The sequence below is a fragment of the Nyctereutes procyonoides genome, unplaced genomic scaffold, assembly GCF_905146905.1.
Source record: "Nyctereutes procyonoides isolate TBG_1078 unplaced genomic scaffold, NYPRO_anot_genome, whole genome shotgun sequence".
In the NCBI taxonomy this organism is placed as follows: Eukaryota; Metazoa; Chordata; class Mammalia; order Carnivora; family Canidae; genus Nyctereutes; species Nyctereutes procyonoides.
Window position 1 is genome coordinate 34458556 of NW_026575048.1, and position 69214 is coordinate 34527769.

At 53.7% G+C, this 69214-nt stretch overlaps 3 protein-coding genes across 3 annotated transcripts; all 3 read left to right on the plus strand.

The window, feature by feature from the left end:
- Nucleotides 1–12875: 12875 nt before the first annotated feature.
- DUSP2 (dual specificity phosphatase 2) lies at nucleotides 12876–15198 on the plus strand. The gene is made up of 4 exons (XM_055327334.1): nucleotides 12876–13367; nucleotides 13484–13608; nucleotides 14007–14226; nucleotides 14346–15198. Exons 1-4 carry the CDS (start codon nucleotides 12980–12982, stop codon nucleotides 14558–14560), a joined length of 948 nt encoding a protein of 315 aa, XP_055183309.1. The 5' UTR covers nucleotides 12876–12979; the 3' UTR covers nucleotides 14561–15198.
- Nucleotides 15199–19938: 4740 nt separating this feature from the next.
- On the plus strand, nucleotides 19939–40657 carry ASTL (astacin like metalloendopeptidase). Its single transcript, XM_055327148.1, has 12 exons — nucleotides 19939–19990; nucleotides 20844–20972; nucleotides 22940–23001; nucleotides 24284–24374; nucleotides 24824–24941; nucleotides 25703–25884; nucleotides 28298–28379; nucleotides 28467–28621; nucleotides 33400–33794; nucleotides 34400–34441; nucleotides 38502–38609; nucleotides 39758–40657. Exons 1-12 carry the CDS (start codon nucleotides 19939–19941, stop codon nucleotides 40655–40657), a joined length of 2316 nt encoding a protein of 771 aa, XP_055183123.1.
- A 5-nt stretch (nucleotides 40658–40662) lies between these two features.
- ADRA2B (adrenoceptor alpha 2B) lies at nucleotides 40663–43994 on the plus strand. The gene has a single exon (XM_055327361.1). It carries the CDS (start codon nucleotides 40888–40890, stop codon nucleotides 42220–42222), a length of 1335 nt encoding a protein of 444 aa, XP_055183336.1. The 5' UTR covers nucleotides 40663–40887; the 3' UTR covers nucleotides 42223–43994.
- Nucleotides 43995–69214: the final 25220 nt, after the last annotated feature.

Here is a 69214-nt window from a genome sequence, read left to right on the forward strand (position 1 = left end):
TGCATATTTTGGTCTTAGTTTAAGTTATTTATTCCACATGGTATGTATTTTTGTGCATATGAGATGTGGATCAAAATTTTTGAAAAAGTAGATAGCCAGCTGTACTATTGCTGTCTGTGAAAGAGTCCAGTCTTTGCTCTGTTGGTTTGAGATGCCATTGCCGCTAAGTAAGCTTTTGTTTTTTTGTGTTTTTTAAAAAGATGTTATTTACTTATTCATGAGAGACATAGACAGAAAGAGGCAGAGACATAGGCAGAGGGAGAAGCAGTCTCCCTGCAGGGGGAGGCTGACAAGGGACTCAATCCCAGGACCCTGGGATCATGGCCTGAGCCGAAGGCAGACGCTCAACCACTGAGCCACCTAGATGCCACTAAGTGGGCTTTTGGACCTTCTAATCAGTTCCATTGCTCCGTCTACGTATTTCTGTGACAGAATCACACTTTAAAAAACCACTAGACTTTTATTTTTTTATTTTTTTTCACTAGACTTTTATAATTTATTTTTATATCAAGTGGGACAAGTCCTCGCTCTTTGCTCTTTTTTTTTTATTTAATTTATTTATTCATGAGAGACACACACACAGAGAGAGAGAGAGATTGGCAGACACAGGCAGAGGGAGAAGCAGGCTCCATGCAGGGAGCCTGACGTGGGACTCGATCCCGGGTCTCCAGGATCATGCCCTGGGCTGAAGGCGGCACTAAACCGCTGAGCCACCCAGGCGTTCCTGTCCTTAATTTTCAAAAATTTCTTTGCTATTTTTATTAATTTTCTCTTTTACATGAATCTGGAAACCGGCTTGTCGGGTCCCATTAAAACATCTCATGATTTTGGTTGGGTCGTAATGCATGTATAGATCCAGTCAGCTAGGACTCCACATCTTTATGTCGAATGCTCGTGATGGGGCATGCCATACTTCTCTGTATACTTAGCTCTATCATGTCCTTCAACCAAATTTTACGGCTATCTTCTTGTAGGTCTGTATATTCCTGTTAAGCTTGTTTCTTGGGATCTTAGAGTTTTTGTTAATGTTTTGAATGGCAAAACTCTATTACAGGTTCCCATTAGTTTTTGTTTTTTTGTTTTGGTTCTTTTGTTTGGGTTTTGTGTGTGTGTGTGGGGGGGGGAAGCAATGATTGTTGTATGATGGTCTTGTCTCTGGTTACCTTATTGATTTCCCCTTATAAAGTGATAATATTTGTCAGATGATTCTCTTAGAGTCTTCTGACAGGTAGTCATATTTTCTACAGATAACAATGGTTTATGTTCTTCTTATACATCTCTTTCTTGTCCCATTGAAAGACCAGGACCCCTAAAACTCAGCCCAGCAGCTGTTCTTGTAGGCTAGCTAGCTTGTCTTGTTCTTCCTTCTATGAGAATGACCCTGCAACTTCACTATTAAGTATGATGTTTGCTAGACTCAAGAAGCCTCCTATTTTTCTATTTCTAATATTCTAAGAATACTATTTTTCTATTTTCTTGAATAAGTATTCATGGTATCCATTTTTGGGGGGCACCTGAGTGGCTCAGTTGGTTAAGTGCCTGACTCTTGGTTTTAGCTCATGTCATGATCTCAGGATTGTGAGATTAATATTGAGGTTGAGCCCATATTGGGCTCTGCTCTCAGTGGGGAGTTTGCTCTCTCCCTCCCCCATGCCTCTCCCCTCCCCCCAGTGAATAAATAAATCTTTTAAAAAATGGTATCAGTTTTTTGACAAGCTTGGTTGGTGTAGTAGAGCCTGGGATTTTAGCTGGGCATATGGCTGCTGAGGATAAGGAAGGTCTTCCTCATGGTTAGATGTGGCCCAGGTCTGGCCACTGGGTCATGAGTCTGTTGTTCCATAGTTCTTTACATTATTTACACATGCACAGCACTTCATGTGCCTTTCCGGAAGGCAACTCATTCAATTTCCACAACAGCCAGGCAGGCAGGCGAGGGGGCACTGCTCTGGCACCTTCCAGGGAGGCGGCTGAGGCTGACTCAGTAGCCACAACTCCAAGAGGGGGCTGCCCCGCCAGGGCTCACTGGGAAGGGGAAGGTGCCTCATTGTAGCTATGCTAGCGGTTTCTGTTCCCCTTATTTGATGGAGGCTGTGGGATCTCCTCCCCCCTGAGCCCTGTCACCTGCATAGATCCAGTCTGAGGGAGCAACCCTGGCCCCCCATGGGATCGAGGCATTAGAGCCTGGCCTGGCTTCACCTCCAAGCCTCAAAGTTTCCAGGCTATCCAGCTGCTCCATGTTCCCCAGACCCATGTGGCCACCCCAGCGCTCTAGATGCTCCAGTACCCATTCCCTCCATGGCCAGGATGTAGTAACCTCCAGCTCTGAGGCTCTGGATGGGGAAGTGGGAGACGACCAAGGACCAGCCCAGCAGCTCCCCTGGGACCTGCCCCCGACCCTGCCCCACAGGAACCACGGCTGTCAGCTGTCCCATGTCTATTGCTCAGCACAGTTCCTGCAGGAGGCTTCTTGTGGGAGCCCTCCAGGGACCGTGGTTGCCCTAGAGGCAAGAGAGTTTCCGTCAAGAAGTGGAAGGAAGGGAGTGCTGTTCTAGGAGGCTTACACAGGACCTGTCCTCTACCCTATCCAGCCCCTTGCTCTAGTCTGCACCCCGCAGGACTCCCTTCCCATCTTTGCACCTGTTCCCTCACCTGTACATTAGGGCTGATGGAAACCCCTGGGATGAGGCCTGGGTGAGGCAAAGCAGGGAAAGCAAGGCAAGAGGCACAGAACTTCGCACCTACTTCCTGGGTTCCAGTTCCACACCTGGTGCTGAGGGCAGAGACACAGATAGCAACCTCACTGGGAAAGGAAGGGCGGACAACCACCTTAAGCACACTGGAAACAATCTCTCAACCTCGGTTTTTTCATCTGCAAAGTGGGGAGAAGTAGTTCCCACTTTTATTTAAAAAATTTTTGGGGGACGCCTGGGTGGCTCAGTGGATGAGCATCTGCCTTTGGCCCAGGGCATGATCCTGGAGATCTGGGATCGAGTCCCACATCTGGTTCCCTGCATGGAGCCTGCTTCTCCCTCTGCCTGTGTCTCTGCCTCTCTCTCTCTGTGTGTCTCTCATGAATAAATAAATAAAGTCTTAAAAAATTTTTTTTAAAGATTTATTTATGTGAGAGAGAGCGAGAGGTCATGCACAATGGGGGGAAGGGCAGAGGGAGAGGGAGATAGAATCTCAAGCAGACTCCCCAATGAGTGCTGAGCCCACCTCAGGACTCTATCTCACCACCCTGAGATCATGGCCTAAGCCGAAATCCAGGATCGAATGCTTAATGGATTGAGTCACCTAGGCACCCTCCCATCCCTTAAAGTGACATAAAACTAATGAGAAATGTGATAAAGTATAGCTAATGCATGGTAGGTCCACAATAAGTGTGAACTTGAAAACATTGCCAAGTGGTTCTTGCTTTCAGCCAGCATAGGCAGTACCCAGATGCCTGGGGCTACAGGAACAGAGCTGAGGAAGCCCTTCGGGTCTTGGGGTCTCCAGTGGGCCAGCAGAAGGCAGGCTCTGGGCTTCTTTCAGGGCTGGTTTGGCCTCCAGGACATGGGGAAGGTTGACAGCATCTGGGTAGCCCCATGGCTGGGCCCATTAGCAATAGATGTTCTGGGCTAAAGTCTGAGGCCTGGGCCTGGTGGGTGAAGGGTGCAGGGAAGTAACATTCTGGTACATGGGGAAGCCACCAAAAATCTTGTTCTACCTGGTGATCATCCTGTGCTGGAAAGAACCATCTAGTTCATGTTTGCCATCCCCCTGCCTCAGCAGCCCTGCCATGGGCCTCAGTCCCCATATAGAAAGATGTCCCCAGGCTCTTGGGCAACTTCCCTATGCCAGCGAAGTTCTGCATTCTGACCTTGGCTGACCTCAGAGTGCTAGCTTCCTCTCACTCCTTCATGGACAAGTGCCCCAGGCTGGGGATGGTCCTGACCCCAACACCAGGGAGTGGTGGCCGTGCTCCTCCTCTGGCCGCAGGTCAGGGCAGGCTCCCAGAGACACTGGGCCCAAGGGGAAATCCTTGGGGTGGGGTGCAGTGGTGGATACAGGGTGGATTAGGGGGTCATGGTGAGGTCTAAAGGCCAGGCCTGGGAGTGGGGACTGGGGCATCAGTGTCTGCGGTCTCTGAGCTGAAAGAGGTGAGCTCCAGATTCCGGCCAGGTGCTGTCAGTAGGGGCCCCCAGACTTCCAGTCCGAGAGAGGAGGCTGCAGAGGGTGTCTGTGGGGATAGTTAATAAGAAGGGCTGAGGGCAGGACAAAGCTAGGAGGTGGGGGAGGGGGAGTGGAGGAGGAGGAGGGAGAGGAGAAGAAAGTGAGAGCAGGGGAGGAGACAGGAGGGAGAAGGCAGAGGGGTTGGTGTTCTCCCAAAGGTTGGCCATTCCAGCTGCTGCATGAGATGCCTCCCAGGGCACTGCTCTCTGGCCCTGCTCTGGGTCCTCTGGGGTCTGGGTGACCGCAGCACGCCCTCTGGCCCTCCTTGGTGTGTGCCTTCCTTACCCTCAGCACCAGAGCAGCATGGGGAGCCTCTAGCCACGCGGATTTCTAGCCTAACCTCTGTCTTTGGGGCTGCACCCGGGGGCCCATGGCCTTGTAACAGCCTCCTGCTCTTTCTCACTCAGCCCCATTGCTGGGTGATCTTGCGGCCTTAGCCACCCAGCCTCACGATGGCAGGAACATTGGGCATTTGGGCCTACCTGGCCCCTGCAGGTAGCTGGCCCCTACAGGTAACTACTGATGACCTGCCTGGCCTAGCCTCCAGGGACCTTGCCTGTGTTAGACTAAATCTGAGATCTACCTCTGTCCCTTGGGAAACTGAGGCAGGCACTCCTTGCTGAGTCCCTGCTCTGCATGAGTCAGGCTGGGGACAGGGCCAGCATGAGTCAGGCTGGGGACAGGACAGGCCTGCTTCTTTACCTCCTGGAAAGAAGCAGGGATAGCAAGGTTAACCTTTCTTGGTTGGGATGCTCAAAATGACCTGCCAAGAATATGGCCAAGCCTGGCCACTTGGACAGTCTATGTAGTCTTCTCTCTGAAGCAGGGGTTCCTGACCTGGTAGTGGATGGGATCTATGGCATTGTGTCAGTGGGGATGACAGCAAAACGCAGCTCATAGTGAGGTGTCCCTGTGGCACTCAGCACAGTGCCTGACACCCAGGGGACCCCATACCCCTGTATTTGCAAAGTCAAAGATTCATATGAGCCATCTTGTTCAGCCCTGAGATCCCTAGGGTGGCCTCTCCTCCACAGAACAGCACTGATGATGGGGAGCTCAGACCTTACAAGGTGTATGTGTGTGTGTTTGTGTTTGTGTGTGTGTGTGTGTGTGTGTGTGTGTGTGTGTGTGTGTGTATGAGATTCCACAGGGCTAAGGCCAGGCCCCAAGAAATGACCCTGCATGGAACCCCCAGCAGTCCAAGAGCCAGCTTCTTTCTGGGGCAGCCCAGACATGATGGGGTGGCTGTGCAGGGAAGGGGACAGTCACACACACACTGCCCCCCCACCTCCCCGGAGCTGTCTGAGTGAGAAGTGGATTGGGAGCCTTGGATCTTGGCTGCACAGTGTTTCCAGTTAAACAGGATAGGGCGCTGGTGGGCAGAGGCAAGCCTTCGGTGGGGCCTGGGCTGGTGGTAAGGAGTGAGACAGTGTGGGGGGGGGGCCCTGGGGTCAGGGCTGGGTCTTGGGGTCTTGGGGGCGGGACTGCTCACAGAGGAGTCTCTGTGGGCTGTCGTGGAGCTAGGGAGGCCACATCCTGGGGGGTTGTTCAAGTGTCTGTGCGCAATGGGAAGGTGCTTGGGTTTGATCATGTGTGATGGCATGTGACACCATGTGTACAAGGGCAGGTATGTGAGTGCATGACTGTAGGCACACACGCATGCGCATGGCCCTCTCTGGATGTCCAGGGGCAACTCCATAAACAGTGATAGCTTCAGCTTTTCTTCAAGGGCAGCATAATCCTGTCCGTGGCCTTGATCCACCTAATCCTCTCCAGGCACTTCCTCTCGGGCATCCACCCCCAGGCCATCTGTGCTGCTACAGCCAGCCCGGGCCCAGGGCACTGCTGCTGCCCTGTCTCCCCCAGCCCCACCCCCTACCCCCCCACCCCCCCACCCCCCGGCTCCTCTCCAGCTGTGGCCTAGTCAGCCTCCCTTCTCTGCCCCTCCCCTCACACGTGCCGAGTAAGCCGCTCTCTTCCAGACCATATACCAAGTCGGGATGTGATGAGCACACACCACGGCTGGCATCCCGTGGCTGGCTGGCTCCTGGGTCCCCTGGCTGGGGGAGCAGGTGCCCAGGCAGGGCTTGGGGGCCAGAGGGAGGAGAGGAAGGCCCAGCCTCATCTTGTCCTTAGTCAGCCATCCACCCCTCCGCTCAGCTCAGATCCGGGAGCCCTCTACCACGGCTCTGTCCACAGTCTCTGGGGCTTCTCCCCGCACCCAATCTGGGCCCTTCCCCATCTCCAGCACCGCAGGTGCAACCAGGTCCCTGAGCCACCTTGGCAGCCCCTCATGGCTCCCTGCGCGGGTTACACGGACTCTTCCACTCATATGCCGGCGGGTTTACTCTCCAGAATCATTCTTGCTCTGGAGATTGAGGGCACGTCTTCTGGTCTGGAGCCGGGAGGTCAAGGGGAGAGGCCTCGCAGGCCCCATCCTGACACTGACCGCTGCTCAACATTGTGGATTTTCAATTTCCTATGTCATCAATTTCTTGTTGGACGGCCAGCTGGGGGCACAGGGACAAGCTGACATATCTACAGAGATGCGGCAAGTCCCCTTGGTGACCTGGGCATCCTGCACCCTCCAGGGATTTATACCTGAGCCAGAAGATAGCAGTGTGACCCCTAAAAAGAGCCAGGTCCTCTTGGACGGTGGATTGTGTGGCCAGAGCCCCAGCAGAGAGGGCTTTGGGCAAGGGTGGGAGGCAGGTAGGAAGAGCCTGCATGGGCGAGGATCTGGATTCTGAAGACAGGACGGAGGGAGGGATACAAGATCGCGAGTTCAAACTCTGGCTCTACCATCTACCAACTATGACGGTTTGGGTAAATTAGCCTCTTGGCGCCTTGCTACCCTGTTTGTATTTGGGGTACCAGTCATTCCTGACTCTTAGGGATGTCTGAGGTTTCAAGGTGATAACTCCTATAAAGGTTTCGGGACTAGGCACATGACAGTCAGTATTAGTTTTTGAGCTGTCTTTATGAAGAAAGATGAGACAAGAGGCATGTGCTGGTGGAAGGGGTGGCCTTGCAGACTGTCTCAGACAGGGTCACGGGGCGGAGGTGTGTGAAAACCCAGGTTCCAATCCCAGGGTTCCTAATTGTAGGCTGTGTGACTTGGGTTCCACCCCCAAACCCCTCTGGGCCTGGGTTTCCCTGTCTGCAAAGCGAGGGTAACAATGCCATTCCCCTAGCCCTTGGATGCTTAGGGCTAGATGCCATAATGCTTAGGAGGCACCCAGCCCAGTGCTAGTGACTGCTATTGTTTAATGAAAGCACAGAGAGGTCAATTCACTTACCCAAGGCCCCACAGTGAGGAAACAACCCTGCTGTGTTTGCACCAAGGCAACGTGACTCCAGAGCCCCTAAGGCTCACTGATCACACCACTGCCATTGCCCTGCTCCTGCTGGTGTTACTGGTCTCCAGGGGAGTGGGCCAGCCTGGTCTTTGGTGGTGGTCAAGGTACAGTGGTGACAGGTGGGAAGGAGCCGTCTCTGGCTTCTCTGGGCCTCCAGACCCCCTTGTGACCCCTCACATTGCACTAGGCTTTGGCTGTGGGGCAGCCCCAGGAATCCTCTTGTCCCAGAGTCAGGCACCCTGGGGTCACAGTGTGGTCACAGTGTGGTCACATTTCTGAGAATCCCTCGCCTCTTGCCTAACTGTTCCCACTGGTGACAGAGCTCTCCCTTAGCACCCACTTCTTCCCTTCTTGGCTACTGTATCCTAAGCTAGGGGCACATCTGGCCAACAGGGTGGGAATGGAACCATTTTTCTGCTGCAGCAGCCATGGGCTGGGGGCCCAGGGTGTACTGGGGTGGGTGCCTGCTGAGAGAAGAGTGAAGAGAGATGTCCCCTGGCCCCAAGCCAGGCATATCCAGGGGTGCAGTCAAACCCAGGTCCCTCTGATGGACATGCCCATGGAGCATGGGTCTCCACCAGAGGAGCTGGCTTTGGCCTTGGCAATGGGACTGGCTCCCCCAGATGCTCTTCCTCAGGGCTGTGGTCCTCTCCCCTCCATGTCTCATGCTCTTTCTTGATGGGAGACCATGGGAGAACAGAGAACCAGACCCTACAGAACTGCACAGAAGCTGCAAGGGGCTGTGAGGATCCTTTCCCAGGCAACTCTCCTCACTCTCCTACCTGTGTCCCATCTCTTACCTGTGTCACACTCTACCATCTTTGGGTCCCATCTGTACCATTCAACTGTATCATTACTCTAGGTAAATGACTAGTCTCACTTGCCATGAATACAACACAATCACAAAAACAAATATTATTGAAACAATGAGGTCAGCTCCCTGAGGGCAGTGGTTTGTGATTTATTGCTGTATTCCCAGCACCCAGAAAATTACCTGGCACATTACAGGTACTCAAAGTATATTTTTTGAGTGAGGGGCTCGTAAATGAACAAATGCAGGAAGGAAAGAGTGATCTGGATCTAGATGCTTGGGGAAGGCCCTGATAAAAAAAACACATTGGGGCGCCTGGGTGGCTCAGTCAGTTAGGATTCTTGGTTTGGACTCAGGTCAGGATCTCAGGGGTGTGAGATCAAGCCCCACTTTGGTCTCTACACTTAGCGTGGAGTCTGCTTGTTCCTGTGCCCTCTGGTCCTCTGCCTATGCTCTTTCTACCCACCACCTAAATAAATAAATCTTAAAAATAAATAAAATCTTAAAAAGAAAGCACCACTTCAGTTCCAAGTGGAGACTTTCTTCTCAACATACTCCTTGTGTTAAGGAGAGCTTCCCCGGCAGGCTGCCTGACCGTGCTCCTTCCCACGTATACATGTGACAGTGTGACACACATGTGTCTCCCCTTTGGCCACGGAAGGACCCTCTTCCGAGGGCTGGATGCCCAAGGTCAATGTCCGCTCTGCCCTATCCTTCCCACTGGGCTGGACAGGGCCATCTTTGAAGAATATAGAGTCACTGCTCCCGCCTGGCAGGTGCCTGTGGGGGTGGCCACCATGCCTCCTAGGCAGAGGCCTGGCACAGGAAATCTGACGTCATCCTGACTCACTACTCAGATGAGGCTGCGGGTGGCCACCACTCGTCACTCTCACCTTCATACCTACCTGGCATAAGGATGATGGCCACACCATTCATTTCTTCCTCCCCCCCCCCCCCCGGGGCACAGGCTTGGGGTGTGGGTTTGAAAGGAGGGGGAAGGAGCACCATATGCAAGCCCACATCAGTACAGAGCTTCAAGCTTCGTGATTGTGGAAGGGAAACCACTTTGCATGGGGGCTGGGTGGATGTGCTGGGGGGTTGGCAGGGGAAGCCAGGAATCCTGAGGCAGGAGGGGAATGACACTTTACTGTCAAAACAGGTGGTTACAAAGAATAACACATTTGTTCCAGTTAGGTATTTTAATTAAAAAAAAATGAAGGGGCGCCTGGGTGGCTCTGTCAGTTGAGTATCTGTGTCTACTTTTCGCTCAGGTTGTGATCCCGGGGTTCTGGAGTCCAGCCCCGTGGCAGGCTTTCTGTGGAGCAGGGGGTCTGCTTCTTCTTCTCCCTCTGACCCTCCTCCTCCCTCATGCTCACTCTCTCTTGCTCTCTCAAGTAAATAAATAAAATCTTCTTTAAAAAAGGCTTTATTGGGATCCCTGGGTGGCGCAGCGGTTTAGCGCCTGCCTTTGGCTCAGGGCACGATCCTGGAGACCCGGGATCGAATCCCACATCGGGCTACCAGTGCATGGAGCCTGCTTCTCCCTCTGCCTGTGTCTCTGCCTCTCTCTCTGTGTGTGACTATCATAAATAAATAAATAAATTTAAAAAAATAAAATAAAAATAAAAAAGGCTTTATTTATTCATGAGAGACACAGAGAGGCAGAGACACAGGCAGAGGGAGAAGCAGGCTCGTTGCGGGGAGCCTGATGCAGAACTCCATCCCAGGACCCCAGGATGATGCCCTGAGCTGAAGGCAGACACTCAACTACTGAGCCACCCTGGTATCCCCAGTAAATAAAATCTTAAAAAAAACGAAGCTGGGTCCCAAACAGACTTAATAGTATCTGCTCTGTAACCACCAGGCCAGGAACATAAAACACCCAAAAACCTCTGCATATGACACCCCCGTCCTGCCATCCCTATGGTCTCGTGATGAGGCATGGGGTCCTCCCTCCAGAACCTGCAGCCTGTGGGGTACCAAGTCTAAGCGAGACCCCTCCTCACACTGCACCCAAGGGCCCAGAGCCCTGCCTCGTCTCTGCTGTGGGAATAGTGTTCCTTCAGGAGGTGGCAAAGGAAGACATCCCGTGCCATGACTCACCAGAGGTCTGGGGATCTTTAGTCAGAGCAGAAGTGGGGGTGGGACGTGGGTTTGCGTTCTCTTCTCCGTTCTCTTCTCCCTCTCGTGCGCATTACCCTGGCCTTGGGCTTTTACCCAGTTATTGGGGGTGGGGACTACCCCAGTTTGGGAAGAGGGGAAGGGGACAAAGGGAAGCTCTTCTTTCATGGCTAAGTCAGATCTCCTTAAGTCTGTGTTGCAGAGCCGCAAAAGGGACAGCCCCAAAACAAGTGGCATTGAGGGGGTGACTTACACACACTACCTCAGGCAGGGCGCTGGGCAGGGCCCCAAGGACTGTGCCACTAGAGCAAACCTTTAGTGGCGCACCCCCACTCCCGAGTGGAACTTCCCAGCAAAGTACAGGTTGTTCTTCCCCCTAGGAGGGGAAGAAGCTCAGGGGTCTGCAGCCCCTACCATTGAGCTGATTTTTATCCCTGAGCCAGGATCTCAGCTGGCCAGTTCTCTCTCCTCCTCCCCAAGGAGCTGGAAGGCTGTGGCTCCCAGCATGGCAGGTGACGCCAGCCCCACGGGTTAGCAAGACTGGACCTGACTATTCTTTTGCGTGCTCTGTAATTTGCCCCTGGAATCAGCCATTAAGTCATTTGCCAGTCTGATGCCAAGGATAAGGGCCACATATCAGCCTCTGGGATCTGTGGCCCAGACTCCCCGGCTCTGTTGTGGGCTTTGCCACATCAGCCCCCAGACTGGCCTGTAGGGAGGGACAGGACACTGCAGGCACCCAGGCAGCAGTGTGGCCTCATAGCCTTGGCACCAGTGTTGCGTGAAGAGCTGGTCTATTATGAGCTCCCATCCTGCAGATGGGGACATGAAGCATGAGAGAGTGACTTGGCCCCAGGAATCTCTGGAGTCTTTCTGTCCCCTGGATCCCCTCTTCCCCATAGCACATATGAGCTCCAAACTGTATCAAACATTGTGCAACTGCATTCAGATCATACACAACATACACAGGCATGACACACCATTTTGAGGAGTTTAAAGTTTATAAGCCAAGTGGAGGACTTGGGGCTCAACACGGGTCCTATCTGTAACCCTCCAAGACGGTCTGGACATAGGGGACTGGAAGAGATCTGGAAGGATCTTACAGAGGGCACTGATGCAGGGGAATGGGCGCTGAGGGGCCTGGGTTCTGAAATCCCACACAGCTACGTGGTGGGGGTGGGGGCAGTTCCTGCTCCAAGAAGCTGCTCAGTCCACCTCAACATCTCTGCTTTGGTGTTCAGCAGTCTTTATTTCGGGCCTCCAACCCTGGGATGGGGGGGGGGAGCCAGATACTCCCCCTCAACACACCTGGGCCTCACCACATCCGGTCCCTGGGCTGGCAGCTGAGGTGGGGGGGCAGAAGGGATGTAGATTACCCAGCTCCCCATTCTCACTGCTCATCGCCTTGCTCAGGTGGTCCCAGGTCCCGGCTCTCTGGCTCTGGGATGGGGGGGGGACTGCTACAGCCTAGGGAGGGCTGAGAGGGGGTGTGGTAAAGGGGGGGGGGAGGAGGCCGATTCTGGTACGTCTTCTCCCTTTTCCCCTTGGTGAGGTTCCTGAAATTCCCACCACGCCCCAGGGAGAGCCCGGCATCGTCAGCAGAGTTCCCCTTGCTAGCCGGTGGTGACTTGGGGAAGTGTTTCACCCAGGGCCTCTGGGGTTTCCCTGGGCCCCAGGGGAGCCTTGTCTCACTCTTAACTGGAAACTTATCACAGGCCCCCTGCCTCTCCCCTGGAGGCCCAGGGGTCCTTCTCATGCCAATGTCCAGGGTCTTGGGCCCAGAGGATAAAGGTCTGGACTGGCTTGGCCGCTAACCTGCTGCAAGACCCAGAGTGCTGGTCTCAGCCATGCAATGGGCGAGGGAAGGGAGGAGAAATAAAGTGCCTCTGCACAAGGCTTCTAAGGTAGAAAAGGGGCATCTCAGCAGGGCTCCCCACTCTCCAGGGTAGAAATCATGGCGATGTCAAGTTTTGTTGTAACAAATTCCTAGAGCGAAAATCCTGGAAGAGAAAGGGAGAAGGAAGAGAGCCTGGCAGGGGGCATCTGGGTATGGGGATGTGCCGGAGAACCCCGTTCCCAAGGACTGAGCGGTGGGAGCAGGTCAGAGGGTGGGAGTGTTCTGCGAGGCTGGGGCGCAAAGGTGGGCGGCACTGGAGCCCCACTGACCCTGGCAAAACCCCTTCCTCCGGAGCGGGTGCGCGCCCCGCCCCCCCCGCGCTCCGCCCCCCTCAGCCCGCCCAGGCCCCGGCCCGCCCAGCTCGCGCCAGCTGGAGGCCGCGGGGGCGGGCGCCGGCGCCTTCCTGCGCTGCCCTTGTATGGTGACCCGGGAGGCCGGCCCACGGGTACTTAAGCCGCGGCGCCGCCCGGGGGCCCAGAACACTAGGGTCGGGGCAGCGCGGCCGCCGCGACCGCCGGGAGCGCGCGGGCACGAAGACGCGCAGCGACAGAGGCCGGGGGAGCCGGGGCGGTCGCCATGGGGCTGGAGGCGGCGCGCGAGCTGGACTGCGCGGCGCTGGGCGCGCTGCTGCGGGAGCCGCGGGAGGCCGAGCGCACGCTGCTGCTCGACTGCCGCCCCTTCCTGGCCTTCTGCCGCCGCCACGTGCGCCACGCGCGGCCCGTGCCCTGGAACGCGCTGCTGCGGCGCCGCGCGCGGGGCCCCCCCGCCGCCGCCCTCGCCTGCCTGCTGCCCGACCGCGCGCTCCGGGCGCGCCTGGCCCGCGGGGAGCTGGCCCGGGCCGTGGTGCTGGACGAGGGCAGTGCCTCGGTGGCCGCGCTCCCGCCCGACGGCCCCGCGCACGCGCTGCTCGCCGCGCTGCTGCCGGAGACCCGCGCCGGGCCCACGGCCGTGTGCTTCCTGCGAGGTGAGCGCGGCCCCCCGGCCCTCCTGCCCCCCGGGCCCCCCCGACCCACCCCCGGCCCCCCCGCCCCCCGGCCCCGCCGCGCCCTCCCGGCTCACCGCCCCTCGCCCTCCCCGCAGGCGGCTTCGACGGCTTCCAGGCCTGCTGTCCCGACCTGTGCTCGGAGTCCCCCGCCCCCGCCATGTCGTCTGCCGGGGTCGAGAACAGCCGCTCCGACGACGCCCGGGCTCCGTCCTACGACCAGGTGAGTTGAGATCAGAGCGGCTTCCACCGCCCACCCCCTGCCTCTCTGCGGGATCGGCTGCGCCTGTGGATTCGAGCGGCCTCTCCTTGTCCACACTCACCTGTGTGCGTGCGTGTGTGTCCCCGCAGCAGATGGGAGCACATCTTGGTGTGTCTGGTGTGGGCTGCTCCTGTGCGCCTCTGTGAATCCGTGTCTGCAGCATATTTGGGGCTTTGATGGGGAGGTGTGTGTTTGTGTGTATCTCTGTGTCCCCTCGTGGCCTCATGTTCCAGAGTGTGATCCTGGTCAGGATAGACCGAGGGCTCCTCTTGCTGGGCAGCCTGCCGTGTGTGCCCCCGCCTCCAGGCCTGGGCTGAGAAGACCTCCTCCTCCTCATCCCTTTTCTCCCACCGGTACAGGGCGGCCCTGTGGAGATCTTACCCTACCTGTTCCTGGGCAGCTGCAGCCACTCCTCGGACCTGCAAGGGCTGCAGGCATGTGGCATCACGGCGGTCCTCAACGTCTCCGCCAGCTGTCCCAACCACTTTGAGGGCCTTTTCCGCTACAAGAGCATCCCGGTGGAGGACAACCAGATGGTGGAGATCAGTGCCTGGTTCCAGGAGGCCATAAGCTTCATTGGTAAGAGTGGGAGCTTCACCCAGGGACCTGAAGGGACACCCAGGTGAGGGGACTGGGGCACCTGTCACCTCCCCTGCCTACCTTCCTGGCTGACCCCCTCTTCCCCATCTCCCTCGCAGACTCCGTGAAGAACAGTGGAGGTCGGGTACTGGTACACTGCCAGGCAGGCATCTCACGCTCTGCCACCATCTGCCTGGCTTACCTGATACAGAGCCGCCGCGTGAGGCTGGACGAGGCCTTTGACTTTGTCAAGCAACGCCGGGGAGTCATCTCCCCCAACTTCAGTTTCATGGGGCAGCTACTACAGTTTGAGACTCAGGTGCTGTGTCACTGAGGCAGGGCCCCACCATGCCAGCTCCAGTTCAGGGAAAGCTGCCCTCCCCCGTCCCCCTGAAATTTGAAAAGCCCCCAAGTGGTGGTGCTGGGAATGCAGGAACTCTGGACTTACTCACCTGGTGCTCTTCTGCTGGGTTTGAGGGCTGGCCCTTATTCTGGGGACCAGAATGGAGGGCATGTCTGCTTCCCCTCCCCCCCCTCTTCTGGCGGAAACTAACTGGACTCTACACCCATGGATTCCCACTGGTCCCAGGACCATGTTGAGGCCCTTGGCAGCCTGAGAGCTCCAAGGAACAAGCTGTGACAACCAGGAGCCCTGTCTGGGGGGTGGTCCACTACAGGCCCGGAGCCTGAGCCTTGTACTCCTGGGGAGCTGGGCATCAGGGAAGTGATGTGTCTGTTACGTCCGGACCTCTTGCTTGTGTGCGTGCACATGTGTATGTGTGTGAGCATTTCACGCCTGTATTGGTGCTGGAAATTTTTTTGTGTTCAGCTGACATTTAACACTCCCTCCCCCACTTCCTCCCAGCCCTGTGGGCGGGGTTGGAAACTTAGCACTTTATATTTATACGGAACATTGAGGATGTGTCAATAAAGTATTGTTTTGTTTAAAAAACAATTTCTCAAGCATCTGGTCTGTTTCTTCATCAGACCTCAACCTATCCTTGTGCCTGAGGAGTAGAAGGAAGAAGGTGCTCGTGTGAGCTCACCTAGAGGAGGTGCCCTCCTGGGCCTTGTCACCTTTTGTTGGTGTCGTAGCCCAGGCAGTGTTCCATCTCTAGAGCTGAAAGAGGAGGTTTCTGGGAGGCTGACTCCAACCTCGTTTCTGTTACTGGCGTTCGATTCTGTGGGAAAAAGCTTGGGTTCATGGCTCAGACTGCACTTCCTTTTTGGGACATGGATGGATATGCATGTGTGTGCACCTGTGTGTGTGGCTGTTTCCATGGGTGTGGGTGTCTGCTCTTCCTACCGAGCACACGCTTGCATGTCATATGCACCTGAAGGTATCTGTGAGTGTGCCTGTGTGCATGGCTCTTCCAGTGGCTGTGCATGTGCCTGCTAGGCCAGGCTTCCTTTTCCCCACGGTAGGGCAACACAACTTCTCCCCTCTTCTCTCACCTACCCAGGCTGGGCCCCCAGGCCTCGGAATGCCCATTTGCACTGGGGCTCATGGCAGCCCATGTGCCAGAGTTCCTTCTTGTCCCCAGAAGCCATGTGGCTTGGTGTTTGGTATGGAAAACATGTCACCAGGGTTGGGCTTAATTGCTCTTTACACCCACCCAACTAGCGTGTCTTTTTTTTTTTAAAGATTTTAATTATTTATTTATTCATGAGAGACACACACAGAGAGAGGCAGAGACACAGGCAGAGGGAGAAGCAGGCTCCCTGTGGGGAGCCCGATGCGGGACTTGATCCCAGAACCCCGGGATTAAGCCTTGAGCCAAAGGCAGACGCTCAACCACTGAGCCACTCAGACATCCCCCAGCTAGCATGTCTTGATTGAATGTTGGGTATTTGCCTGGCATGGGACTGTGCCATCTGGGGAGGCATGAATCACGGGTCCAGCCCAAGCCAGAAGTGGAGGGGGTGCATGCTGAGGCTGCCAGAAACGGGTGCTGTGATTTGCCTGGGAGCAGGGGTGCTGAGGCTCTTGAGGTCAGCTCTTGGACAGCTCAGCCAGCTTCATTCGGCCTCCACTCTGATGCTTCTGGCCACTCGGAGTGTCATCTGGCTAACTCAGTCCTTCCAAAGTCAGCTCAAGGGTCACCCCTGCAGAATGCTGGCTCTTCTTCATGGCATTCTGTGTGCCTGGCAGGGTACACCTGAGGGATGGAGTCCGATGGTTAGGAGGCCAGTTATTCTCCCTGCGTTTCAGTTTTCTTGTCCGTAAAATGGAGTTTTATCATTAGCCCTTGCCAGTTAGTGTATCTAGAATGACACAAATCAATCCATGTAAGAGGCTTAGCCTAGCATCTACACATAGTAGGTGCTCAGGAACTGTTAGCCACTGATGGCTCATGAAGTGAAGGTTTTCAGGTGTGTACCTGTATGTCTCAACCAGGCTGGATGCTCAAGAGGGCAGAACCTATGGTCTGCTCTGCCCTCTGTACCCAGAGTCTGGCACAGGTCGGCACTCATTTCAACAGGCAGGTGAAGGATGAGCAGCCTGCCCCAGAGCCTTGTTCCCCCTGCTGTCTGGGGGTGGGTGAGCTGCTCCCTGGTCGGAACTGAGCAGAGCCGGGCTTGCTATCAAGGCTTTCTGAGGACCTGAGTGGGCTTTGTTTGGACTTGCCAACAACACTTAGCTTGGGGGGCGGGAGTGGAGGGCATTGGGGGCTCTGAGTCATCAGGGCCTTCTCATCACACAGTTCCATGTCACCAACAGCAGGACTGGTGGCTGAGGCCTTGCCCACCCCATCCTCACCCCTACCCCATTCTTTCCACGCCCAGCCTCCCCTACATGTGTTTTTAAGTCTTTTTTTTTAATTTTTTTTTTTTTAGAAAGAGAGAGAGAGAGCAAGCAAGGGTGGGGGGAGGGGGAAAGAGAGAGAGAGAGAGAGTCACAAGCATAGTCCACATGCAACCCAGCGCCAGGCTTGATCTCACCACTCTGAGATCACGACCTGAGCTGAAATCAAGAGCGAGATCCTCTACCAACTTAGCCACCCAGGTGCCTCAAGTTAGTTTTCCAAACAAACTGAATTTCTCTCTCCTTCCTTTTTATTTATTGCTTAAAATTTTTTAAATTGTGGGGCGCTTGGGTGGCTCAGTTGGTGGAGAAGGCTGCTCTTGATTTTAGCTCAGGCCATGATCTCAGGGTCCTGGGATGAACCCTAAGTTGGGCTCCATGCTCAGCAGGGGGTCTGCTTCTCCCTCTCCCTCTGCCTCTCCACCCCCGTTCATGTTCTCTCTCTCTAAAATAAATAAATCAATCTTTAAAAAAATTTTTGAGTCGTGGTTAAAAATATCCAGTAGGCCCTCCTTATCCGAGGTTTTACTTTCTGTGGTTTTATTTGCCCCCAGTCCACCAAGGTCTGGAGGCAGATGATCCTCCATCTGACATATCACTGGAAGGTCAGTAGTCGCCTAACCCTCTTTGCAATGCCTACAGCATGCATCTCACTTCATCTCATCATGTAGGCATTTTACATCTCACATCATTATAAGAAGGGCAAGCTCAATGCATCAAGATATTTTGAGTGAGAGAGAGATCATATCCACATAACTTTAGTTACAGTATTTATTAGTTATTAATCTCTTACTGTGCCTAATGTATACATTAATATCATAGGTTTGTATGAAAAAATAGGGTTTGGTATTGACCACAGTTTCAAGCATCTATTGGGGGTCCTAGAATGTATCCTGTGCTGATAAAGGGGGACTATGGCATAACATAAAATTTGCCATCTTTGCCATCTTTTTAAAAGTAGGTTCTGTGCCCAGCATGCAGCCCAACTCGGGGCTTGAACTTGCAATCCTGAGATCAAGACCTGAGGTGACTGTCCCATTAAGTAGGACACCTAACCCATTGAGCCACCCAGGTGCCCCTTATCTTTACTATTTCCAAATGTACAGTAATGTTAAGCATATTCAAGATCTCCAGAACTTTTCTATCTCGCAAAACTGCAACTCTATACCCATTAAAGGACAGCTCCCCGTTTCCCCCTCCACCCAGGCCCTGGCAACCACCCTTCTACTTGTTGTCTCTGAATCTGACTATACGCCTCATATAAGTGGAATCACACCATATTTGCCCTGTTGTGAAGGGCTTATTTTGCTTAGCATAATGTCCTCAAGTCAAATTGCATTTCTTTTTTTAAAAAATATTTTATTTGTTTATTTATGAGAGGCACACAGAGAGAGAGAGGCAGAGACATAGGAAGAGGGAGAAGCAGGCTCCATGCGAGGGGCCTGATGCAGGACTCTACCCCAGGACCCTGGGATCACAATGCGAGCCGAAGGCAGATGCTCAACCACTGAGCCACCCACATGCTCCTCAAACTGCATTTCTTAACTCAGAATCTGTTTCTCTACCTCAGCAGGGTGATTTTTTTATTATTTTACCAAGCTCTCATCTGAAGTGGCCCATCCATACATTTTTACATACATTAATACCCTGCCTGGGCAGCAGGGGCATCTCTCTGTTCTCTCTGTGATTCGGACTCCTCTCTTTTGAGAAATGCTGGATTCCACGCATGACAGGATGCTGAGAGGCATTTGTGGACAGTAGCTGGTGACCCTACATCGGCTGTCACTTCCCTTCACTGGGCATTGGTGAGGGAGGTCCCCAATCCTTCACCTCCACGATTTAAGTCCAGGGGGCCCCCTTGGTGACCAAGTATTGAGAATGGGCCTTTTTTTTTTAGATTTATTTATTTATTTATGATAGACACACACACACACACACAGAGAGAGAGAGAGAGACAGAGGCGGAGACATAGGCAGAGGGAGAAGCAGGCTCATGCCGGGAGCCCGACGCGGGACTGGCAGGGCCAAAGGCAGGTGCTAAACCGCTGAGCCACCCAGGGATCCCCGAGAATGGGCCTCTTGAGAGGCCAAAGAGCATAGAGGAGGAGGAGTATGGATAAGGAACTTTAGTTTCTAGATCTGTGAAATGGGGATAAATGCCAATTTTGTAAGGCTGTTGTGGGGATGACAGAGATAGTGTGCATGCAAGGGTCTAGGTATCCAAAAGTTCCTCCTCTCCACATGAGAGTTCCACCTCTCTTCTCTGGGGTGCTGGTTACGCCGGGCGTTCAGTGTGTAAACTTTTCCTGATCCCTGCACTTGATTGTCCACTTTCCTATGTGCACACTGAAGTAAAAGCTTATAAAAACGAGTGACCTTTTCCTCCTTCTGCAGACAGACTGGCGGTGCCTCAGGGTCTCAGGCAGCTTTTCCCTTTTCTGAGTGTGTGTGGGTGGTGGTGGGCAGGAAAGGGGTCTCCCCATGTTGGAGCATCAGGTCCATTCCAGCTTTCCCCTCAGCACCCTTCTGTGATGTTTCTCTGCCCCCTGGTGGTGGGAGAGGACCGCAGAAGAGGCACACTCCCAAGGGGTACCCTCAGTCCCTGCAGACTGCTTTGTTCCTGGCTTCTCACCTTCTCCCCACTTCAGCCAGGCTGGGAAGGATTTGAACAGGGTCCGGAAGGCTCCGGCCTGGGCTGGGGGTGGGGGACACAGGTAGGGGCGGGCAGGGCTCCAGGTGGAGTTGATTGAGACAGGGCTGCAGGTGGAATTGGTTGGGCTGGGGTTCCAGGTGGAGGCTGGAGAAGCTGCTATTTAAGGGGTGGGTGGTGGTGGTGGTGGCTGGCCTGTCCCTGCTGGGTGTTTGTGCTTCTGCTTGCAGCGGGGCCCGTGGGGACCACCGGACAGCATGAATATTGGAGGCCTCTGGCCTTGGGTGATGGGTCTGCTCTTTTTGCCGGGTAAGTTGGGTACTTTGTCTTTCTCTTCTCGAGTTTTGGCTCCAGCCCACGCCAAGTGCCTGTGGGTAGAGGCGAGCAGGGTGTGGCTAGAGCCCGCAGGGATCTGAATTGATCTGAATAGCTCAGAGAATGGGCTGCGGATGTTCCCAGAAACCGGTTCCGAGGGGTGCCCAGGGGAGGCCTCCTGAAGACCCTGAAAGCCTACGGCAGCGTCTGGCAGGAGGTGGCAGGTGTGGTGCTCCGGATGTCCTTGTTCTGCTGGCGTGCCAGGCTTGCCCAGCCCGAGTCTGTTTTCCAGAGGCTTGGGCTAAGAGGGGAGGCACGGGACAGGGTCCAGGCTACCTACCTGTACCACCTTCAGTGTTGTATCTGGGGCCTCTCCCTGTCTCTCTTCTGCTCCCCTCCCTATCTCATACACACAGCTAGCTACTCAGGCCTGGGGCTGCTTTTTAGAACCCAATGTTGGTCCCCCTTTTTTTAAATTTTTTATTTATTCATGATAGACATAGAGAGAGAGCAAGAGGCAGAGACACAGGCAGAGGGAGAAGCAGGCTCCATGCCGGGAGCCCGATGTGGGACTCGATCCCGGGTCTCCAGGATCGCGCCCTGGGCCAAAGGCAGGCGCTAAACTGCTGAGCCACCCAGGGATCCCCCCAGTGTTGGTCTCCTTAAAGGAGCTCCTTCCTCAAAGTTGTCTAGGTGTTGTCACCATCTGGGACTGAGGGGAGGCCAGGCTACTTTCTGGAGAGCTGCCTTTGTCAAGGGCCTGGCTCCCCCCTCCCCCATGTCCTGTTGCCCTCTTTCACTAATGAGGGCACTTTGGGCCTCATGTATATCCACCTGTCTGGGCCAGGTCTGATCCTAGGAGCACCCTCAGTCTCTAGCTCCCCAGAAGCATGTGGAACCAGCTTCTCAGAGGACCTCAACCCTGAGGAGGAGACCCAGACATCCTGGGACAAGGACATCCCTGCGATTAACCAAGGTGAGGTCACTGTGTCTTCTTGTGGGGTGGAGGGGCTCTGAAATTGTCCCTGTAGTGTGGGGAGGACCATGCTGAACATGCAGATGAGCAGAACAAGCTGGAAATGTGCCAGTTTACTGGGTTAGCAGTTCTTAGTTCTATGGACAACTGTTTTTTTTTTTTTCCTTAAGATTTTATTTATTTGAGAGCGAGAGAGAACGAGCATAAGCAGGGAGGAAGGGCAGAAGGAAAGGGAGAAGCAGGCTCCCTACTGAGCAGGGAGCCCGATGTGGGGCTCCATCCCAGGACCCTGGGATCAGGACCTGAGCCCAAAGCAGATGCTTAACTGAGCCACCCAGGCGCCCTCTGTGGGCAATGCTTAAAAAGTGCATATTTCTGTATCCTGGATTGTTACTTTTATCAGAAATGAGAAAAGCTTAGGTTTTAAAAACTGGCCTGATGGAAGTATGGGTCTTTGGGCTGCTTCAGGTGGTGTTGAGCTAAGTCATTAGTGGATTGTGTGAAAAGATGGCAGCCACCTGGGGCAGGATTGTGTGCAGGTGTGAGGGTGTGAGCTGGGGGGGGTGGTAGACCAAGCAGCAGGAGGCCCCAATCCTCCCTGAGTGGGGATCTCAGCTGAAGATAGAGAATGTATAGATAACCTGGGAAGAAGCTGTGGGGGGCGGAGGGGGGAGACTGGAATTTGGGGGCTGGAGCTGAAGTGTTAGGGGGACCAAGGGGTGACCTTGCCTGGAGGGATGAGAATCTCCCCACACATAGTTCTGCCCTTTCTCTGGGAGCCCCAGCACTGGGGAGCGGGGCAGGGCAGTGTGCTACCTTTCGGTGACTGTGACTGGTCCAGAGGTGCTAGAAGCTATCTGAGGCTCTCCCGCACTGACTTTTCAGCACCACGGAGGACACCCCGGCGGGGCTGTGGGAGGCCCAAGAGTTCTCCAAGGTGCCCTTTACGGGGAAGCATAGGCCACCTGCAGCTGCCGGGAGTGCTGGCTGCTAGGGCCTCACAGCTGAGGGCCCTGCTGGGCCCTGGAAGCTACCCTCCCTCCCCTGCCAGGGGCCCTGCCTGGGATGCCTGGAAGCTACCCTCCCCTGCCAGGGCGACCCACGGTGACTCCCCCTACGGCCCGGGGGAGCCCCCTGCCTTAGTGTGGAACAAGTCTGGTGCCATCTGGGGTCCAGAGCTCCTGGGGGATCTGGCTGAGGCTGCAGTCCAGCAGAGCCTGGGTCTTCCCCACTTCCCCAGCACCCCCTCAATAAATCACTCGCAGGTACTTCCCTGTTTAGACTCTGCATCTAGAGAGCCCAACCTAATGTACCTTCAGGGCCAGACCCTTTTCTAGGGTTCCTCGTAGGGCTGACCTCTTAGTAACGAGGCTGTGGAGAAGGGCTGCCAGCTGTGGCAGAGATGGAGGCTGGAGAGAACAGTAGAGGTGTGCTGGCATGGGGTGGGGGGTTAGTGGGGAGAGCCAGAGGGCCAGGCTCGTGGGAGCAGACCCTGCCCTTCTGTGGTGGTACAAGCTGGAATTGGTCACCTGTCACTGTGAGGGCCCCGAATACCACACAGATGGGTAGGAATTAGATGGAGGGTGGTGGTGAGGAAGGGCAGGAGAGCCCAGGGCATGTTCCAGAGTGGGGAGGCGGGGATGACCTAGGGGATAGCTGGAAGAAAAGGCCAATCCTGATTAGCAGAGAGACTCCAATGTAAAGGGAAAAAATGGGACTAGATTTGCATGGGTTAGAGGAGCCACGGACTGTGCTCTAGCAAGAGAGCTGTGACTGGGCTGAGAAGCCTCATGCATGTTTGTGGACTGGAGACTCTGAGGGGCCGTGTGACTTGCCTGAGGTCACACAGCCTCCAGGCCCAGGGAAGTTCCAGCTTCAGAGTCAGGAAGGATAGACTCTGGGCCTGTCCCTAGAGTCTGGATTCGGGGGGGGGGGGCATGGGCTTACCCACATCCCTCCCTTTCTAGGGCTCATCCCAGAGGAAACTCCAGAGAGCAGCTTTCTCCTCGAGGGGGATATCCTTCGGCCAGTGAGTGTGAGCATGTACATAGAAGGGTGTGAATAATTTCACAGATAGCATGAGAGGCCTTTGAGTGTAGCCTCTGGTGTCATGGGAGCAGGACATGTGAGGAATCGATCTCTGTGGCTTGTAGCTTGAGAGAGCTTTAGCTTTTTGCTAAAGTCATGGTGAATATTCTAGAAAGAATTAGCCAGACTGAATGGGAGGGAAGGTAACATCTGCAGTGGTATGGCAGTCAGCCTGGGAGGACTTCCTGAAGGAGGGAGTTTGAGCCTTCAAGATCCAGCAGTACTCTGTCCAGGGGAGGTGCTCAGAAAGTATTGGAATGAAGAGCTGAGCGCAGACTGGCAGAGGGGCTGGTGGGGCTGTGGGGAAGTGGTGGTGGTGAACACTGGGGGTGGTAGCCATGGTCTGGGGAAGTAATGCAGGGGCCCCGTCCTGGTGGGAAGTGAGGGGTAGAGTCAGAAAGGGAGAAGGCTGATGGGAATTGGGGTGATTTGCCCGGGAGGCAAGAATGCACTGTGTTCAGGAGAACAGGGCCATCTTTTAAGAGACTGGGTGGGAGAAATATCTTCCTGAACAGGACAGCTACCTGGTGAGAGCAAGACCATCCTGCTGTTTGGAGGTGGCCCACCGATGGCGCAGCATGAGGCTGGGCTGAAGAGCCAGGGGCTGGGCTGGGGATGGTGGGTGGCGCGAGGCCCTGTTCTTGGTCACCCAGTGAGGACAAAAGAGTAAGAGCAGAATCCAGTAAAACTCGTGGTAGCCAGTGGGGCAGGACCCACTGGGGTGCCATAAAGCCTCTGCTTCAAAGGGTTTTTTTGGTTGGCAGAAGAGTTGAAAAAGGAGTTGCTAAGGCCAGGAGCGTCGCCTTAACATCAGCGTTACAAGGACCCTTCCTGGTCTTTGGACATTCAGGGATGCTTGGCCGACTGCTGTGTTTCAGGAAGGATGGGGCTGCTGCTGGAGAGCTGAGCTCTTCTGAACCAGCGTCCCCCCCCCCCCCCACCAGCTGGCGCTCCTGTCAGCCTCTCTAGGAACAAATGTTTTGCTCTCTTTGACAGAATAAGTTAGTTTTTTTTCTGTAGAACAAATGGTCCTGCTCTGTATCCTGACTCTCCTAGCAGGCCCGGATGTCCCACCCATCTGTTCCCCCCCCACCATACCTGCGTCCTGCTTCTCACACCTTTAGGGTTCTTGTGGCCTGAGATGTGGCAACTCTGGGGGGGGGGGGCAGGAAGCTTGGCTGGCCTGTGTGCCCAGGGGTCCCTGAGCCGCCCTCTCTCTTCAGAGTCCCTTCCGGCTGTTTTCCACTACCAGCAACAAGTGGCCTAAGAACGGGGAGGTTGTAGAGGTCCCCTTCCTGCTCTCCAGCAAGTATGGTGAGTGGGCATGTGCGCTCAGTCCTGGGAGCTGCGGGCCAGCCTCTGTACTCCCCTGTGTAGTCTGGGCTCCTCTCAAGTCTTCTCTCCTCTGCCTCTAGTTACCTTCACCACCCAAGAGCCCTTCCACAAGAAGCCTTTATTCCCGAGGGCCCCGGGGGGCTAGGAGGGCTAAAAGCCTGGAAGAGCTGTTGGGGGTACATATAAGGACTATTGCCTCTGCTTCCAGAGGAAGGGACCCACCCAAGGTTGCATAGCCAGGGCCTGTCTGGGACCCAGCTTCCCCTGTTACCCCCCCTCCTCCTGTGACACCCAGGCTGCCCTTTCTTGACATTCTATCTTGGAAGAGTGACTGGAGGTTCCATTCCCATCCTGCATGTGGCCTTCCGAGGGGTCATAAGGGCTTTGGGGTCTCTGCTGGAGGATCAGCCAGGATGTCACCTTCCCAGATAAACCCAGCCGTGAGGTCCTCCTGAAGGCATTTGCAGAGTTTGAGCGCTTGACGTGCATCAGGTTTGTCGCCTACGAGGGCCAGAGAGACTTCATTTCCATTATCCCCATGTCTGGGTAAGTGTTCCTGGGCATGTGTAACCATGCCCAAGCATGCACACACAGTGGGGGAGTTCTTCCGCTTTCTTTGGAGTTCAGCCTGGATTTACTGAAGCCATCGTTGAAAACCTGTTTCTGGGCCTGTCTTCTTAGGTCCAAAGCCACCCTGCCCACTGAGTGGTTTGCCGGGTGTGAGCTGGACCTAGGGTGGAGAGGGAGGGGGACGTGAGGTGCTTGACCCTCCTCACAAAAACCCTTCTCTGAGGGGACTTCATGGTCTGGTGAATGGGTGTGGCTTTTGTGGGACCCACTTGGCCTTGGATCTGGTCCTGCAGGGCAAGTGCCTTACACTGACACTGGGCAAGTGCCTTAACTTCTGAGGCTCTCCTGCCTTGTCAGTGAAATGGGGATGATGGAAATACCCATTTTCTAGCTTGTTAGGAACCTAAGATCCTGTGTGAAAGCTTTGACTTGGGGACCCTTGCATGGGGATGTTCATTCAATGAGCTGCTATACCATCATTGGTGCTCCTCCCTGTTCCTACATCTTCTTGCACCCCAGGCTGGGAATGGGATTCCAAGACACCTATTTCATGGATGGCAGTGAATGGACTTGGGAACTGCAAGCCTGGGGCCAGCATGCAGGATAGGGACTACCTGTTGGTGCTCATTCATCCCGGGACTGGGCGGGGGAGGGAGAGCGGGGAGGGTGAGAAGGGCCTAGGTATGCTCTGGATCTCGGGGCTGGTGCCTACCCATTGCTCCCTTGTGGCCCTGCAGGTGTTTCTCCAGTGTGGGACGCAGTGGCGGGATGCAGGTGGTATCCTTGGCACCTACCTGTCTCCAGAGAGGCCCAGGCATTGTCTTGCATGAACTCATGCATGTGCTGGGCTTCTGGCATGAGCACTCACGGGCTGATCGGGACCAGTACATTCGTATCAACTGGAATGAGATCATCCCAGGTAAGCCAAATCGTGCACAGCACAAACTGACCCTAGGATCCTGGGGGTAGAGGACATAGGCCAGGCCTGAGTTGTAGGCCCCTTCAAAAGAGGTTATACAGCTTTCCCACCACCTACCTGTCTACCATGGGGGAAGGTGGGGCTCCTGCTTCTCTGGAGACCTGGAGGTGGTCCAGATACTACTGCTCTGAGCTCCAAGCCGTCCATCTGTCTGCCCATAGTCCTGCCTGAGCTAGGGCATCACTATATTGCTTTGTGTCACCTCTTTTTCTCACGAACACAGCCAGTTACCTGAGGATGGAGTTAGTGGTATCCTTTTACCCTTGTTCGCTGTGTATTCAACTAGCAGTCCTGCATGTGCCAGACATTGCTGTGTGGGGTTGGGGCAGGGGCTGTGTTCTAGCTGCAAAGGTTGAGCCAAGACAGGAGCTCTAGAAGTAGTAGGCTGTGTATGCCAAGTGTCTGATCCTAGAGGCTGAGGACAGCAGAGCAGGGGCTGAGTCCTTGTGAGATGAGCACTGATGGACATATGGGACAGGAAGTGTGGGGAGACCACATCCTTGAAAGGTGGGCTGTAGCAGAGTTGACGCTGGCTTGTGGAGTGGGCCGCTGTGTTGGATGCCAGTGAGCAGGAACTGTGTGCTAGGTGTGGCACTGAGTGCTGGGCATCTGATCTCAGTAATGGTGTCTCCCTTGTGGGGGGACAGCCAGATTCAAGAGGTGAGAAGAGTAGAGACAATTGGCTCATGAAGGAGGGAAGCAGAGGAGATATGTGATCAGGAGTTTGGTCTGGGGAATGTGAGGGTAAAGGGGAAGGTTTGGAAGGCTTCCTGTAAGCGGAGAGCTCCTGGCGTGAGCACCTCTGCTGCTGTTGTGGGTGAGCCAGGTGAAGTGGTTGGGGGAAGGTACTCAAGAGACTAGCATGCATGGGGCCCCGGAGAAAGGGTGTCTTGTTGGGGGGACTTAGCTAGCACCTTATAATGAGACAAGGGATGAAACTTGAGATTTGAAATTAGCCTAAGGAAAGGGGTGATAATAGTGACTATACCCTGAAAATAAAGACTATAATCCTTCCAAGTGCTCCTGGAATACTTGGGAAAACATACCATATGATAGAAAAACTTCAAATTTGAAAAAGTTAATTCAAATGTTTTGATTGTGATACAAAATAAAAATAACCAAAACAGTCTCCTACTTAGGAGTTTTAAAAAACAATCTTTTCTTCTAGCTCCAGGGTTAAGGAATTGCAGGAATTCTTAAAACAAAAACAAACCCAACATACTAGGACCAATGGTTCCCAGCTAACACAACCCTCAGGGAAAATGTGTAGACTAAAATACTTATATCAATAAAAACAAAAAAAAATTAAGCATTTCAATCTTCAAGAAGTAAAGCAGGAGAGAATAAAGTTAAAGACAGAAATTATGAATTAGAAAACCAATAGCACTCATAAACTGAAATGGTTTTCTTAAGCAATTTCCCCCATTATTAAGAATGAAGAAAAATGAGAATACATCGGTATAGTTATGTACAGAACAAATTGCTAAGATATACAAACTAATAACCATAATTAATTGGTGTGTGGGGGGTGGGAACTCCGAAGGGGGATGGAGTGGGAGGCTTATTATAGATCAACAGTTTTTGACTTTTGAACCAGATGAATATGTTGCCTGTTTAAAACAGTTTAATATCTTAGGGGTTTTTAATAGAAAGGATTAAGAATTCTCTAGAGGCAGGTGTGGAAGAGGCTGGTTGGGCCTGGGAAGGTTGGGGGAGTAAATCCAGAAGGTGTATCTGTTGTTTCAGAGGCTCATTGTGAAGGGCAGGAGAGCAGCTGAGGGAGGGAGTCTTGTCCCTCCCAGGCCTAGGGGATCCTAGTGATGGGGGAAAAAGTGGGTGTTCTGGCCAGTAGAGAAGTGTTGAACTCAAACCTGGGAAGTGGGTGTGTTGGTCAGAGGAACAAGGTGGCTTGCTGCTGAGGAGTGGGAGTTCAATGGCAGGTGATGGGCTAATGGGTCTCTAATGCTGGATTGAAGGGTTGGTACTTTATCTCACGGGCAGGGGACATTGAAGACCCCGAGTAGTGTGTGACTTGGTGGGAAGTATAGGTTCTACAAAGATAGTTGCAGACAGATAAGCTTGAGTGGAACAAGTAGAGTGAACTCTTTAGGAAGTCATGGGGTTCCTGTGTTTCCACATCAGCTAGTGGAGGTCTGGATCCTTCCTGGAGAGAGGAAGAGTAGGCAGTGAAGGCACAAAGGAGATGGGGACCAGGGACTAGTACTTGGTTGGGGGGTGCACATCTGGCTATGATTTGGACCCCTCAGCTCAATAGGTTACAGATCACTCCTCATTCTCCCGGCCCTCTTCCCTAATCACTAAATTTTGTGGGTTGTTTTTTTTTCTCTCCCAGGCTTTGAAATCAACTTCATCAAATCTCGGAGCAGCAACATGCTAGTGCCCTATGACTACTCGTCAGTGATGCACTATGGGAGGTGAGGGTCCCTTCTCCTTTTCTTCCTTCACTGCCCTGTCAGCCCCCCGTGTGATCTGGACTCTGGTCCCCACCTGCTGGGTTTCAGGCTTGCCTTCAGCCGGCGTGGGCTGCCCACCATTACACCGCTCTGGGCTTCCGATGTCCATATTGGCCAGCGATGGAACCTGAGCACCTCGGACATCACACGAGTACTCAAGCTTTATGACTGCAATCCTAGTGGTCAAGGCACCCATGGGAGAGGTGAGTGATGGGGTGGGGCAGAGTGATGGGAGGAATCTGGAGCAGGCTCCTATGTTGAAGTGGTGTCGATAAGGATGAAGAAGTAGAACTGAGGTTGCAGAGGTGAGCAGTGCAAAATCATCAGGGGTTTACTGCAGGAGATGTAGAAAAAGCATTTGAAAATTCTCATTTATGATTAAAAACTCTAAATAGGAGTAGAAGTCACTTTCTTAACTTTAACGTGGGGGTCTACCAAAAACCCAGAGCAAAAATCACTTTTAATGTTAAAGTGCTAAAATCAGGATCAAAAGCTTTTCCACTATTGTCCCATCTGTTCAGTGAAGGTCTTAGCCATGGTAATATGGCAAGAGAAATAATTCTGAGGATTGGGAAGGAGGCAGAAACTCACTACTCATAGATGATGGTTATCTACATTGAAAGCAACAAATAAGCAATGTGAATTTTATCTCATTCTTTAAAGATTTATTTGGGAGGGGAGAGGCAGAGAGAGCGAGAGAATGAATCTCAAGCAGACTTCTCGCTGAGCCTGATGTGGGGGTTGATACCATGACCCCAAAATCAGAACCTTAGCTGAAACTGAGAGTGGGATGCTCAACTGAGCCACCCAGGGTGCCCCAGGATTAAGAATTCTAAAAGGTAGATGTATAGGGAAGCCTGGGTGGCTCAGCGGTTGAGGGTCTGCATTTGGCTCAGGGCATGATCCTGGAGTCCCGGGATCGAGTTCCACATCGGGCTTTCTGCATGGAGCCTGCTTCCCCCCTCTCCCCCCCTCTCCCCCCTCTCCCCCCTCTCCCCCCTCTCCCCCCCTCTCCCCCCTCTCCCCCCTCTCTCCCCCCTCTCCCCCATAAAATCTTTAAAAAATAAGATGTATAGAACTATAACTTCTATATTGATTATATCAATAGTTGGAAATCAATTTTTAAAAACCCATTATAATTGTAATAATGTCCCAAGGAATCAAACTGACAGAAGTTATATAAAAAGTTCTTTTTTTAAAAAAAAAATTATTTATTTATTCAGTCAGAGCGAGAGCGAGGCAGAGACACAGGCAGAGGGAAAAGCAGGCTCCGTGCAGGAAGGACTCCATCCCGGGTCTCCAGGATCACACCCCGGGCTGCAGGTGGCACTAAACCGCTGCACCACCAGGGCTGCCCTATGAAAAATTAACCTTAAAGATTCTTAAAGATTCCTAAATACACAGAGACATGTATCCTGTTCATTAATAGAAAGACAATGTAAAACTCTCAATTCTGATCTATAGATTCAATCAATTCCCATTGAAAATCCCAAGAAGATTTTTGGCAATCTTGACAAAGTGATTAAAAACATGTATATAAAAACACAAAAGGCAGATAATAGCCAAGCTACTCTTGGAAAAAAAAAAATAGAGGGACTTTTCCTAGTAGATATCAAGATATGTAGTTTATAAAATACATTTATAGAAACATAACCCATATAAAAAATATATATGTAGGCTTGAAATGATAGTATATAAAATGGCTCTATAAATGCATAGCACTGGTGCAAGGACAGACAACTGCCCATTGAAACAATGGAAAGTCCATAAATGAATCCTACTAAGAAGTGGAATTTTGATAAAGGGGCATTGATGATCATTAGGGAAAGAATAGACTAGCAGTTAAATGCCTCTAGTTATCTTCTTTTTTTTTTTTAAAAAAAACCCAACTCCTTATGTACAAATACATTTCAGATATATAGATATATATATCTAAATATATATTTTTATATATATTTTATATATATATATATAGGCTTACATATAAATAGAAAAACGTTTAGGAAAAAACATAGTAAAATATCTTCAGGACCATAGGATAGGTAAGAATTTCTTAAGACAAAAGCAAATGAAAAAATTGGAAATATTAATGTTAACAACTATTAAAATACAGTATAACTATTAAAAGACCATGAAATTACAAGTTACAAATCAGAACTTTCGTAACCCATAGCTAGTTGTATCCAAAATACATAATATATATTATATAATATGCATAATAAAAAAAACCTGGAAGTACAAAGTAGAAAAACAGGCAAGAGACCTAATGAGTATCTTACAGAAGAAACCAAATGAGAAGTAAACGCAAGATATTCAACCTCATTCATAATTCAGGAAATGCAGATGAAGACCACAATTTTATCATTTTACACCCCTTAAATGGCATAAATTTACAAACTTGACAACACCAAATACTAGAAAAGAATTATGGAATAATGATCATGTTCATATCCTGACAAGAGTTTAAATTGCTACGACTGCTTTGGTAACAGTTTGATACCTTCTAAAGTTGAAGTGTGTATATTCCGTCACTTAGGTCATCTTGCATGTGCACCCCCCAACCCCAGCTCTAGGTAACCGTCCATTTACATTCTGTCTCTCTAGGTTTGCCTATTCTGGAAATTTCATGTAAATGGGATCCTACAATACATGACCTTTTGTGACTGGCTTCTCTTAGCATTTTTCAAGGCTCATCCATATTGTAGCTTGTAGGAGTCCTTATTCTTGTCAAATGACACTCCATTGTCTGGATAGGATATGTTTGTTGAAAGATATTTGGTTTATTTCTCCTCTTTGGGTAGCATGATTAATGCTATTAATGTTCATATACAAGGCTTGATGTGAACAGGTCTTCTCCTTTGGATATACACTTAGGAGTAGATTGCTGTGTCCTATGGTAACTCCAGATTTAAATTCTAGATTGTTTTCCAAATTGGCTGCATCATTTTTCACTCCCATGGGCAGTGTATGAGTGTTCAAATTTCTCCATGCCCTTGCCAACACTTGCTATTATCTATTCTTCAGATTATATCCATCTTAAGTGGGAATGAAATGATATCTTGTTTTGATTTGCATTTCCCTAATGATCTCTTTATATGCTTATTGGTCATCTGTATATCCTCCTCAAGAAATCTGTTTAAATCTTTTTGCATGTTTTTCATTTGGGTTGGGTTGTCTGTTGCTGAGTTATAGGATTTGTGTATTCTAGATACATGTCCCTTATCAAACTTTCTCTCTATAGGTTGATGGTGTCCTTTGAATACCAACCTTTTTAATTTCAACGGGGGTCTAACTTCTCCATCCTTTAACTGTGCCTTTGCTGTCCTAACTAAGTAGCTTTTGCCTAACCCAAAGTCATGAAGATTTAATCCTAAATCTTTTGTGTGGGACTATCCAGTAGTTCTAAGCACCATTTCTTATGCTGTTCTTCCCCTACATACTATCAAACATTATATGCTTTATTTTTTTAGTTAAAAATAATAGATGTGGCAAGAGCCTTGTGGGTAACTACCATGAGTAATGGAATTGGGAGGTGGCTGGAAGGGGCTGTGGGTCAAGAGAAGGTTTATAATGATGGTAGACATTCAAGTATGTTTGGATGCTGAGATGATGACCCATTGGAAAAGGAAAAAGGGTGGATTCAGAGGGTGGAGAGAAGAATATCTAAAACGTTTAGGTAGGGGCTGCTCTTGGTGGATAGGTCTCCAAGAATATATCTGAGCTTCCTTGGACCTAATGAGAAGGAAGACAGGAGCAGACCTAACTTTGCATGTGGATCTTGATGTGCAGATGCATGGGCTTTGGAGGACTTTGGCCACAAAGCATGACATGAAGTCACTAGCCTGGAGGTTGGGGAGAGGGGGATGGATGTGAAGGGAAAGGTGTGATGCTGCTGACTAGGCAGAAGAAGAAACCAGTTAGAGATCCCCTGTGGGGCTGTGGGTGGGGCTGGGGCAGCTGGCAGCCAGGTGGAGGCATGGCATAAGTTAACAACTTGGTTCTTCAGGACTGGGGTTTTGTGGGCAGGTGTGACAGAGGAAGGTACTTGAGGAATAATTGTAGTGAGGACCGTGGAGCCCGAGTCAGGTGCAGAAAATAGTCTAGAAGTGAAAAGGTGGTAGAGCAGGAAGACCTTGGGGTCCATGAGCTCAGTGGGGCTGCAGAGGTGTGATATTTAAACAAGTGGGCTGGATGTACAGGAGTGGGCTACCAGGCACTGAGACTTCTGTAGTGGTGGTTTCTGGTATTGCCCAGGTCTGGGGGAGGGAATGAGCTGAGGTCAATGCGACGAAGAAGGAGAAGAGTCCCTGGTTGCAGCATGTCAGCTCTGATACAGTCAGTGTCTGTTGATGGAAGACTGGGTTCCTCGTGAAGCCTTTGGTGCATGGGCAGGTGTGACAGGGGTGAGAGGCAGCACCAAGAGGGTGGAGGGGCCTGGCCAGATAACCTGGGCTTAGGAAGAGGAGTTCTACAAAGGAACCAGCAACAGCCATGGCCCAGGAGTGGCAGTGAAGAGCAAGGAGGACCCGTCCTCCTGAATGCATGTGCTTGATGGTGATGGAGGGGGTTGCACATGTGGGAGAAGTTCTGTAGGAGGCCTCAAATGCGGGGTGAGAGGCATGGTGTTGCTCAGTACGGAGGGTCCCAGGAGGTATTGGGCTAGTGAGGGCTGCAGTGCTATCAGCCCTCAGCTATCTGGTGAGTTGACCATCAGCAGCTTGGGGTATGGGCAGGAGGTCATGGAAGACCCCTGGGGCCTGACTTTCTGGTGGCGACTAATGAGCCAAGAGGGGAGGGAAAGGGATGGTTCAGTAGACCTTTAAGTGGGAATTGAGAACTTAGGTCCTAGCAGGGGTGTGGCAGGTTCGGAGCTGAGCTAGACCTGTGAATAAAACTGAAGATGGCTCCAGCTTTCTATAGCTGGGCCACACATTTTCCTTCTGTGATTCTGGCACATAACCTCCTGTCTTTCCTGCTTCAGGGTTCCAGCCCCACAGCGATGCTAGGAGCCCTACTCCTGCCTCTAGACCATACCTGCAGCAGCTTCTGAAGGCACTGTTGGCACAATCTGGGAGCCCCGACCCCAGTGGCTCCAAGGCAAGAGGCCAGCGTGTGGTTGCAGTGCCCGGAGAGAGCCCCCGTAGCTGGGAGCTCCCTGCGCTGAGGGAGGTGGGTGGGGAGGCCTCTGCAGGGCTGCTTCAGATCCCAGCTTCCTCCCTAAACTCACGGCCTGGAGCAGGTGTTCCTGGGATTTCTCTAGAGACCTCCTGGCTGGCCCAAGTGCCCTCTGTACCCCCAACCACAGCTCCAGAAGCAGAAGACCAGCTGATGCCCAACCAGGACGCTTTAGGGAACTCAGCTCTGCCAGGAGCTCGTGTACCTGGAAGTCCTTTCAGGGGGATGCCCAGAGGTCAAACCTGTGGCTTCTGTCCCCAAGTGGGAAGGGCATCTTCTGTCTAGAGTAGCTGGGTTGTGTAACTCCTGGCCTTACCGGGCAGTACCCTGTCTTTCAGCCCCAATCTGGCTACCATCTCTGAGGTCTAGGACTCTCCCTCTGCCCCTTCCTTTTCTATATATTCTCCTGAATGATCTAGGGGACAAAGGGGACTTCTAGGTCTATCAGGAGAAGGCAGGCCTCACAAGAGACTGGCTGTGCCTGCTCTCAACTTCTGCCCTAGCCCTGGAGGCTGCTGGGAAGGGGAGGTGATACTCTCCAGGAGACCAGGGGTCTAGAGAGGCCTGGCGGAAGCAGGTTCCAGCCCTGAAGGCCCCTGGGAATTCTCCTCTAGGGGAGTCCCAGCCCCCTAGCATGCTAAGGTACTGCCTCTAGCTCTCCCTTGGGCCTGAACTTAGGGGGAAGACTATGGCTGGGGCCCTGGGAACAGCCTCACATCTCTGATGTTTGGGTGCTAGGAATATTACCCTGCAGCTGTAGCCTCCAGCCCCACTCCCCATGAGACTTTCTGCTTGCTCCCGTGCAGTGGTGGAAGGTTCCCGCTGCAGGGATGCTGCCCTATGGGTTGGTAAGGAGGGGTGGAAGCCCTCCAGCCTTGCACAGTGGGGAACTCAGCCAGAATGTGAGGCTCCTGGACACAGGATTCAAAGTTCCTCTCTACCTTGCTCTCCTGTTCCTGGAAGCCTTCCCCCATACCAGCCAGGGACTTGGCCAGAGGAGGCCCTGGACGGTGGGAAGGGGCTGGGAGGAGTAGGTGGGGGTTGGGAGGTAGAGGGGTCAACCTGCTGTTCTTCCTTTAGCAAAGCCCTACCCTTAGCTCCTGCTTCCTGGGGGAAGGCTATCCCAAGAGTGAAGAAAGTCTCTGGCCTTGGGGAGAAAGTATTCTTGTGGCCTGCTGGGAGCCCCAGTTGGAGTAGGAGGGAAGTAGGAGCCTGTGTCCTTGCCCTATGGGGCCCAGTGCCTCTGATATTCTGGGGAGAAGGTAGAAATAAAATTGGGTACTTGCTCCAGGAGCCAGGTACTGGGCTACGTGTGAGTGCATTTAATCCTGTTGACCTGGGAGGGGCCCTTTGGTGGTTATACCCACTCTGGGAAACAGGTGGACATGGCTGGGGGAGCAGGGCTGCGGCTTGCAGTGCTTTGGTTCTGGGGAGGGCTTGGCCTTTGCCAGCCCCTCAGGGGATATGAGGGCTTGTGTGCAGGAGGCTGGAGCCTCTTGCCCTCCATCCATCTTGGGTTTCAGTCTTCAATCAGGGATTTTTCTCAGACTGAACAGGGTCCTGGTCTCAGGGATTAGCAGCAGGGAAAGGTCATGGGGTGGGGAACACACTGTCCCTCTACCTCCCTCTGGACCTGAGAGTATTGTCTAGGTGAGTTTAGAGTGGGTGGGTGCTGGGAGTATCTAGCCATGTTCCTAGCATGGTGACAGCTCCCCTGGGAGATTCCCAAGCAAACATTGAGAGTGTATGTAGTGCCCCCATTTATCAGAGAAACAAGTGACTGCCTTACCACCTTAGAGACTACCCATGGGTCTCAAAGTAGAGACCTCTGGTGCAGGGCTGGGTATTCTTGGTGACCACACTGGGTCAGAGGAGAAGTGCTCTGTGCCCTGTGAGGCCCTCCTAGCTCTCAGAAGCTGTGCATCATTAGCCTCCATTAGGATGTGGCTTTTGGATTCTCCAAAATTTGGGTTATTTTGGGTGGAGGGGCTGGCCAAGCCTCATGGCTCAAGGGCAAGAGTGTTTCCTCCCTCATCTTTGGGGGTGATCAGGGATGAGGCTGTCCTTGTCCCCCCCTCCCATGAAGTCACCTAGCACTACAGACCCCATTCTCCAGGCCTAGTCCACTAGCCCCACTCTGCCCCTATGGTCCAGCCTTGGCTCAGCCTCTGAAGTCCTGGAAGGGGGGTGGGGTATGCTAGGGATGAAGCCATGGGCTGTTAACTGGAACCCGGTGGCTAGCAACCCATCTCAGGCTCTCTGGCTTATTCCCTAATCCCCCAACCACATATTTATTCATTCGACAGAATCTATTGAATTAGGTGCCAGGCTGGCTATGCTCTTGCCATTGGGATTAACCCAGTGAGCAAGGCAAGGTTTCCATTCTTGTGGAGTTTATTAAGATTTTGAAAGAGTGAGGACGAGAGAGTACAGAGAGAGGGAGAAACAGGCTCCCAACTGAGCAGGGAGCCCGAGGGGGAGGGCTCCATCCCAGGAACCTGGGATCATGACCTGAGCCACCCAGGTGCCCCTCTTGTGGAGTTTATTTGGGGGGTGGGAGAAGGATGGACAGTAAATAAGTCCTCAGGGATTGATAAGTGATGGGGGGAAGGGGAATATTCCTTTAGGTTGTTGGCATTTCACTGGGACCTGAATGATGGAGACTACACCGTGGAAAAAGTCCAAGGAACTAGTCAGTGCAAAGGCCCTGAGGCAGGAGGGAGTTAAGGTGTGAGTGGAGGGATGAAATGAGGTGGAAGGAGGTGGGCAGGGTTGGAGAGGGATGATTTTATTCCAAGAGCAACAGGGAGCAGTTGCTAGAAGATTTTTAAGGAGGGAAGTGATGAGCTCTAAGCTCCTAAAAATCATCCTATATGCTCCATGGAGAATTGACTGGAAACAGGGAGAACAGGTGGAAGGGACTACAGTTGTGCAAACCAGAGTGATGGGGTATGGAAAGGGGAAGAGTGAATGCTTTTGGAGCATGTTTTGGAGGTTGAGGCAACCACATTTGCTATTGGATGTACACGTGGGGACACCACATACAGCATAGAGCCCTCAGGGTAAGTGAGGGAGTGTGTAGGCTGAATGAACCTGGAGTTCAGGGCAGGAAATGTACTTCGGGGAGTCCTTAGCATCTAGAGGGAGTTATAGGCCTGGATGAAATTACTAAAGAGTTTGGGTCCAGAATAAAAGGGAAAAAGAAACCCTAGCACTGAACAAGGGTGCTGCAAGATTAGGGCAGCATTAGTAGTGTTTTTGTGCCTTATAATTGTTGTGGGGGTGGTCCTGTATTTTCTAAGTTCAGCATCCTTGGCTTCTACCCACAAGATGCCAGTACCATCCCCCTTCTTTTTGTTGTGACCATCAGGAATGTCTCCAGGTACTGGATTGCCAAATGTCCTTGGAGGAGAAAGGGCAAAATAAAATCACAGAATCGGCGATTGGGAGTCTGGGGTAGAAAAGGAGGTTGAGAAGGAAGGGAGCCTGTAGTGTTCTCAGGGAAGGGACCAGTCTGTTGTCTAAAATGTTGCTGAGAAATTAGGACACACTTGATGGCATGGAGTCACGAATGACCCACCAGGAGTAGATTCAGTGGAGGACAGGGTGCAGACACCCAGTGGAGGGTTAAGGAGCGAATGTGAGGATTGGAGAGAGTGCAGTGAACAGTTTGAAACAGCAGCAGCTGTCGGGGGGCACAGAGGGCTTCCTGGGGCATGGGGGTGGCCCTGGATCAGGGGAGGAGTGACAATGGAGGGTGATGATTGCAGGAGTAGAGTCCTGGAGGACAGGAGAGGGTTTGGGACACATGCAAAGGTCCTGCCCTCCCAGCAGAGATGGAACTCAGTTGTAGGTGCTGGCAGGGGGTGCGGGTCGTGAATTTCTGCTTGAGGGATTTCATCTTCTAAGTCTGGGGCAAAGTCACAGCTTGGAGTGGAGGAGGGTGTGCAGGTGAGGAGGATGAGCAGGATACCGATTCTGAAGGGGAAAGGTGAGCACACTAGGAAAGTCTGGAGATTTGTGGTTATGACTTTAAAGCAAGGCCAGTTGATGCGGTGAGTGTTTTGCTCCGGAAAAAGCAGCTGCTTTGGCAAAAGCAGGGTGGATGATTTAGGTCTGCCCAGGCTTGGGGTTTTGTCAGGTGAGGTGAGATAGAGGAGAGGGTGATGGACTTGCATTATAGAGAGCATGACTCAAGGGTCTGGGAAGATGGGGAGGATAGGGTCCTAGGGATTTGAAAGGCTGGGGCTTCTGGGGAGAGCTAGAGTGTGAAGCCCAAGTGGGCATCCTCCCTATGGAGCCCTGGCACAGGAGAATCTGGAGCCACTCTTTTCTCTCAGGCCTGGACAAGTGGCCCCAGGGCTTTCAACTAAGGTGGCACATCTTCCACAGCAGGGATGGGACCATTGTCCCTGTTTCTTTGGAAAAGATGGTACTAGGTCACCTCCCCTTCACCCCCATTCCGAGGGCATCCCTTAGGGACACCTTCATCTGGACACTACCTGAGAGAGGCTTGTGTTATGTCATCCACTGATGCCAGGCTGCCACTCCCCCTCATCATTTAGCAATCTTGGCCAGTATTAGGGACAGAGAAAGGATGTAGTGCTCAAGTCGGGGTGGAGAGTGATATGGCAAAGCCATATGCCACCACCTCAGTACATCTGAGTGTGAAAGTGGTACTGTGTACGTGGAGTCAAAGAACGTGGACATTGGGGTACCTCTTTCTCCCTGGGAGGGCAAAGGGTGAGAGGTGAGGGCCTTGGAGAGAGGGCTCACCAAGCACAGAAGGAACAAGCTCCTGGGAAGGACTGGAGATGTGGGAGCTCAGGAATGGTCAGGGACCACCACCTTCCTGGTGGGGCCAGGAAGGTGGCCCGTGCCCCTCACGGTTTTCTTCTCCCGCCGCAGGTGGCTGGGAATGCATTAAGGCGGCTCCTGCTGCTGGAGGCTCTGGCTCTGGGTCTGGGTCTGGGATTGAGGTCGGCCAGCCCCGGTGGAATGGAATGGCAACAGAAGGTCAGCTCTAGTTTGGGAAGAGCTGACTGGGAAGCCTTGCAAAGGCCCAAGTGGGGAGGAAAGGGCAGGGGAGAGAGTCTGAGCAGCCCCGACTGCAGCTCCTTTGGGGGTCCTGGTGCCTTTCAAGGAAAAGTTGGGTCAGGAAACACAGGGCTGATGCTGACTGCAGTGTCTGGGGAGATACCCACAGAGCCCCCGGGTCTGAGTATGGAGAGGGTGAGAAAGCGGTCCTTCAGTCCTTCCTCAGGGAAGGGGCCCCTGAGACTCCTCCAGCTCTGGCAACCACAGGCCCAGGCTCAGCCCAGCCAGCGGGTGGGGGATGCATCCATAAAATCTGTCTCCGGAGAGGTAAGAGAGGCTGGTTGTCCTCTCCCACCATCAGCTCTAGGAGTACGCGGACTTAGAAAGGAGCAGAGTAGGATGGCAGGAAGCAGGGACAGCCCTGGAGGGAGGAGCCCCTCCACTTCTGTGCAAGCCTGGATCGGGGTGAGACCGTGTAGGCACTGAGCGGTCAGTCCCCGTTCTGGTCTGGTTCCACGAAGATGAGCAGGCGGGAAGGCCCAGTGTGCGCGCTGCCTCCAGGCGGGATCCTTTGGAGGAGCCCTACTTTCAGAGGTGGCTTGATGCTTATTTATACAGAGGATCTCCTGCAGAGCCATGGGCTATAAATATGAGGCCTGGCTCTAGGCTGGGGTTACAACACCAGGGGCTCCAGGAGTGGTGGAAAAAAAGATGTGTCCTCAAGGCTGCCCAGAGTGACACTGGTGGCAGCGGCCACAGAGTGAGTAGGGCTGAGGGGGAGCCTATGGCTCTTGGAGTCAGGGATGGGGTGGGGTGATTAATCTGAAATTTCGTATCTAGCTCCTTCCACAGCCATTCCATATGTAGAGGAGTGAGCAGGATTGCGGGGGAGGGTGTGGGGGGGTTGGTCACAACACAAAGGGACGCTCCTACCTTCCTAGCTGCCCCCGACACCCACTTTTTCTCTGAGTTGTGTTAAAAAGCTGAGACTGGAGTCCAAGCCAGTTTTCCTCTTACCTTTTTGCCTTCAGTGAAGGAAACCGAGAGAGCTGCGGGGGGAACAGGAGAGCTGACGTCCTAAATCTTTGAGCACTCGCCTTCCCCACCGGCCTTGGGAACCTCCTCAGGGCCCCCCAGGACGCTGCGACCGGCGGGGCCTCCGGGTGCCCGCGAGCTGCAGACAGCGGGCGGCGGCAGGGGGCGCCCGCGACCCGGCCACGGACGCCTCCCAAGGCTCCGCAGGTCCGACGGGGTCCGGTCGGGGCAAGGAAGCCCTCGCGGAAGGGGCGCCGGGCAGTCTCCCCGCTCCCCCCACCCCACCCACTCGGCTTGCTTCTCCGGCGTGGTTCATTACGCCCCGGGGCCCCACCCAGCCACTTCTCCTTGGGGCCCCTGGGCGGCGGGGGCAGGGAGCGGCCGGCGCCCACCGTCCTGGCTGCGGTGCTCGGGCCGGGACTGCTGCAGAGAGGTCCCGCCTCGGTCCCAGCTCCCCGTTCGCTCCTGCAAGCATCCTTCCCGGAGTCCCGAGGACCCCAGACGCCGGTCGCCCCGACTTCCCGTGGCGCGGAGGCCGGGAGGAGGAGGGGCAGGAGCGCCAGGGCAGAGGCGCGGGGCGCCAGGGCGCGGGGCGGCTGCGGCGGGCCGGGCCTCCCGCCGGGCGCACCTTCCGCGCGCCCCGGGTCCGCCCGGCCGCGCCCCGCCTCCTCCCTGCCCGCCTCCCTGCCCGCCTCCTGCCCGCCTCCCTGCCCGCCTCCCGCTCCCGCTCCCGCTCCCCCCGCCTCCTCCCGTCTCCTCCCCCCTGCGCGCCCGCTCTCCTCGCATTCCCCTGCCGCGCGGGCTGCCTGCAGGCGCGGCTCCCGGCTAAGCCCGCGAGCCGACCCCGACAACCGGTGGCGCGGCCCCGGCTCGGCCGCAGGGCCCGGCGCCCCCGCGCGCGTCCGGCAGCCCCGCGGCGGGAGGGCTCAACTTTCCTCCGGTCCCGGGCGGGGCGGGGCGGGGCGGGGCGGGCCGGCGGCGGGGCAACTTGAAAACTTCTCCGGGGAGGACGGCGGGGACGCCGGTACCGGTGGAAGAGGATGTAGGAGGGCGGCGGCTGGCCCCTTTCCGCCCGGCCATGGGGCTCCAGCGCCTCCTGCGCCGCCGGGGGGCCGAGCCTCCCGTCTAGCCTCGCTCCGCAGGACGGTGCCGCCCCCGCCCCCGCCCCGGCCCCCGCCGAGCGCGACCCCTCTGGGCGCGCCCCGCCCCGCGCCGCCCCGCCATGGACCACCAGGAGCCCTACTCGGTGCAGGCCACCGCGGCCATCGCGGCGGTCATCACGTTCCTCATCCTCTTCACCATCTTCGGCAACGCGCTGGTCATCCTGGCCGTGTTGACGAGCCGCTCGCTGCGCGCCCCGCAGAACCTGTTCCTGGTGTCGCTGGCCGCAGCCGACATCCTGGTGGCCACGCTCATCATCCCCTTCTCGCTGGCCAACGAGCTGCTGGGCTACTGGTACTTCCGGCGCACGTGGTGCGAGGTGTACCTGGCGCTCGACGTGCTCTTCTGTACCTCGTCCATCGTGCACCTGTGCGCCATCAGCCTGGACCGCTACTGGGCGGTGAGTCGCGCGCTCGAGTACAACTCCAAGCGCACCCCGCGCCGCATCAAGTGCATCATCCTCACCGTGTGGCTCATCGCAGCGGTCATCTCCCTGCCGCCGCTTATCTACAAGGGCGACCAGGGGCCCCAGCCCCGCGGGCGCCCACAGTGCAAACTCAACCAAGAAGCCTGGTACATCCTGGCCTCCAGCATCGGCTCCTTCTTTGCACCCTGCCTCATCATGATCCTTGTCTACCTGCGCATCTACTTGATCGCCAAACGCAGCCACCGCAGAGGTCCCAGGGCCGCGGGGGCCCGCGGGGAGGGTGAGTCCAAGCAGCCCCACTCAGTCCCCACGGCAGCTTCAACCAAACTGCCAACCCTGGCCTCTCTGGCTGCTTCTGGAGAGGCCAATGGACACTCGAAGCCTACTGGGGAGAAGGAAGAGGGCGATACCTCTGAAGATCCTGGGACCCCTGCCTTGCCACCCAGCTGGTCAGCCATTCCCAACCCAGGCCAGAGTCAGAAGGAAGGCGTGTGTGGGGCATCTCCAGAGGAGGAAGCCGAGATGGAGGAAGAGGAGGAAGAGTGTGAGCCTCAGGCCTTACCGGCGTCTCCTGCGTCAGCTTGTAGCCCACCCCTGCAGCAGCCACAGGGTTCTCGGGTGCTGGCAACTCTACGTGGCCAGGTGCTCCTGGGCAGGGCTGTGGGCACCACGAGCGGGCAGTGGTGGCGTCGGCGGGCACAGCTGACCAGGGAGAAGCGGTTCACCTTTGTGCTGGCCGTGGTCATTGGTGTTTTTGTGCTCTGCTGGTTCCCTTTCTTCTTCAGCTACAGCCTGGGTGCCATCTGCCCACAGCACTGCAAGGTGCCCCATGGTCTCTTCCAGTTCTTCTTCTGGATTGGCTACTGTAACAGCTCGCTGAACCCTGTCATCTATACCATCTTTAACCAGGACTTTCGCCGTGCCTTCCGAAGGATCCTCTGCCGCCAGTGGACCCAGACGGCATGGTGAGCCACCTGCCCGCCGCCCATGTGGGGTTGGTGCCAGGTGGCACCAGGGCCACTCTGATTCTTCCCTGTTATGTGGCCACCTCCCTGGGGCTTTCTGGTCCTGCAGACCTCATCTTGGGAGCCCCCTGGGAGGGGCAGGGGCAGGGGTGCTGTTAGCAGGGGTCCATCTGAAGCCTCTAAAGCCAGGCCAGGTTAGAGCACTTCCCTCCCAGTACCCCAAAGCCCCTGCAAGCCCATGAGTGGGCTTTCCTTTTCTCCAGGACCCTGTGTTTCCTGGCTGGTCACTTGCTTGTGGTGGTTTTGATTCTCATCTTCCCCTGGTAAAGAGCAGGAAGCCAGCCTTCCACTTTTCCCAGGAGGACGTGCTGCTGAGGAGGAGACAGAACTGAGGGATCCATGTTGGATGCCCATGGTCCCCATCAGGTCCTGGGTGGGGGAGGTTATGGTCTGGCATGGTTTCTGGGCCTTCTTCCCTTTCCACCTACTTTTGGATTTGTAGCTCCTTTAAGGGCCAGAACCTTTTCTGGAATAGTTTCCTCACCGGGCACCCTCTGGGAGGTGGGCGTGTACCAGTGGATGCCTCGCCTTGGTGGGGTGGTCTGGAGGCCTGGCCTCTGCCTCAACAGGAGATCCCTGATCACTGGCATTCACCCCCTGCAAAAACCTGGCAACAATGGCTTGCCGCCTACTTGCTGCAGGAGGATGAAAGCCTTTGCAGAAAGCTTTGAGCTCCATGGGGAAACGCACTAGAGAACCAGAAAATGTGATTATTTGGTGACATAAAAAGCCCCTTTCTCTGTGTTTACCACCACCTGTCTTCCTATAGACTTTTGTTCTGTGCTTGGGGTGTGTGAATTCTTACCCCAAACTGGAAGGGGGGAATGATAGAACCACTATTTCAGTCAAAGGATTTCTTCGAGAACGCATTCTTGCACCTGCAAGGGTTTAGTTATTCTGCTGCATGACAACTTCTCGACATTTCACCTACAACACTATGGGGATTTTCAGTGGCTTGGGCCCCCCAATGGGGGAAAAGTCTTTTGTCATCAAGCAGGCTAATTGTTTCCCCACAATAGCTAAAAATACCCACACCATGGGAGCAGTCTGGGGTGAGAGCCTGGGATGGGTGACAGAGCTCCTGGGTGTGGTGCTGGGGCTGGAACAGGTGAATGGGGGCCCTGTGGACTCCTGCAGGAGCCTCCCACCAGAGCGCCCAGGCCAGGGCTCCAAGCCCCCAATGGGTCCCTGTGATGTATAACCGACCCTACTCTGGGTGGGGGCCAGTTGGCCATATCTGACCCAGCCCCATTGCTCTATCCCCCTGATGGGGCTCCAGGGGCCTCTCCCTCCTGGTTGTCTCCCCATCCCAGGACCCGACAACCAGAGCACTTGGGAGCATTTGAAGGACGTTTCCCCTTCTCCAAGGAGTGGCCCTGCTTTGACATTAAGCCAGCGGGTATCTAGTGTTGGCACAGTGACACTCTGGTGGGCCTGGCCAGATTTGGAGAAGTCCTGAGAGAGTTTTCTGGGGTGCAGGGAATGGAGAGGACCAAAGAGAGTCCCTTCTGGGGATAGGGACTCCCTCAAGCTCAGTGTAAGGCCTGGGCATGGTCTTGGGGCAAGGCTGGGGAGGCTGGGGCCAGGGGAGTGGCTGACTTGTGACATCTGCTGACTGGTCTTGTGTGTGTCCCATGGGACTCCTGCGATTGTGGCTGCCTGTGGCCCCTTTGTTGTGATATGCAGGTGTTTTTGTTTTGTTTTGTTTTTTTAAAGTCTGAGCTATTTTATCAATAAAGGATATTTTGTAATAATTGAGCTGTGTCCTTGTTGCCCAAAGGCTGCCAAGAGTGATTATTTCTCAGCTACTTGCATAGTATCTCTAAGCATGGGCTCCCTCCCAGGGCCACTTGCCCTTTCCTCCCCTAGGCGTGGCTGCCTGGTACCTACTTACCTGCCCACCTGCTTTGTCCACTCAGCATCCCTTATTGCAAGTCAGTGGGATGAGAGTGGCCAGAGTAGCCTGAGACTGGCTGCTTACCAAAGGAGGAGAAGAAGGGCTTCCCAGAGTAGGGGGTCTTGGGGGAAGAACAGGAGTACGCCAAGAAGCAAGATAGAAGAGGTGTTTATGACAAGGGACAGCATGTGCCAAGGGTGTGGTTTGGTGGATTCGAGATGGCTTGAGAGTCAGCCTGAAGTTAGCCCTGCCTTGTGGTCAGGTGTGGCGGCTGGGGGCCAGAGCAGGTCATCGGACACCACCCACAGGGGGCAGGAGGAGCCTGGAAGGCAGCAGGAGAGTGCTTTCAGCTGCTGCCTTCCGTAGGCAGGAGAATGGACTAGAGCTGCTCTGCTCCGGACTCTCCCACACTATGATTTGGTCACAAACACCAGAGTTGGAGGATCTGCAGATATCACTCCTATCAATCTCTTTGTTTCTCAAATGAGGCCTTTGAGACCCCAGGGCCACCCAGGGAGTTGGGTGAGGAGTTGGTCCACCAGGCATCCCGTTCCACCTCCGTGAGGGTAGCCTCTGAGGCCCAAGCCAGGTTGGCCTGGTTCTGAGGGCAGAGGAGGCCCCGGGGAGGGGTGAGGCCTGGGAAGGAAGGGCAGAGGGAGGAGCAGTGAGGCCCCAGGGTATGGTGATAAGAGGCCATCTCCCATATCCAGGATTCACATTTCCCAGGGCCATGGCTTCCGCCACAGGTGACCGATGGAGACTCCTATGTATCCACCATTGGTGGTGGACACGGAGACTTGATGAGAAACCACATCCTGGCCTGAGGAGCTCCCAGCAATTCCTACCAGCCTGGCTTTCCAAAGCCAGGGCCCTGAGCCTGATGAAGGTAGATTAAAGCAGCCCATTTGTTCCCATTTACTGAGCCAATCACTTTTCTGGCACTTTGTCTAATTACCTTGTGTAATCTTCATGCCCACTGTGTAAAAGTAGTATCAGCCCATTTTATTCAGGGGAAACTGAGGCTCAGAAAGTTGTACTGGCTTGCCAGTACACGAGACCACACTGTCAGTGTTACCTGAGGGTATGTGAGGGGTGGGCCCCTGTGCCTGGGGGAAGAGCTCCCTGCCCAGATGGTGGCAGAGAGTAACCTCTGCTGGAGCTGGACAGCTGGCAGCCCGTTTTGAATACTAATATTGAATATCTTAGCTTCCTCAATCCTCACAATCTTGCTAGGTGGGGCCATTTTGCCAAAGAGGACACTGAGGCTCAAGGTCACCCAGTTGGGTCCCTGAATCGCAAAGCTTCGTGGTCCTCTTGCTCTCGTTCAGTGGTGCTAGCTGCTGGGGGACTCAGAACCTGCTGCTGGCGGGGTTCAGTAGGTGGTGGTGGGGTGACGGACTGCTCCCGTCTGTCACGACCTCAGAACATGTAAGCGATGGTACGTGTGTCCCGCAGGTTGTCCATTCCTGACAGCTCAGGCCAAACCCCGGATTTTATTCAAGAAGTGACTGGAGCCCAGAGAGAGATGACTTACCTTGACCACCCCCCCAACCCGCCCCAGGCACACGGTGGCAGAGCTGGCCTGGAACGCAGGTTGCCCGTCGCTGCCCACCATTCCACGCCATCCTACCCAAGGGGATGTATCCAGACTCAAGGAATGACAGGCCTGCATTCGGGAAACATCTGGGACAGTTTGCTGTATGCCGGGGCCTGTGGCAGGCTTGTTCCTATTTTGCTACTTTGTTTAGGTCTCAGACGAAGAGCCTGAGGGGCAGAGCCCCAGGGTCGGGCCATGGTCACACGGTTTGTAGGTGGTACAGCTAGAGCCGGATCCCAGGAGCCCTGGCTCGCAGTCGGCTTTCTCCGCCTCCTCTCACACCCCATTCCTGCTGTTCTGTGTGAGTAGTACCTACGTTTGATTTCACCCTGAGCCCATCTGAGGGGGGGGGGGTCGAAGAGGTGGGCACAGAGCAGCAGAGATGGGGGTGGGGGGAATAGCTCGGTCCTCGGTCCTTGGTCCTCCGGTCCTCCAGGGGGAAATCCCTCACGCACCCTGGGGGTGAGGGTAAGGGACAGGAGGCAGCAGGGAGCCTTGGCAGTTCACCAGGGGGAGGAGAGCTGCGCTGGCAGGGAGCACTTCTACCTTCTGAAGACCCTTCTATCACCTGTCTTAAGACATCCCCAGCAAAGGGAGGGACCAATTAAGAAGACAGTTAAAGAAGAGGTGGGGTGGATGGCTTGGGAAGATATCACCCCTCCAGTTTCATACACTGCATAAGAATCCGGGTCCTTAGATCACAGGGGACACCTGTGAAAGGGAGTTCAGTCTCAGCCTCTGCCTCAGGCCAGCTGCTGAGAAATTCAGGGTTGCTGGGAATTCCTCTTGGGGGCTTTGCTGCAGGAGGCACCCCCATCCCATCTGCTCAAAAGGTACCTGTGGAAGGAGGAGGGGGCTTGTGGTTTGTGAGTTCATTAGGCCCCCACGTCTCCCCATATTCTTCTGTGTTTGGGAAGTGGTGCTGAGAACCGGATGTGAGACCGTGGAGATGGGATTGCTGCTGGCTGGGCCTGAAAAGCCACCCACCCGCCCAGGTGGAGCTGATGCAGGGCAGCTTTGGCTTCCCGGATGCTGGCCAGGAGTTCTGCCTAGAGGGCCTGGTCGCTGTGAAGGGGTGGGCTGGTGTGGGGCTTTGTGCCAGTGAGAACCATAGTGGGGAGGTGGCTAGGAGTCCAAGGTCAGGCTCTCCTTTTGCCATCATTTGTCCAGCTGCCCCTGAGCAGGATTGGGTCCTTCCTGGGGCCTCGGTGCCCTGCCTGCCCATGAGGGTTTGACCCCAAGATCCCTAAGGTCCCCTAGCTTGAGGCTCCATCTCTGCTGTGCCCCCGGCTTTCTGGAAGATCCAGATTCAGAAGTTCCTGGAGTAAATCAGTTGTTCTTCAGGTCAGACTCTCAGGCAGGTTTAGGGCTGTGTTTTCTTCACTTCTGCGCCTTAGTGCAGAGGCAGGTTGGGTCTGGGGTGACTGATCCATTTGAGGCCCTCTGAGATGGGCAGTGACAGAGGAATAATGACAGCTCTGAGTCATCAGGACTAGTGCCTGATGTGCGTCATCTAAGATTAAAGCAACTACAATTGCCATTTTTATAGGAGAGGAAACTGAGGCGAGGGGGATAGAGTGCCTTGCCTGAGGTCATCCAGAGCCAGGACACCAACCCACCCAGTTTAATCTCAACTGTGTCACTAACTGGCTTCAGTATCTGCCTCCTCAGCAATGGGGGAGCAGGCGGGGGGGGGGGGCACCCAACCCAGCAAAGCCCCTCCCTGTGCTAGCTGGAGGGCCTGCTCTGCAGAGACCCTACAGCTTGGCGGCTTGGCCGGGCCAGCGGTGTGTGTGGGGCTATCTCCCTGCCTGCTGGTACCTCCATTAGAGCGGGAGCTGGGCAGGGGTGGGAAGCTCTGCTCTCTGTTAGCAGGGGAGGCGGGAGCACTCAGCTAAAATTAGATTCTGGGATTTTTCGTGCTCTTGCATCCGTCCATCCTTCCGTCCGGCCGCGGGGAAGGCTGTTGTCAGCACGCCAGCACTGGAAGGAGCCTGGATGTCAGCTTGCACCCTCCCCAGGGCTCGCTGGCTCTGATCTTCTCACACCCTCCCCTGGCCTTTGGCCAAAGGCTCTTGCCCTTGGCTTGGCCTTGTGGCCATCTATTGATTAGCAGTGATTTCAAAGGAAGCACGCCCCCCCTCTAATACTCACCCTCTTCCCCCTGGGACTCTGTCCCCCTTCCCTCCTCTCTCCCCTCTCTTCCCTTCCTCTCCTCCCCTCTCCTGGCCCTTCCCACTTCCGGGTCCTCAGAGGCTTGCTCCCCCTTCCCTGAGTGTCCCCTCTGCCTCCTGCTGACCCTCTGACTTCAGCCTCCCCCTTGAGGATAGTCCAGGCTCTTCATGGGGCCTGCAGGCTCCTCCGGCAATTGTGGTTACAAGGGGACCAGAACATACTAGAGTCTAAAAAAGAGCTTCCCTCCCTGGCAAGTTGGGGCTATTTCTGGCCCTGCCACAGCTCTCTGGGGTCCTTGGTGCTCTGGCAGGCAGGGGAGGTGCTGGGCCCCTGCCCCAGGGTGCGAGGGTCCTGACCTTTGGTTTCCCCAGGTCGGGGGCTGGGGGTGGGGGTGTGACCCTTCTGGAGCTGGGGAGGGGGGTGGATCTCCCATCTCCCAGCAGCCAGAGCTCAGATGCGATGTTGCTATCTCTGCTCCCGGAGGGGCCTGGGGTGCTTTAGGAGGGAAAAGGCTGGGCCACGGCGGTGTGGGTGGCAGTGTGGGACCCAGGTGTCCCAGTTCTCACCCAAGGCCGGCTGCAGCTGGGAGACAGGGAGCGTGGGAGGCTGCCTGAGTCTGCTGCTGGGGTCCCTGGACACTGAAGGGGGGTGGTGGTGAGGGTTAAATCCAGCCCTCCCTCCCAGTATGGGAAGGGGCTGGCGTGGGGAGCCCCAGGCAGCCGCCTCCACTAGGTCCCTGAGTGATCTCCATCAGCCCCCTGGCTGCTGCTCTGATACAGCTGTCATGGCTGCACATCTGGGCAGGCTCTGGCCTCTCCGCCCCATGCTGGCCTGGCAGCTGGGGTTGGGGGGTATGCAGGACTGGTGACTGTTTCAAAGATTTCCTCCGCTGTGGCAGAAATGTTGGCCAGGGGCCAGAGGCTCAGGTCATGGTCCCAGTAGGACCATCAAATTGCTTGGTGACCTTGGGCAAATCCCTTCATCTCTCTGGGCTTCAAATTCCTCATTGTCAGATAAAGGAGTTGGACAGGAGCATGTTCACATGATGTCCTGGGTTCTGCCCTAAGAACCGCTGGGCAGGGGCAGAGTTGGGGGGACAATCAATGGCCTCCTGTCCTCACCCTACCCCTGCTTTTTTCTACTTATCCATTTTCAAGAAGCAGCTCCCCCTTCCACTCCCCACTTCCGCATGAACTTCAGAAGGGTCACCTCCAAAGGCATTCCTCCATGGCAGCCCGGGAGCTGGTGGGACAGCGGAGTGGACTGTGGCGGCCAGCATACCTTGACCCAGGCCAGAGCTGGGCAGGAAGAGGGGAAAGGGGTGCAGGGGCATGAGGGGGCTGATCCTCCCAAGAGCGTGGAAAGCAAGGCGAGGATGATTCAAGGGTCACCCGGCCCACACAGGTGAATGGCCTACTCTGCTGCTTCTGAGTCCCATCGCCTGGTTGGAGCAGATGTTGTTGCTCTCTGTGTTCCAGGAGGCTCAAGGTCCCTCCACCTGCAGAGCACGAAGCCACCCTGCAGCCCCCACCCATCATATGCATCAGGACACGCTGTGCCTCACCTGGTCCCTCCCGATCAAACACTTACCCCCTTTCCTGCTGTAAGTTTTCCCGGCACTTATGACCGGCTAGCATGCTGGATATTCCACTTACCTGTCTGTTCCTTGTCTTCACCCCCTACTAGAATGTGAGCGCCATGAGGATTGCGATCGTTATCTGGCCTACTGTGTATCCCAGGCCTGACCACACCCGACACATAGTGACAATGTAAGTGCTGGCCTATTTGACCAGCTGCCCCAACACCAGTCTCCAGGGGTGTTAAAATATCCCTGGAAACATGATGGGGGGCAGAAAACCATAATTAGGAAACCTCCTCCCAGGGAGGGAGGAAGAGTGGACAAGAGGGTGGGAAGTTAGAGCCTCAAGACATGGTCTCAAACTATAACAGGTGTTGGTTATTGTTTGGGGGCCTGGTGGGCTGTGAGTCCCCCCGAAGCATAGCTGTGGTTTGACTGGGGGGAGTGTGTATGTCTGGGGCCCAGGGGGATTTCTGGGGACCACAGAGGTGGGAAGAGGCTGCCTCTAGTGATGCCCTCCACCTCCCACTCTCCGCCCTGTGCCCATCTTCGCTGTGGTCATAGGAGGGACAGCCACTCCATGACCAGTAGAGTGGAGAACCCAATGTCTGGGAGAGAGACAACACCACGCTGCACCCTAGAGGAGAGTGGGGGACCTTTTGGGGATCCAGGGGGCAAGGAAGAGGCCCCCAACACTGAACACTGAGGGATGGAGGGCAGCAGCAGAACTTTTGAAATTTCTGGAGGGAAGGCAGGGCCAAAGGGGGGAGGGCAGGAAGCCAAGAAGGAGGCCTCTGCAGAGGTCGTGGCTGGTGTCTCAGGCAGGAGGGGAGTGGAAGGGGGAGCAGGGGGGGGCCACACTGTCCCTGCTATGGCTTGGGTGTGGGTTTGCTCACGATCTGAGGTACCTTCTGGCCCCAGGCTGCCCCCCAGGGACAGGGGACAGGGTGGGGTGAGGCCCAGGGCCAGCAGCCCTGCTCTAGAGGCAGCAGACTAAAAATAAGTAGGGATGTCAGGGTCTCCTGGCTCCAGGAAGTGGGGAAGAATGATGAGTGTCAGGAGGAGGACGAGGAGGAGGCGAAGGGGAGGAGACAGTCACAGCTGAAGGCGGCCAGCAAACTTGTTTATTTTCTTCTCTCTGGCCTGAAGTCTCTCAGGCTGCTGCTCCCTGGGCTTGGGTGAGGGGCACTGGTCTCCACGGACCTGCAGGCGTCCCCAAACTCCTGGCCACATGCCGAGGACCCCATTTCCTGCACATTCCTCTGAGACTCTGTTAGTGGAGAGCAGGAGATGGGAGCTCTGTGGGTGAAGGCAAAAGAGACCAGGTTACAAAGACCATGTTGGGAGGAAGAGAATAAACCCTGTGCATCAAATGTCATTTCTCCCCTTCTGTTCTGCACATGCAGGTAGTTTAGGGACTTGTCTCAGTCGCGGGGCTGGCTTCTCTTGGAGCCACACCAGAGCCCAGGACAGCCTGCAGGCTTCTGCAGGTGACTTCAGCCTAGATATGACACAACTGCCCACAGGGCCCTTGAAAGAACGGACAGCAGGAGGGCATACGATGGGGTAAAGCCCATCTTCAGGTGTGCTAATGGGGCTGTAGGTATGGTGCAAAGTGTGAGGGCAAGGTGGTACCCATCTTAGCTCACCTGCCAGGCTTCCAGACACCTTGGGGGCATGGCTTATTGGTGACCTGCTTTCCCCTCCACCCTGCTCTCCAGAAGTTGGGAGCAACTTCTCAGATGCCAGGGTAAATGTGGTGGGCCCTGTCCTCTCTGCCCCCTGCTCTGTGGCAAAGGCCAGTGAGCCACTCACCTCTCATCCTGGCTGCAGAGCTCATCAGAGTGACATAGACACAGACCCTCTTGTCCTGATCCTGGGAGTCCTGACCTCTGGCCTGGGTGGGCCTCAGCAGGTACGGCTTGTTCTCTATCCCCTCAGGCCTCCTTACCTACTCCCAGCACCAGCTCTGCTAGATGTGGTCTGGATCGAGCCTGTGACCAGGACAGCCTTCTTTCCCTCCACCCTCCTTCCTGTCCTCATGCAGAAGAGCCCCTGTTGGGGCGAACCCTGAGCACCCAGAAGTCACAGTTCACTCCACTGTCCTTGAGTCTCAGTGCAGAGCCACTCTTGCTCCACTGAACGCCTGTCGCTGTTTATCTGCACCGTCGTGTGGTCATAGTTGGCCTGGGCAGTATGAGAGGGCAGTGAGGTCCTCAGGAGGGGGCTGGACTTAGGACCTGTGCCACCTAGCTGCAGGGACATGCTGCATCCAGCAGCCATGGGAAAGAGTCCAGGGTCGACAAGCAGCTTGCAGGAGGGACCCCCATCCAGCCCCCTTTATTCCTTCTTGATTACTCCCCTTCCTCTTTGTTTCATCAAGTTTGTTGATAAATTCTTTAGAAGGGCTCAAAATCCTCAGCCCTGCCTCACCAACAACAGCTCCATCCCATTAGAGACCCTGCCCCCCTCACTTCCAAGTACAGGCACGGGTGCCCTCCTTCTCCTCAAGCCCCACTCCCCAGTGGCAGGCAGCCCAGACCTTCTGAAAGCCCCTGGCCCCTTGGCCCTCTTCCCTCCCAACTGGGTCATGCTTTAGCCCTGGCTGGCCTTTCCAGATTCTGGTGGTTGTTTTAGGGAGGCCCTGATCTGGGTCTCATCCTTGAGGAAGCTCCCTTGGGATTGGCCTGGGGGTGTTAAGAGGGCCTCTGTTGTCACCCTGACGCCAGCCAGGCAGAGTTCTGGGTCCAGGGCAGAGAGCCCTGAAGGCCTGTGAAAGGCCAGAGCCTTATCCTCCCAGAGACTAGGATCGCTAACAAACATGCCCTCCTGCCGAGGCCAAGCATGTACTTCCTGCTGCCCTAGGATTGCCTGACTAGGACTAGGCCACTCCTTCCCCTGCCCTGGGTGAGCTCTGGGGACTGGGATGTCCCACTACCCCTCGGCCTGGCAGGCCTGAGGTAGACATCTGTCTAGAGGCTCTCTGTGGATATGAGGCCAATAGCCCAGAGGATGGAAACAGGAAGTACAGCTGTGCACATCATGGGCTTCCTGGTGGGGGCTGCCCTGGGCTGCTGGGAGCTGGATGGGAGCACTGGCCTGTGAGCCTCCACAGGCCCTCAGACTCAGGACCCCTGACAGACAGGGTCCAGGCCCTGCAGTCACCCTGCAGGCAAGCTCCTGAATTCCCCCCATACTGGGGTCCCCAATGAGTTGCTTTGCCACCCTGCTACCAGCTTGATCAGCCCTGGAACAGCTCCGGAGCAGATAGCTGCTCAAAACAGGACATCTGTTCCTGATCCAGTGGGCTCCTTGGGCAAGTCACTTCACTCTGAGCCTGTTTCCTCGGGTATAAAATAGACAGAATGATCTCCAGACAAAATGAGATGTCTGTAGAGAGCCAGGTTCACTGAGCATTTTCAGTAACACATCCCCTCCCCTTCTTCTCCCCTACAAACACTGCCTCTGACCCTTTCCAGCAGGTGATGGAGGTGAGGTGCTCAGAAATAGCCTGCCTCTCGGCCAGCCCAGGCTCAGCCTTGTTCCCAGGAGTCATCCAGGGAGGGCTGTGCAGAGAAACAAAATTGCATTCAGATCCTGGCTTATTTGCTATGTGACCTCAGAAAAGTTTCTCAACTTTGGAGTTTTCTATTGTCATCCATAACATGAGGTCCCTGCAGTACCGCACTCAGAGGGCTGTGGAGAAAGTTACGCTCAAATGCTTGTCACGGAGTCCATGCTGGCAGGCCCAGGTAACCCAGAAGGTGGGCTCCAGGGCAGACTTCTGGACTGGGAAGGCCCTGGCTAGGCCAAGACAGAGGTAAGGGTCTGGGATGGGGCAGCGGCAGAGGGGGCCCTGGGGCTGCCTCCAAGATCACCCCTCCCTCTCCAGCTGCAGCACCAGCTAGGGCTGCCACCTCTTCTCTCTGTTATTCACCAGTAATTACCCTAAATGCTATATCTGTTGTCATGACAACATATTACCCATCCTTAGGTAAAAGCCCTCTTTGCAGGGAAGTCAGGCTGTCTCCAGCTCCCTGAGCACCATCACTGCTCCCGAAGCCCCCCCCCCCCCCCCCCGCCCCCGGGGGTTCCCCTGCTGGTCCCTTCTCTCCCTCCCTCCCGTTTTGTCCTTTCAGAGAGGTCACTCCTGTTTTCTAAATTCCCAGAATTTTTCTGTTACTTTTGTTCTTGGTCTCAGTTTGCAACTGTGGGCCTCCTTTCTCCCTTCATTTCCTCTCGGCTCTCCTTCCTTCTCTACTCTTCTCATTCCTTCTCCTGGATCCTGGCTTCTTTCTTGGTTTCCCCCTGTCTCCATCTCTCTCTCTCTCTCCCTCCTTCTTCTCTTTCCCCTTGAGTGCAGGGGGATAGCATAAAGGCAGGTGGGGACAGGGGGCTGTTGCCCGGGATGGATATGCTCTGCAGGGCCCCAGGAAGCCTGTGGGACTGTGTGGGTCTGGGCATAGGGGAGCCCAGGTCAGGCATGCCCCCAAAATTTCTGGCCTGGGAGGTGTGTGGCCAGGAAGGCTTCCAACTGCTTCTCTTTTTTTCTTTTTTTAAGATTTTAAATTTATTTATTCATAAGAGAGAGAGAGAGAGAGAGGCAGAGACATAGGCAGAGGGAGAAGCAGGTTCTCTGTGGGGAGCCCAACGAAGGACTCATCCCAGGACCCTCGGATGGCGCCCTGAGCTGGAAGCAGAGACTCAACCACTGAGCCACCCAGGCGTCCCAACCTCCAACTGCTTCTGAAGAAGGATGGACCAAAGGAGTGGTCCTTATCCCTCCCTCGCCTCCTCCAACCCCTGTCTCTTCCTCTCTGGGCCTCCAGCTCTAAGGCTGCCCTAGCTGGGGACTTGCACACATCCTGAGTGCTCACTACACGCTCAGCACCATCGTCACAGCATCTGTATAAGAAACCTTGCAACAGAGGATCCCTGGGTGACTCAGTGGTTTAGCGCCTGCCTTTGGCCCAGGGCTCGATCCTCCCGGCATGGAGCCTGCTTCTCCCTCCTCCTGTGTCTCTGTCTCTGTCTCTCTCTATGTCTATCAAGAATCAATCAATCTTAAAAAAAAAAAAAAAAAAAAAGAAGAAGCCTTGCAACAATCCCAGGATGTAAGGGTATTCTGTGGTACAAGCCATGAAGTGAAAGATCAGAGGAGTCAAGCAAGTTGCTCAAGGCTGCAGAGCTGGTTGGTAGAGGAGGCTGGATTTGAAACTCCATTCCACTGCAATGCTCTTAACCATGACACTGTAATCATACTATTTATGGAGTGTTCACTGTGTGTAGGGCACTGAGCATTTAGTAATGGCCGGAATTCATGTCACCCTCACAGCAAGCCCACACACTGGAACCATGAGCATCGATTTACCAGTGAGGGAGTCAGGCCTCAGGGGGGTGAAGTAATTCTGCAAGGTTACTCTGTGATCAGAGATGCATCAGAATTTGAACACAGATCTATCTCCCTCTAGAGCCTGGGCTCTCAACTCTGAGTGCTGGTGCCCCCTTCCTCCTCTCTTATGGGGAAGAGGCCACAGAAGAGAGGGACGAGGACGTGGGCTTCACATGCATGCAAGTCCCTCCTCTTTCTCGATCCCCTGTAAATTTCCCCTGGGCCCAGCCAGGGATGTTTTTGGGAATCAGAGAAGGAAGCCAGGAGGCAATAGGCAGCATCCTCTTCTTTGCTGGGTTCCATGCAAGGCAGAGGGAGTTCCAGATACCAGGAGAGGCCTCCAAATCCTATCCACAAGCTTCTTGTGGGTCTCCAAGGTAACCATACCACCCCAAGTACCCCTGGGGATCTTTCCGCCAGACCCAACACCCCAGGATCTTGGGGGAAGTGTGGGTAGGAAGCCTGATGTGGCTGGGGCGCCAGCCTCTGGGCATGCTCTCTTGGCCTGGGCACAGCCCTGCTAGCCCTGTTGCTCTGGTCCCTAGAGAGCAAGCAGCTTGGGCCTTGGAACATGCTGTCCTGAAGTGCGGCTGTCGGGATGATGGAAAGGCAGGTTATTTTTAACAGCGGAGACTCAGTCCCGGACAGAGCCTCTTCCTCACTGGGGGAAGAGACCGCCAGAGAGGGTGGGGACGCAAACTCTGGGTGCTCCTGTCTTATCCACCCCCCCTTCTCTTTCCCCTCACTCCTGGGCCTGAGAGTCCGGCTGTCCTCTATGAGGGAGGGCCTGGCAGCGGTGGGCACCTTCGAAGTAGGTCCCTCCTCTGGAAGCTGCAGGTCTGGGAGCTAGTCAGAGCTCGCGCTGTGCCACATCAGCCCTGCAGGGAGGCCAGGCCTGCCCCATCGAGCGCCCAGCAATTCTGGAACCCCTTCTCTTTCCGTGCTTCTGAGGGAAGTAGCCCTTTCTCAAAAATCCCCCCGCCCTTCTAGCTTGAGCTGGAACCACTCTATGAGTGAGTGTGGGCCCCACCGGGTCCCAAGCCTCTTCAGACATCTCAGAGCTCACTCCTACTTGTCCGAACACTCTATGTATTGGGTCCTGCAATGAGCCAGGTGTGTGTTGAGCACCTGGCCTGTGTTCCTCCCTCCCTTTGAACCATTCACCCAGCTGAGGATGGGTGGAAATGCCTTACCCACTCCCATCTGGATGCTAAACTTTTCAGTTCTTAGAATGACCCTCTCCTGCTCTCCTGTGTCTCTACATAGAGGGGTCCTTTTAGGACTTTCAAAGGACACACCATTACTTCTCACAGAGCCTCATATAAGAGCAGCCTGCTGCCTGAAGTGAGTACTAGGCTGGGAGGCCATGGCTTGGTTGCTACCCTGCTCTGCTGCCACCTGTGTGGAATAAGTCCCTCCTCCTCTCTGGCCCTGAGTCTTATCACTGAGGCCAGGGCAATGTGGGAGAAAATGTTCCTCCAGACCCTTCTTGCCTGAGGCCCAGATTGAGTCCACTCTGTGGTTCAGGCCTGACCACTAGGTCAAGGAGATGGTTGCGGGCAAATGTGCCAGTTACGATGTGCCCCCACTGCCATGTCAGCCCCCTTCCATCCCCTCTATGCACTCAGAAGGGCCTCCAAGAAAGATAACCCAGGTCAGATAGGAAAGTGCACAGCTCCCACGGGTATAGCTCAAGACCCATATGTATATGTATACGCCACCCACATCAAGGTAGAGCAGGGGCACCTGGGTGGCTCAGTCAGTTAAGCCTCCAACTCGATTTCAGCTCAGGTCATGATCTCGGGGTCCTGGCCCCACGTTGGACTCTGCTTGGGGATTCTCTCCCTTTGCCTCTGCCACTCCCCACCACTTATGCACTCACACCCTCTCTCTCTAAAATAAATGTAAAAATCTTTAAGAAAAAAAAAGTGGTACAGAGCATTTCCTTTATCCCAGAAAGTCTCTTGTCCCCCTTCCCAGCCAACATCCCCCAGGAGAGAACATCATTCTGATTTCTAGCACCATAGATCAGTCTTGCCTCCTCTAGAACTTTCATATACATGTAATCAAAACACATCTATTCTTTTGTGTCTGGCTTCTATTGATCAATATTACATCTGGGAGAGCTGTCCAGACTGTCTCAGCATTGGTCCAATACCACAATTTATTTATTCATTCCCTGTCGATGGACATGTGGATGATTTCCAGTTTTTGGCAACTATAAATAAAGCCAATATGAATGTTCATGGATGTGTTTTTGGTGGGCACATGCACTCATTTCTTTTGGGTAAATATCTAAGAGTAGAATTACTGGTTCATAAGATAAAGATTTAGCTGTAGTGGAGGTTGCCAATCAGGTTTTCAAAATGACTCTACCAGGACACAAGGGTGGCTCAGTGGTTGAGCTTTTGCTCAGGTTGTGATCCCGAGGTTCTGGGAGCAAGTCCTGCATCAGGCTCTCCGTGGGGAGCCTCTCCCTCTGCCTGTGTCTCTGCCTCTCTCTCTGTGTCTCTAATGAATAAATACATAAAATCTTTTTTAAAAAAGTGACTCTACCAATTCCACTTCTGTCAGCAGTGGGAGAGAGTTCCTGCTGTCCCACATCCTCACCAGCACTTTAGGCCAGTCTGTTAAGTGTGTAGTGGCATCTCCTTGTGGTTTTAATTTGCATTTTCCTATTGACTAATGATGTTGAGCCCGTTTTCATGTGCTTATGCACCATTCAGATATCTTCTTTTATAAAGAGCATGTTCAAGTCTTTTGCTCATTTAAAAAATTGGGTTGTCTTTTTCTTATTGATTCATAGGAGTTCTTTATGTACTGAATATAAGTATTTTGTCAGAAAATGTCTTTTTTGTTGAGGTGAAATTCACGTAACATAAAATTCACCATTTGAAAGTGTACAGTTTAGTGGCATTTAATACATCCGCAACCTTGTGTGACCATCGCCTCTATTTTGTTCTAAAACATTTTCATCTCTCTGAAAGGAAAACTCACTCCCACGAAGCAGTTACTCTCCATTTCTCTCTCCTGCTCGCTCCCTCCCCTCAACCATGAATCTACTTTCTGTCTCCATGGATTTACCAATCCTGCATATTTCATATAAATGGAATCATACAGGGATGCCTGACTGGCTCAGTCAGTACAGTATGAAACTCTTACTCTTGGGGTTGTGAGTTTGAGCCCCATGTTGGGTGTGGAGATTACTTAAAAATAAAATCTTTAAAAAAATGGAATTGTATAATATGTAACCCTTTACAGCTGGCATCTTTCACTTAGCATGGTTTTTTCCAGGTTCATCCAGATTGTAGCAGATATCAGAACTCCATTTGTTTTTATGGTTGATTATTATCCTATTGAATGGATATTACTACATTTTTATTTTTATTTTTTTTCTTCCTTTTTTAATTTATTTACGATAGTCATACAGAGAGAGAGAGAGAGAGAGGGGCAGAGACACAGGCAGAGGGAGAAGCAGGCTCCATGCACCAGGAGCCTGACGTGGGATTCGATCCCGGGTCTCCAGGATCGCGCCCTGGGCCAAAGGCAGGCGCCAAACCGCTGCGCCACCCAGGGATCCCCCATTTTTAAAAATCCATTCATCAAGTGATGGGCATTTAGGTTGTTTCCACCTTTAGACTGCTGTGAATAGTGTTCTTTTTAAAAAAAAAATTTAAATTCAATTAACATAAAGTGTATTATTAGTTTCAGAAGTAGAGTTCAGTGATTTATCAGTGGTATATAACACCCAGTGCTCATTACATAACCCAGTGCTCTTAAGAACACTTGTGTACCTGTTTTCAATTCTTCCAGGTATATATCTAGGAGTGAAATTGCTGGGTTGTATGGTAATTCTATGTTTATATTTTTGAGGAACTGTCAGACTGTTTTCTAAAGCAGCTGCCCTGTTCTACATTCCTACCAACAGTGTATGAGGGCTCCAATTCCTTCACATTAACAAAACTTTTTACTGTTCATTTAAAAACTTCTAACAATTCTAGGCAGTGTGAAATGGTATCTCGTGGTGGTTTTGATTTGTATTTCCCTGACAGCTAGTGATGTTCAACATCTTCACATGTGCTTGTTGGCCATTTATATATCTTCTTTGGAGAAATGTCTATTCAGATTTTTTGCCCATCTTTTAGGTGGACTATTTATCTTTTCATTATTGATTTGTAAGGGTTCTTTATATATTCTGGAAACTAGATTCTTTTCTTTTTTTTTTTTTTTTTTTTTAAAGGGAGACAGAACATGAAGACTCCTTTTTTTTAAATTTTTATTTATTTATGATAGTCACACACACACACACAGAGAGGGAGAGAGAGGGAGAGAGAGGCAGAGACACAGGCAGAGGGAGAAGCAGGCTCCATGCACCGGGAGCCCGACGTGGGATTCGATCCCGGGTCTCCAGGATCGCGCCCTGGGCCAGAGGCAGGCGCCAAACCGCTGCGCCACCCAGGGATCCCATGCACAAAAGTTTTAAAAAAATTTTGATGAAGCCAAATTCTTCTGTGTTTTTCTTTTGTTGCTTGTGCTTTCAGTGTTATGTCTAAGAAATCATTGCCAAATTCAAGATCATGAATATTTTCTCCTATGTTTTCTTCCAAGAGTTTTATAGGGTTAGCCTTTATTTACGCATTTTGAGTTAATTTTTGTATGTGCTGTAAGGCAGGGGATGACCACCTTCATTCTTTGGCAGATAGATATTCTGTTGTCCCCAGGACCATTTATCAAAAAGATTATTCTTTTCTCATGGAATAATCTTGGCACCCTTGTTGCAAATCAATTAACTATAGATATATGAGTTTATTTCTGGACTCTCAGTTCTATCCCATTAGTCTATGTGTCTGTCCTTATGCCAGAACCACACTGTCTGGATTGTCAAAAGTATTTTTGTTCCCTGAAGAAGACAGGATTATCGTCTTTGCACTTGCTGTTCTCTTTGCCTAGAATGTTCTTCCCTTCAGTTTTACAGGGCTCCTTTTTGTTATTAAGACCTTCTGGAAATGTTTCCTTATAGAAGCTTCCCTCTGTCACTCTCCATCACATGCTATATTTTATTTTCTTTATAATACTTACTGTGTTTGAATTTGTAAACTCCATGAGAGCAGAGTCTTCTGTCCTAGTTACTGGAATGATGTGCCTGCACACAATAGGTGCTTAGAATATTACTGAATGGACAGTTTGCTGTTCCCTACACTGCAATGCCCTTCATCACTGCAGCACTGATTTCAATGTTCCTTGTCTTTTAATAGCCCATCCAAGTGCCACCTGTAGACTTCCCAGGCTGTCTTTGTTGACGGGACTGTTGGTGCCTCTCCTCTGTCACAGGGAAGGTTGGACAAGCCAGATTCCTGCATTAAAGGGAAGCTCCCTGAGGGCGGGGCCCCACCTTCACATCCTCACCCACACCCCAGAGCTTGTAGAGAGAGCCCTTGCTGTGGACAGGATCTGGTCTTGACCCTGGTCTGGGTACAGACGACTGGATGAAGGCAAGTTTGGGTGAGGGATTTACCCAAGCTTGGTGACCATTGGGTAGAAAGATTTAAGCCAAGAGACAAAGTCAAAGATGATTTTGTAGCTTTTAGCCTCAGCGTACAGGACGATCATCATTCTCAGGTTGGACATGTGTAATTTAAGTAGCAGACCTGGTGTAGAGGCCACTGGTGAGTTCAGCTTTCCACACGTTCACTTGGAGGCCACTGCAAAGTGGACAGAGTGCCAGGAGGTGGCCAGGATCCCGGGCAACCAGAGTGGGAGGCGACAGGGTCAGCTTTTGAGGACCATGAGCCCAGGTGTGGTCTGCACTGGAGGCATGGGACCCTCACAACCATGCAAGTTCGGCTATGTTGGCCCATGTACACTCCAGGAAGCTGAAGTTCAGAGAGGTGAAGCAACTGGCCCAGGGGCACATGGCTTTTCAGTTAGGGCCAGAATGACACCCAGGTCTCTGACTCCGAAGGTTGCCTGCCCCGGCAAGGCTAGTGTTATGGGGTTACTTCGGCCAGAGGACCGCCCTGGACCTCTGTTCCCCAGAGACAACAGCTGAAGGCAGAGAGACAAGGCAGGTCAAGGCTCAGATACGGAGGAGGAGGTGCCCATAACTGCGGTACCTGTAACTGTATGTGAAGAAGTTTGAATATAGGGAATTTTCATGTAGGCCTGGCTTAGAGATGAGACCTCCTTACATCAAGTGGCTGAAGTAAGGAGACATCCTAAGACTGGGCCTCCCATTGGCCTCTCATACTTCTCTCATGTCCTCCTCTTCAGCCCCTCTCAACCTCCCCCTCCTCTCTTCCAGGGACAGAGGGCACTCAGAGCCCACCCCGAGGCGAGCCTCTCACTGCCAGCTTGCCCTGCCTCCCGGCCAGCCAGCTGAAATCCTCCGGGGCGGGGGGTGCTTCCACAAGTAGGAGGCAGACATCTGGCTCGCCAGTGCTCCTGGGTGGCGTGAGGGGTGGGGGTAACAACATCCTTGGCTCCTTGGGGACCCACCTACCGTGTGCAGCTCCCTTAGACAGAAGCTGCCTTCCCTTTGCTCCTCTCCACTGGGATGGAGCTCCAAGTCCATTCATCAGCTGATTTCACCCTCCCAGACCTGAAGGGCAGGTTGTATCCGCAGACAAGGCACCCCCGCACCCCCACCAAGAGCCGAGCTCTCCTCCCGAGGGGTGACTGGAGTGGGAGAGCACAGAGAGAGGACAGAAGGCTGAGGATGGGGCAGGGCCAAGAGGGGAAGAGATAACATTTCTGCTCTAGCCCTTGTTGCTGTGTGACCTTAGGCAAGCTTCCTGCCCTCTCTGGGCAGCCATCCATCGTCTGTGGATTGAGGAAGCACAGTGCTCACAGTTTATTCATGGTAAGGTGAGGTAATGCAAGTTGAGCCTGAGAATAGGCCTGCCCATGGCTAGCACTGGGGGGCTGGGGTGGTTGTTACGGCAGCCAGTGTGGTTAGCTGGGAGGCTGTGATGGGGAATGAGACAAGGGAGGGGAAGAGCCAGGAGCTGTGGTCAGGGGTGTGGGGCAAGGAGAAGTCCTGCAAGAGTCCCACCTCTGCCCATTCTGTGAGAAGCCTGGGAGGGGCTGTGGGGAGAGAGGGTCTCCAGGGGACAAAGAAAGGAGATGTATTGTCACCAGGCTGTGTAGGAACAGAAAGCGGTATGAGGAGGTTTACAGAGGGTGTCATGTACCTGGACACCAGGTGGCCCACCCACATCAGGAAACACCTGTCTTCCTCAGGCAATGAAGAGCCAAGATCCAGGGCCGGATGACTTACACGCCCCACCGATGCTTTCCCCTGAGGAGGGACACCCCCAGCCTCCCCAGCGGCCCCACCTCACCCACCCCTTTGTGTCTTGCTGCAAGGTCCTGTCCTAATGAGGCTGCTGGGAGATGGTTTCCCCGCAGGGCACACTTGATCTAGGTTAATGGCTCCTCATTGGGCCTGAGTGATGTCCCGGCGCCTGCAATGAACCAAACGTGGTTATCAGTCCCCCTCTGTCCTTGCCGGCTCCCAGACACAATAGAATTACAGCTACACGTCCACCCTCCCAGAGCAAGGGCAGCCTTCCCTGAGCTGTCCTTCGGGTTGGGGCTGTGGTGTCCTGCCCAGGACCCCTGCGGAGCCCCGGGGGCTGAGGCTTCCATGATGGGCTGGGACAGAGGAGGATGAACACCAGAGCAGGGGGCCAGAGATGCAACTCTGGGTCACCGGGGACCCTGGATGGTCACATAACCTAACCCCCCACCCCCTCCGCCTCCGCCTGGCAGACTTCTCTCCCTAGAACCCAGACTTACCAGGGCACTTCCCTGCTTAAAGGCTTAAAGTGGCTCCTCACTGCCTAAGGAGAAAGTCCAGACACCTTAGTTGGTGCTGGAGACTCACATTTGGCCCGCAGCCTTCCGGGGCTCTTTCTTCCCCACCCTGGCATGTGAACCACCCCAGCTGCTTGCCATGTAGCCAAAGGTGCCTCGTTCCTCCAGAGTGTGCGGGAGGCAGTACCCTACAGGTAAGGACACAGCCTCTGGGCCAATTGCTCAGGGATGAGTGGTCCAGTATCTCTGACATCCTTTTGTTCCTCTTCTTCCTATGGGCCCAGTAGACCACATTTCCTGCCCCCTGGACCTAAGGATGAATCGGGCCAGTGGGAAGGGGGCAGAAGAGACACAGTTCACTTCCACTTAGCCCATAAAAGTCTCCCATGGGCACTTCAACTCAATTTCTGCTCTGCAGCAACCTCCGAGGCCACGGGCTAGACACAGTGTGGTACCAGAGGACAAATGGAGCCTGGGTCCCTGAGTCACAGCTGGGAGGAGGGGTGCCTGACTCGCACAGGACCGTGGAGTGAGCAAGAAATCAGTGTGCACTAAGCCATGGAGGTTTGGGGGTTCTTTGTTATGACAGTTCACCCACCTGGCTGATTAGGGTCTTGGGGGTAACTATGGGCCAGTCAGGAACATAACGCTCAGTCTTGCCATCTGTGAAATGAGATAGTAATACCTTGCAGAATTAGGCAGTGAGGGGATGGCAGGCACTTGATAAGCTCTCAGAAACTGAAGCCATCTGACGTCATCCCTAAGCCTTCCTGTTGCCTGGCCCCCTTGCCCCAGCCTCCGCCGCTCCGGGAGGCCTTTCGGAGCCCCTTTCAGGCTCCCGTGCCTGGGCTCGGCAGCCAGCTCGACAACGACACGTTTTTCTGGCGTCTTTCCTCACTGTGCCATTTGCAGTTGTCTGTCTGCCTGTGTCTCAAGCTAGGGCTGAGTCTGGAGGGTGACGGAGGCCCTGCACGTGCAACTACTTTGGAAAATGGAAAAGCTTGCCCAAAACTCTCCAGGAGACCCCTGTCTCCCGCCCTGGCCTCGCCCCGCTCCTGGGAGCCGCAGCCACCGCTGGCCTTGGCTCTGTCTCCGAGGCCCGAGGGCAGCCGTTGCCCGGGCAGCCGGGCCCAGCCAGGACTCAGGTGAGCCCCGTGACCTGGGCCAGAGCCATGGCCCAGACCCCGACACCAGCTGGCAGAGGGGGCTGAGGACCGCGAGTTTGACCAACGGAGGCCACCAGACAGCCGGGGGCTCTCACGACCAGAGCCCGGACAGAAGCCAGCTGCTCCACCTTCCCTCACGCCCTCATCTCCTGTGTCCTCCTTCCGCCCAGGGGTGGGGGGTCAGGAGTGTGGGGTTTCCCCTGGGCTCAGGTAAGGCCACGGCCAGCCCTCTTTGCCCCTGCGACATGGGTGGGGGGCAGGCCTGAAGGGGAGCTACCCGGAGGAGGCGCGGGGCAGGGGAGGAGGGCGTGGGAACTGGCAGAGGCGGGGAAAGCCTGTGCCCCCCGGGCCCCAGGGCTCCGGTGCCCTTGTGGCCCGAGCCTGAGGCAGAAGCGCTGTGCTGAGCTCGCTGGGCCAGACCTGGCACGGCCGGGGGTTGGGGGGAGACCCGCTCGCCCCTGCCACCACTGCCCCAGCTGCCGGTGGGTCTGGAAAGGGGAGCCCCCGCCTCGGGCAGTGGGCGCGTGGGCTGGACCTCGAGGTGACACCTCCCCTCCCACATTTCCTCCTCACCCCTCCGCTGATGCTTTGGGCCAAAGTGGTGCCATCGTGGAGGAGCAAGACTGGAGTGAGCCTCCAAAGTCTTTGTCCAGGAGATGTTTCCAATTTGGCTCGGGGCAGTGATTGTCCCCAGATGAAGCCTCAGTTTCTCCTGAGGGCTACCCCAGCTGGGTGAGGATGCTCTGCGGGCGGGATTCGCCTACAGGAGCTCCCCAGGGGTCCTGGCAGCTGCCCCCTGGAGGAGCTCTGCCTCTGGGGGACCTTGGCTTTGAGGCAGCCTGGCGAGTGGCCACTGGCCTCCTGGCTTCCCTGTCTCCGAGTCCACCTGCCCCATGAGGCGACTCCAGCCTGCAGGTCACCTGTGCAACACAGACCACAAAGTGAGGAGCTGAAGCCCACTTTGTAGGTCATACAAACACCATTGTGGTGACCTGTTGGGCTTCCTGGTGGAAGTGGGAGACATGCTCAGTCTCATGGCTTCTCCTCAACACGCCAGCTTCAGTCTGTCTTGTTGCTTTCTGGAAATGTTTATGGGGTTCCAATCCTCTCTCCTAGCTCAGCTCTGTCCCCAATTTGCTCCAAATGTCACTGCAGCAGCATTTCCCATGTTTGTTGGGGTTTTCAGGCCCTGTTTTAAACAGCACAACTGCCATTTATGTAACTGTTCTATTGTTGTTGGAAGCTTAGGTGGCTTCTGGTTTTTTAGCATTACAGAAAATGCTGCACGGAACATTTTTGAGCATAGTGCTTTCTCCTGCCTGAGGACGGTTCTCTAGGCAAGATTTCCAGAACTGGGGCTGCTGGCTCAAGGGGCTCCCATGTTTTGAGTCTTTACACATCAGGGGTGAAAAGGCGCTCAGAAATGACCTGGTCCCTCCATTCTGGAGACAAGGAGACAAGCTCCAGGGAGAGGAGGTGACCTAGTTAAGGTGACCAGCAGGTCTATAGTGCTGCCAGGGGGTGGACCCAGAAACTGCCCCCCTTCCTCTCCTGGAAAAAAGGACTGAGTTACTGCATTGCCCCTCTACGGAGATTTTGAAAAAATCTTTATTGAGATATAATTCATACACAATTCTATCTCTTTAATGAGATAGAATTGATAATATACCACATAATTCACCCACCCAGGACACACTTCAGTGGCTTTTAGCATATTTGAGAGCTGTGTGATGATCACCACAATCAATATTAGAACATTTTCATCAGCCCTCCAAAGAAACCTTGTACCCTTTGCCTCTCAACCTTCCATTCCCCTTCATACCCCAAGTCCCTGGCAACCACCGGTTGATTTTCTGTTTCCATGGATTTGCCTATTCTCTGTATTTTGTGTAAATGGAGTCACACAATATGTGGCTGGTCTTTTGTATCTGGCTTCTCTCACCAAGCCTAATGTTTTCAAGGTTATTGTAGAGTGTGTCAGTTCTTTATTCCTATTTGTGGCCAAATAATACTTTATTGTATAAATATACCACAGTTTGTTTATCAGCCCATCCACTGATAAACATTTGGGTTGTTTCAGCTTTTTGGCTGCTTGTCTGGAGCCTGCCTTGGGAGGAGGCCTCAAGCTACTGGCTGGTAGGTGGGGCTTCTTCTCTCCAAGTGCCCACTCTCTTCCCTTCTCCTTTCACTTAGCTCCGCCCTCTCGCAGCCTGCAGAAAGTCCTAGGAAGCTGCCTTCCTGACTCCATTTCCCTGGAGTGTGGGTGGAGGGCCTGGAGCAGAAGTACCTCCAGGGAAGGTACGGGACAAGTGTGGGACTCACTTGGAAGACCGCAGGCCAGTGCTCTGGGGGCAGCTGCTCCACAACATGTAGAGTCCAGCATACTGCATGGATTAATTTGTCCATCCATTTACTCATTCACTCACTTGTTCACTTATTCTTTCATTCCCTGGATGAACATGCCCTGAGTACTGGGACCTGTGCCCAAATGAAGCCCTTGAGGAGCCATGGTCTGATGGGGATGTAGGCCAGCACCAAACCCTGGTGACATGGGGTCATGCTGCTGGAACCTAGGGTGGCTCAGGGCCATGGCCCAGAGAGAAGGGAGACCAAACAATAGGAAAGAAAGAACATCGAAATCTCCTCGGAGATCTATATTGTTGCAGTGAACAATCTGATAATGAAATTAAGGAAACAATTCCATTTACAATTGCATCAAAGAACAAAATACTTTGGAATAAATAACAAAAGAAGTGAAAATTCATACTTTGGAAATCATAGAACACTATTAAAAGAAAGTAAAGCAGATCTAAATAAATGAAAATAAATGTCCATGGGTCAGAAGATTTGATACTGTTAATATGGTAATATTCCCCAAATTGGCCTACAGATTCAATGTAAGCTCTATCAAAATTCCAGCTGGCTTCTCCAAAAAGTTGAAAAGCTGATCCTGCTGTTTATGTGGAAATGTAAGGAACCCAGAAGAGCCAACACAATATTGAAAGAGAACAAAGTTAGAGTATTTCTGATTTCAAAACTTACTACAAAGTTACCTTAACTAAGATTGGAGGGGCGGGGGGTGGTGGTGGCACCTGACTGGCTCTCAGTTGGTGGAGCGTGTGCGACTCTTGATCTCAGGGTTGTGAGTTCGACCCCCACAGTGGGCATGGAACCTATTTTAAATAAATAAATTAATTAAAATAAAATAAAATCTTTTTAAAAAGGACTGTGTGGTACTGACACAAGTTTACATTCCTATCAGTGGAATAGAACTTAGAATCTAGAAATAAACTCTTTCATGGACATCCAATTGATTTCTGACAATGGTATCAAGATAATCCAATGGGGGAAAGAATCATTTCACCCCCTGGGTGTTGGGACACTGGAGAGCCATGTGTAAAGAATAAGTTTTGATCCTGGTGTCACAACATATACAAAAATTAATTCAAAATGGATCAAAGATTGAAATGTAAGAACTACAACGACAAGACCCTTACAAGAAAACAGACGTACTCTCAGGACATTGGGTTGGGCAACAATTTCTTAGGTATAACACCAAAAGCACAAGCCACCAAAGAAAAAAATGGGTAAGGTGGACTTCTTCAAAATTAAAAAAGAAAAGTGCTTCAAAGGACACCAACAGGTAAGTGCAAGCCTGGTTGCCCTCTGTGACACCCTGCACACTCACCAGAGGGCCTTGATTGTGATGGTGGGAAACCTGATTAGAGACCCAATTTATAGATCATGAGCTGGATACATGGTCAGGCTGAGACACAGCACAGGTAACCACGGCAGAGGGCTGTTTCTCCCCCTGGTCCTCAGTGGGGCACTCTGTGATGTGTAGGAAATGACATCTTCAGTAATGTCCATACCTACCAGGGAGCATCATGCAAGTGTCAGAAGCACCTCCCCACCCTGGGGATCTAGATAAGATGGCCAAGAACCCCAAGCCCCATGCTCTGGGTGGGGGGCCTGAGGCCCTCTAGGAAGTCTGTTACTACAAGGCAGAGCTCATGGGCCCCTATTCTTCCCACTTTGGCTCCCACACTGGGGTCTGGTCCTTGGGCCCCTAAGAAGCCCACTAACGTCTTGAAGCATTGTGGGAATAGTGGATGCCTCTAAGCAGCTGGTCATTCTGAAAGGGGGAGGGTCTCACCATATCCTGCAAAGCAAAGAACTTTTTAGACAACCTCAAATTTGCTCATTGAGGCACTTGGCCTCCCTCCATAGTGGCTCCTTCCTTCCTCCTCCCTCATTTCTCATCTTCTTGGAGACATCACCATAGCCTCCCCTGTTTTCTACACCCAAAACTTACCTTCTTTTCAACATCAGCTCCTGCCTTTCTAGGGGACAGACTTTTCCAAACAGGTACATCCTCTCTTTTCTCGTTGCACCAGCTGATGGAATGGGGACAGGTGCGGTGGCTCAGGAGCAATCTGACAGTGCCTAGCTTATGAAGTATGTATAACTCTGGGGTGGCCACCCTACTGCTGGCTGCTTCTCACAGGTCACTCCCACTCAGGTCTCTAGGAGCCTTCCTGTGGATGTTTCTCATAGTGTTAGTTGTGGCAGGGAAGCTTGGGATTAAATAAATCAGTGGTCCAACATTAGGTGTGACCCACATAGCCATCAGGAGCCATGAACAAGGTCACATACCATCACCAGGAGATCCTAAAACTATGGTGCTGTACCGTGAAACCCCTTCCATGAACTGAGAATACAAGGCATACAGAAATCCTACTGGATAGTTCTAAGGATACCTGGGTATAAAAAAACATCCATGGGAGGGTGGGAGGAGCTGGGGGAATGATGGAAACACTAAAACAAATCTGTATGTGGCACCTCACTGGGCGTGAGCAGAGGTCTGTGCCCTGACTCAGGCATTTGCAAAGAAGAGGCAGGCGTGGGGAAGGGCGCCGAGGCTGGAGGGAGAGGGTGAGCCGCTGCAGTGGGTGTGAAGCAGTTGCACGGAGCTTGCAGGGGGTGGGCGGGGGTGGGGTGGGGAACCAGGCAGAAGAGCAGCCCCAAGGGTCAGCATTTGACCGTGCAGGCCTGGGGCAGGGCAGGGGTGGGAGGGCTTGAAAGACGTGGCCTTCTGCATGCCTCTCTGCTGAGGTCGGAGTGCAAGGCTGAGCCAGCCAGAATTCTTGGGCCACCTCTGGCTAAGCACAGAAGGCAGCTGTCCCCAGTGGAGGGGTGGGAGTCTTGGCCCCTGGAAGTGATCCAAGGGATGTGGAGCTCAGAAATGTGCGGACGTGAGCAGCTCTGCAGTCCCTGGCCTCTGGCTGGCCAGTCCTGAGCCAGGCCTGCACTCT

Coding starts and splice junctions, on each gene's coding strand:
- ADRA2B (XM_055327361.1), top strand. CDS start 40,888: ATGGACCACCAGGAGCCCTACTCGGTGCAGGCCACCGCGGCCATCGCG.
- ASTL (XM_055327148.1), top strand. CDS start 19,939: ATGAATATTGGAGGCCTCTGGCCTTGGGTGATGGGTCTGCTCTTTTTG. Junction 25,885..28,297: donor CTGGAATGAGATCATCCCAG/GTAAGCCAAATC, acceptor TTTCTCTCCCAG/GCTTTGAAATCAACTTCATC. Junction 38,610..39,757: donor GAATGGAATGGCAACAGAAG/GTCAGCTCTAGT, acceptor GAACCTCCTCAG/GGCCCCCCAGGACGCTGCGA.
- DUSP2 (XM_055327334.1), top strand. CDS start 12,980: ATGGGGCTGGAGGCGGCGCGCGAGCTGGACTGCGCGGCGCTGGGCGCG. Junction 13,368..13,483: donor GGCCGTGTGCTTCCTGCGAG/GTGAGCGCGGCC, acceptor CCCTCCCCGCAG/GCGGCTTCGACGGCTTCCAG. Junction 13,609..14,006: donor GGGCTCCGTCCTACGACCAG/GTGAGTTGAGAT, acceptor CCACCGGTACAG/GGCGGCCCTGTGGAGATCTT.